We start from the raw sequence: 69,796 nt of genomic DNA, 5'->3' as shown, positions 1-69,796 counted from the left end.
TCTTCTTGACGATAGCCATTCTAACAGGTATAAGGTGGTATCTCCTTGTGGTTTCAATTTGCATTTCCCTGATGTTGAGCACTTCTTTAGAAAAGTTTCTGTTCAGGTAGTCTGCTCAGGTTTGAATCAGATTTTATTGTTATTGAGTTGTATGTGTTCTTTATATATTTGGGATATTAACCTCTTGCCAGATATATGATTTGCAAATAATTTCTCTTGTTCCTTAAGTTGCCTTTTGATTTTGTTGATGGTTTCCTTTGCTGTGCAGATGTTTTTTAGTTTGATGCGGTCCCTCAACCAGGTTACTGTTAAGATGACCACACAGATGGGGTGTGGGGTGATCAACTGGAAGAGAAATCTTTATATGGTGTCATTGGCCCCTTAGGTTGAACACACATGAGAGTGATGTGAGTCAGCTCAGCTTCAAGGACATATGACCTATGTGGTCTTCCAGGGTCCCACACTCAGACGGGTACTGCCCTTAACTTATGCTTTACTATCGCTGTCTTGAAATTCTTAACTTTTGAACAAGGGCCCAACAATTTGATTTGATACTGGGTTGTGCAATTTATATAGCTGGTCATTGCTTTAGAGGATCAAGGGTTAAATCTGGATATAGAAGGCCAAAGAGGGGGTAGGGCAGGGAGACAGGGTAGAGGGCAGCCAGGCTAGCTCAGTGCCGGAATGAAGGTAGATGAACAGGGTTGATAAGATTAAGGGGTGAGGTTGAATTGCAGAGGGACCCAGGTCAGGGGTCAGGAAGAAAGGCTCCAGGCAGATGGTGGCAACAGCAAAATTGTACCAGGTGATTGAGGCCAAAGTCTCAGAGGCTTTGCTTTAAAGCCTGACCCTTGCTGGCTCCAGTTCATTATTTTTACTGATTTGGGCTTTTTGCCCCATTCCTCCTATATAGCTCCCCATTTGCTGAAGCAAAGAGTGCCGGGCAAGCAAACGGCCATTTGTGAAGTTATAGCACATGGGTCTGGAAGCTCTGGGGCTGCTTGAGAACCCACGCTCCAGTCTACAAGTGGCACCAGGAAAAGCAGGAGAGCGTGTCAGTCTCCTCTGCCATTGAACTTGTGTCCCAGGTCCTTCATTCCTCTCCAGCTTAGAGACTTAAAAAGAAAAAAACAACCCACATTTATTTATTTATTTTGAGAGACAAGCAGGGAGAGAATGAGCTGGGGAGGGGAAGAGAGAGAGACAGAGGGAGAGAGAATCCCAAGCAGGCTCTGAGCTGTCAGTGCAGAGCCTGATGCCAGGCTCAAACTCATGAACCGTGAGATCGTGACCTGAGCCAAAACCAAGAGTCAGATGCTTAATTGACTGAACCATCCAGGTGCCCCAGCTTAGAGACAACTTATTAAAAAAAATTTTTTTTAATGTTTATTTATTTTTGAGAGAGAGAGAGCACGGTGCAAGCAGGGGAGGGGCAGAGAGAGGGAGACCCAGAATCTGAAGCAGGCTCCAGGCTCCAAGATGTCAGCACAGAGCCCGACACGGGGCTCAAACTCACAAGCCGTGAGATCATGACCTGAGCCGAAGTCAGATGCTTAACCGACTGAGCCATCCAGGCACCCCAAGACTTCTTATTTTTTATTATCATTACTAACTCTATCTCTATTATTGTTTTCCTTTTGCTAAAGATGAAAAGATGATATATCATCATGCATTATCCACATCAGTACAGGGACGAATGAGGTGCAGGCAGCCAGCTCAGATTAATAGCCAGACTGATAATCAAGATCTTAGAGCCACGATGGGGCTGGGCTCAGGGAGGACAGAAGGAGAAGGGGCTTTGTGGGCCTTGGCTATGCAGGATCAGCCCCCCCATGCTCCATGCACCCGGTTTCACCCTTGTCCTCTTGTCCTCTGCCACCAGGATGTGGCAGTTTTGTTTTACAATCGTCAGCCTGAGTGAGCTCTGGGAAGGGGAAACGAGGCAAGAGTTCCTGCTGTGTATTCTCAGGGCAGGGACAAGGGCCTTGCAGTCAGGACATGACATGGGAGACACAGGCCATTGGCCAGCTCCTCCCCATAGTGAGGAGAGGCCCTTTCACAAGAGCACGGGAAGGTCTGTGTCTTACTAATGAGTGAATACCTACTGCCACACCCACCTCTCACGGAGGCCCAGGCTCCACTGTGCCAGCGACCCTATGTGCACTGACCTTACTTAATCCTAGAGATGATTCTGGAAACAGGCATCATCCCAAGGCATAGCTGGTCAGTGGCAGAACCAGGATTTTCACTCAGGTCTCTCTGTCTCCCTAACAGGGAGGTTTTTCCCTATGACAAAGTGGTGTCGAGCCCCATAAGGGGGCAAATGGGCACTGTCCTGTAGAAGAGTCCTGTCTTGAGCCCACTTCAGCAGCATGGGGAGCCCTTCCATGTTGGTTTCTAGAAAGAAGCTTTTGTGTCTACGCTGGGGTGAGTGTCAGCAAAAAGTCCCATTGCCCTGGTAAGTATGCTCCTGCTTTTGTTTGTATTTATTAAAAAAAAATCCTTCGAATATTTGAGTATATCATTTATTCAAGTTTATCTCTTACCATCTCAATGGCATTATAATGTTTCCTAGAAGGCAGAGCCCAAGTCTGAAAAATTAGCTCTTTTGGGTAAGGGTTAGATGTTCTTGCACCTAAATAGATGCTTAATCTCTGATTTTAAGCCACTGGAATCTGTCCTGGATAAATTCAGATTCCATACATGGGAGGGTACCTTTTCAAGCTCCTGGTCCCCATTCTGGACCAGACAGAGCAGGCAGCTGAAAGGACCCTCAACAGCAGGGGTTTAGCGGTGCTCCACAAGGCACTCCTGGTGGTTCCGTACATGAGAAGGTTCCCCACTGACGCCAGCTGGCTGGAGCCCCACCGCGTTCCCCAGAGGCACGGCGCTGACTTCCCAGTGCACATGATGAATGCTCTGCCCAGTATGGATGTTCAGGTCTGTTAGCAGGCTACCTTGGCTTTGGATTCAATTCGAGGCTTTTCTAGACTTGGAGGGGCTGATTAGCCAGTGTTTTCCGTAGGCCTCCACAGCTTTGGGGATTTGCGAGCGCTCGGCAGAAAAGGTTTCTCTGCCACGGGGCTCTGACACTTGCCAAAAGAAGCAAGGTCTTGGCTATGTTGTGCCTCTTGGGTGTCAGGTTGGCTAATCCCTTTACGGGTTTCCATGCCAAGAACATCTCTGTGAGTGTCGCTAATCCCTGGGTTTTTCTGTTGCTCAGGAAATGGGCCACAATTCAGCTTTTTCCTGGGTTTGCCCTCGGCTGTCATGGACAAGGGCCCAGGATGTTCATTGTCTTCCTCCTCCAGTGGTGTGACCTCCACGGTGCCCCCAGGTCTCACGAGAGACTGTCCAACCTGCCTTGTCCTTGAGAGTCCTTTCCGGCATCCGCCTTCTTTACCATTGTGGTTTCCAACAACATCCTTGAGAGTCCTTCCCAGAATCCGCGTTTTTTAACGTTGTGGTTTCCAGTCACATCCTTGAGAGTCCTGTCCGGTATCTGCGTTCTTTAGCATTGTCGTTTCCAGCCACAACCTGGACACCCTGCTCTGGGTGTCACTCATTGGGAAAACAGTGACCGAAAGACATCATGCAGACCCTAAGGGATGGTTCCAAGTGCAGATATGAAAGCCCTGGTTCCTGCTCTTGGGGATGTGGTCTTGAGTGGGGAGAGACAGGCCTGTAGACAAGTAAGGGTCACACATGGTCAGATGCGGAGACCGATGTGTGCCCGGGGTACAGAGAAGGGATGGACCACTTTTCCGGGGGTGGGGCAGTGGTTTACCAAAGGCTCCTGAGAGGGTCTTGAAAGAGGTACTGGACCTTGAAAGAGGACCTGGAAGGCCAGTAAATGTGGTGCTGATTGTGTGCGAGAGGAGCTTATGCAGGGGCAGGCAGTTACTACGGGCCGAAGGAGCACTGTCAGCAGCTGGTCCAAAAGTACAGGCAGACAAAAAGTGGAAACAGCTCGAAGTCCACCAGCAGGTGAATGGATAAACCAATAGTGGCCGGTTCATATGATAGAATGCTGCTCAGTAATAAAAAGGAACAGACTGATACTGATACCTGTGACACGGATAAGTCTCAGTGACATCGTTCTAGTGAAAGAAGCTGGAAACAAAAGACAAAACACTGTACAATTCCATTTGTAGGAGGTTCTAAAAGAGGCCAAAAGATCTGAACCGTGGTTGCCCCTGAGTGGTGGGAGTGGGAGGGGGGACTGGTGAGGAGGAAGTATGAGAGAACTTTCTGGGGCATATCAGGATGTTGTTCCAGGGCTTGCCAGGGGTTTGGGTTACACAGGTGTATGCATTTGTAAGAACTCATTAAATGGTGCATGTGCCAGGCTGAAAAATGGCTCTCTAAGATGACCACATCTTAATCCCCAGAACCTGTGAATGAATAACTTTGTAGCAAAAGGAACGGCACAGATGGGATTAAATTAATGACACTGAGATAGGGGATTTATCCTGGATTATCCAGGCGTGACCACAGAGTCCTCATGAGAGGGAGGTGGGAGGTCAGAGTTGGAGCTATTTGAGGATGTGGGGAGGAGGCGGTCCCGAGCCAAGGAATGTTCTAGAAGATGAAGATGGCAAGGAAATAGATTGTCTGCTTACAGCCTACAGAAGGAACAAACCGCTTACACCTTGACTTTGGTCCAGTCTCATTTTGGACTTCTAACCCATAGAATTCTGTGCAGGAGAACAAATTTGTGTTGTTTTAAGACACTAAATGTGTGAGGATTTGTTACGACAACAAGAAAACCGATACATGCTTCTCAGATTTGTACCTTTTGCTGTATTCTGCCTTGAAGAGGAAAAAAAAAAAAAAGAACCAAAGACAAATGTGAAACTCTAGTTAATAAGGTGCATGCTGAAGTATTTAGAGGACGTGTATAGATGTCTACGCTTTACCTTGAAATGCATAAAAAGCAAAATGGATAGAGGGAGGGATAGCTATGTGATAAGGCAGAGATCATAAAACATTAATTGTAGAGTCTGAGTGGCAGATATATGAGCATGTGCTGTAAATTCCCCTCCAACTTTCTGTATGTTTGACAGTTTTCACAGTGAAAGATTGGGGGGAAAGGCAGTCGACTGACCCTCGCTGGAATGTTCAGGAATGGTGAGCAGGTCTGCGCAGCTAGGTTGTTGGGTTTGTGGTGGGAGTAGTTGGTGCAACTGGAGAGGTAGATGAGGGCCGGATGTGGACTTCATCCTGGAGGCATTGAGGAGCCAACAGAATGCTTTAAACAGGGAGTAACAGAAGTGGGTTTGCCTTTTTACCTCTCTGCACAAGTCACACCCTGCTTGAATTTTCTGAACAGCTGTTTACTTGACTTGAAACACAAACCATCTGGAGTGCGGTTAGGAGAGAGCAGTTAGTATTAGTTGAAGGGCTTCCTCCCCCTGTGTCTGCCTCAGTTAGTGGGGGTGGCAAAACTAAGACAGGTACAGATTTGAGAGCTCACAGTCTGTAGCAAAAGGGCAGGCAATTCTAGCCTTATCTTTATGGCTTACTTGTTCTTGGAGGCAAGCAACGTGAAGAAATAAAAATAAAATCCTGGTATAGACTGAATCACGGAGGAGTCCATTCAGGAAAATGATGTAGAAAAAGCCCAGGACCAGGAGTCAACCATCAGTTATGACATTTCCTGGCTGTGTGGCCTTGGGCAAATCACCGAAATTCTCTGAGGCTGGTTTCCCATTTGTAAAAAGGGGAATACGCCAGTCAGTGCCTCATAGGGTTGCTGTGAGGGCCACCGTAAGTGAGGGAAAGGTATTCGCCAGAAAGTCCTTGATATAGCGCCTGGCGTGTAGTCAGTTTGGAAGAAATGTTCAGTGTCGTACTTACTGCTCACTGGCCCACTTCTCAACAAATAGCGTTGCAGTAGGAAGCTTATCTGTACTCGTGGCCTATGCCATTTCTCTAATGTCTTTAAAATGATTATTAAGTGTCTTACTGTAGTCCGGGCTATTCGGAGCTTTAGACCTATATCCTGCTTCCTCATGGGTGTCTTCATTTGCTTATCCCATTGGTACCACAAATTCAACAAAGTCCAAGCAGAACACATCATCCGCACAGGTTTCTTGCCTCCTTTATCATGGGAATGGCACCAGCCCCCCACCCCCCCCCATCAACCCAAATGGCCCAGCCAGGCATCTGACAGTCCCACCAGACTGGGACCTCTTTCTCTGGCAGCCCCCGCCCCTGTGCGACTTGTGAGCAGCACACAGACGCTTGATTTTTCGTCTGCACTCCGGTCCCCCTGCTGTGGGCATTACGGTTCACCTCCCTTCCCGCAGGAGACCCTTCCTGACCTCCCTGCTCCCAAACTTGCCTCCTCCAGTCTGTTGGTCTCTGCCATAATGGAGATCTGACCATCCACTGTCCCATCCAAGTCCTCCAGAGGCCCCCACTGGGATCCAAGGGCTTCCACAGGTTGGCTTCTGTGACCTCTGCAGTGACTGCCACCTGGGACTCCTATCGCTCTTGCAATGTCCAGCTGCCTGCAGCTCCCCCCTGCACCCCATATCTTTATGCTGCCTCTGCCTGGAACCATTCTAACCTGTCCCCTATCTTTGCCTGGCTGCCTGTGCCTCTGTGATGCCCCCTTGACCATTTCCATCCCAGGCTGTGCCCTGGCCGGCACTGACCTCCAACGCAGTCATCATTGTCCATGACATTGACTGTCTGTAACCTCTGTCTTTCATCTTTGCAACCCTAGTGTATAGCTTTGCATCCTTGGCATATTGTAGATATTATATTTGTCTGGTGAATGAGGTTGACTCTAGGATCAAAGGAGAGTAAAAGAAAACTCAGCATGTCAGCTAGGGGCCTGTTAGGAAACAGATGGCATTCTCCCAGGGGGAATGAAAAGACTTTAAAGAAGGGACTATTTTCAAAGGTGAGGCAGGGTTAAGGGAAATCATCAAGGGACAGTGAAGCACCCTGAGGCCAGCAGCAGTTGGAAGCCATTTTTTAAAAAAATGTTTATTTATTTTGAGAGAGAGAGAGAGACAGAGAGGAGCATGAGCAGGGGAAGGACAGAGAGAGAGAGGGGAAGAGAGAGAATCCCAAGTAGGCTCTAAGAGTAGATCCCAAAGTGGGGCTTGAGTCCACCAACTGTGAGATCATGGCCTGAGCTGAAATCCAGAGTCAGATGCTTAACAAACTGAGCCACCCAGGCACCCCATTTGGAAGCCATGTTCACCCCTAGACCTGAAGGAGGCAGAAGTGGTTCTAGAAAGAGGGAGACTTGTAGGACAGAGCCACCTGACAAGATCTGTGGCCTTTGGTAGAAGGACACTGCCATGTCAAACTAGGGTCTTGGATGGAGGAAGCCAGGGGACCGAATACCTTGATCTCATTTACCTGTGAGGGCTACCTGCAGACTGAATCCATGGCACGAGGGAGTCCATGAATGCAGTCCATAAAGGCCAGCCTGCCAGGGCACAGGGCAGGGTGGAAAGGGTGGGAAGTACATCTGGAGGATCAAGAAAATAGGCACTTAGGAATCCCAGTCTCCTGTCCACAGACTGGGTCTAGGTCCCTGAGACGGAGCATGGAGGAAGCAAGGCACTCACATCCATAAGAGCACAGTACTTCCTTTCTTCTTCCGGCTTCACCTTTTTTCAACCAGAAAAACCACAGTGGCAAGTGAGGAAGTCTGGAGCCATTCCTAGTCCTGGCACAGTAGTCACCAGGGCTCCTAGAGACAGACACTTGATATCCAGGCTCTCCTGGACATTCCCAGCGAATTCTGTGGAGGCCTTCCTATGGTGAGCTAGCGTTCTCTTCTGAAACCATTAGAACCTGGGGCTAGTTTCTGTAGCTCACAGCAGTCAGGAGTGAGTCCATGTTCTACTGCACGCTCAGCATAAACTTTAAGTACCCCACTTTTATTTTTGACTTCAGGTCTGGCCACATGTTCTGTTAGGAAGGAGCCTCCTAAACCAAGTCTCTAGGGCTGAACCTAATTGGTTTCCTCCTCTTCTATTCTGAGCACCCAAATTCAGCCCATGTGCCTCAGGCGGGCTCAGTTCATGCGCCTTCAGGCAGAAAACATCATGTTCGGAATCATGGACAGGACTAATCAGAAGTAGTTGGAGTCACTCTGTTCCCCCTGCGATCCACTTTTCTTTCCCTGGTAATGGAGTGACAGGAAAGCCTCATTCTATTATGATCAGGCACAGGGAACCAGCATTGTCCCAGGAGTTAGGCTGAGTTGGGTAATGTGTAAGAGCCCCCGCCCTCTGGTAAGGACTGCCGGGAGATGCAAACACACCTGAGCCAGTCCTGACTTCAGGGTTTACGTGCTAATTGGGGAGGTAGGGGGGGCTACAGAGAACACGCAGGGTGGAAGTGTCGGCTGGGGGCTTCCCGAGCGAGGGAGGGTCGCCTGCTTGCGAAAGGGTTGTAGACGTAGATGGGGGCAAGTGGGGTCAGCGTGATTGCAAATGCGAGCTGGGCGCGCAGCGGGGTGGTCCCTCCCCTCCCCCCCCCCGCCTGACCCCGGAAAGGGTGGGTGCTCCCGGGGCAGCCCTTGGAGGTTCCGTCCTGCAGGGTGCCGCGGGTCAGGACGGGCGGCGGAGGATGGGGCTTGGGGACCGGGTACAGCCTCAGGGGCGGGGGCGTCCTTCAAGGCTACATCCCACCGTGCCCGCCTCCGCTAGCGCAGAAGCTCCCTTGCTTCCGGGGTCAGAGTAAAAGCCCACCGCGCGTCGGGGCGTTTCCTCTCTCGAGGCCACAGCTCCCTGCTCATTGGCTGTCAAGAGAGTGAACAGCAGGCAGGTTGTCCATTGGCTACGAGAACATGGCCACACCCTCTCTCTAAGCCCCGCCTTCCCACCCCGTGATGGGGAACAGCGCCACCTCGTGTCCGGGTAGCGCGGCTTCGCGGAGTTCAGAAATGCTTCTGTTCCGGTTTTGGTTGCGCTCAGCAAATGTTGAATGCATGCCCACCGTGGGCAGGCACTATGCCAGGGGCTGATTTCCCCTACATGGCAGGGATAGGCTTGTATGTTACTCGGGATAGCACCACCCTTCTAAATTCCTCTCATCTCATCCAAACCACGCGACCCTTTAGGAATTCAGCAATGGAATGAGGAGTTTCTAGCTACAGTGGCATATCATTTCATTCAGTCCTTACATCTAGCCTCAGCTTCTTTCACTGCGTTTCCTTTTTCTGGCTTTAAACGTTTTGGGAAGTTGAGGCATCCCTGATGTTGATTTTACTTTTTTCTCCATGAAAGTGCTGCTCCGCGTATGAATTCATCTCTAAGATTGTGGTTCTCAATTTTGGGGAGTGTGTTTTCAGTTTGCTGAGACTTCTAAACAACTAGAGTACCTGATTTAGATGCGTTTGCATCCATATCTGTCACAGTAATGGTACACCCTGAATCTTATTTATCATCCAAAATAGGGATTTTAGAACTTCAAGGAGGTGGTCGGTTAGCGTTCCCTCTTGGATTTGGGTCATATCATTTCTGATTTTCAAGTCAGATTATAATCTATAGATTTCTAGCCAGGTCACTTACCACTTCAATGGAATGTGCATTCTTGTTAAGATTTGTTGAAAGAGCTTTGAGTTTGGCAGAACTGTGACTTCTTTATCTTTCTTAAAAATTTTTTTTTAATGTTTATTTTTGAGACAGAGAGGGAGAGAGAGAGAGAGAGAGAGAGGAAAGGGCAGAGAGAGAAGGAGACACAGAATCTGAAGCAGGCTCCAGGCTCTGAGGTGTCAGCACAGAGCCTGATGTGGGGCTCAAACTCACGAACTGTGAGATCATGACCTGAGCCGAAGTCAGTTGCTTAACTGACTGAGCCACCCAGGCGCTTTGTCTTTCTTTTTAATTGTACAATCTAGCATATAGATAAATACACATTAAACATATAAATATGGTTGTGTGATTAATTATAAAGCAAACTTACATACCTCTAAATCAAGTCATTGCTCAGTGCTCCGAAAACATCTCCAATATCCTCATAATGATGTGCCCTCCTCTCCCTCACTCCACAAGAGGCATGTGCGCTGACTGTTGTCAAGCCACTTCTTTTCTCCAGACTAGTGTTCTGCTGTCTATGTGTGTGTCCCTACAGGTTGTAGATTGGTTTTGCCTGGTTTGAATTTTGTATAAATAAAATCTCACAGAAGGCATTTTTTTTGTATCTTGCACATTTCGCTCAATTTCATATAGTTGTGGGTTGTTCATTGCTATCTCATTTTCTACTTTGGGAGTTTGCAACAATTTATATCTCCATTTTATCAGCACTAGATATGACAGATATTAGGCTTGTTTTCGGTTTGGGAATGTTACGAACAATGTTTCTATAAATGTCTGGTGCTGGTGAATATGTGTACCTGAGTGTATGCCTCAGAATGCAGTGGTGGTCCCATAAGCCATGTATCTCAATTTTTCTAGTTCATGCATGTTTTTCAAGGTAGTTGGTGCCAGTTTACTTTCCTGCCAGTGGTGTGGGAAACTGTTTATTGCCCCACACATCCTCACCAATATTGTCAGACTTTAATATTTTTGCCCAATATGGATGTTTATTTTAAGCTATGTTATTGTGGCTTTAATTTACCTCGCCCTGAATATTGATAAAGTTGAGCACATTTTGCTTTTGTTTTTGTTAAAAGATTTAAAAAAATGTTTATTTATTTTTGAGAGAAACACAGCGTGTGAGCAGGGGAGGAGCAGAGAGAGAGGGAGACACAGAATCCAAAGCAGGCTCCAGGCTCTGAGCTGTCAGCACAGAGCCTGATGCAGGTCTTGAACCCATGAACTGTGAGATCATGACCTAGCTGAAGTTGGATGCTTAACTGACTGAGCCACCCAGGCGCCCCAGTTGAGCACATTTTGTAAACTTATTCATCATTTGGATTTCCTCTTATGTAGTGTGTCTGCTCAAATCTTTGACCATTTTTCAAATTGGGTTGTCTGCCTTATGATTTGTAAGAATTCTTTTTTTTAAAGTTTTTTTGTGTGTGGGGGGAAGGGGTCAAGAGGGAGAGAGAATGCCAAGCAGGCTCCTCACTGTCAGGGCAGAGCCCGATGCGGGGCTCGAACTAAAAAACCGTGAGATCATGACCTGAGCCAATATCAAGAGTTGGATACTTAACCAACTGAGCCACCCAGATTCCCATCCCCCACTTTTTGAATTTATTTATGTATTCAGAGCGAGAGGAGGACAGAAAGAGAGAGAGGGAAGAATTCTTTATGTTGGGTTAAACCATATGAAATCTCTAGTATTTGACCATTTTTGACTTACAAAACAGGTGGTTTCATATGGTTCAACTGAACACATTCTGGATACTGGACCTTTGTTAATTATATGTATTGATAAATATTTTATCACACTATATGGCTAATCTTTTTGTTTTCTTCATTTATTTTTTGAGGGTCAGAAGTTTCTAATTTTAATGTAGTTGGATTTTCAGTTTTTCCTCTACATGGCTAATGCTTTTTATGTCCTGTTTCAGAAACCCTTCTTGTCTTTCGTGCTGAAGGTGACCAGACTGTGGGGGCTTGGAGCTGTGTTCCCAGGACGTTCTGTTCTGGGGCCTGGGTCACAATGCTTCCACTGTGGGGTAGACAGATTCCTTTGACACCTAAGACTTGGCTGGGTTGGGTGGAGGAGAGAGACCACTCCTGGGGTTCTTCTACCATGGATCCCAATTTTCCAAGAAGAGCTTTCCAGAAGGCTGCTCCCCCACCATTCTTATGAGTGTGGAAGGTCTTCTCAATGAGCCGACCTGTGTGCCACTTGGGGCAGGACTGAGCTAACATCTCCATGGATGCTCAGGCGGGGTGGGCTGTGACAGGGTGAGTCCAACTCAGAACTGGGATATCTGGCTCCTGAATTGTGTCCCTGGAGCAGATGAGGTGGGACAGGGAAAAAACTGGCTGGAGACAGTAGAGCAGTAGGAAGCACCCCTCCCCCTCTATATCTGGAGTATTGGGAATGTAATAACATGATTCTGACCAATTGGCTCAGGAGGAGCAGGTGGCGTAAGGACATGCCTGATAGAGGAGGGGGAAAATGTCATGATTTATTGGATCTTATTCCTCAGTGTCACCAGGGTTGGGCAAGGCAGGGGACTGTCCAACCTGTTTAGTTTCACTTCCACTACCCACAGTGCCTGCCACATGGAGATATTAGTAGATATTTGTTCAAAAGTGCATTCCTAGTTTTCAAAGAATTGTGTGAAAAAAAGTTACTTTTTACTCTTCTAGTTTCTTCTGAACAAAACTTTTAGTAGCCACTAGGTGGCGAGGTTAATCACATCTGTGTGGCTTGTAAGGGGGATTTCTGTTTCGGGGATTTGAATTTAAATTGAATCTTGTTTTAGTTTTGTTTTTGAACTCAGTCATTAAGTTTGAAAAGCATACCGTCATAAGAACCAACTGCAAAGTTGAAATAAAGGCCCTGGTGAATTGCTTTCTTCCTCAAGCTAAAGATGGTATGAATTTCTCTTCCATAGTGTTTCTGAATCAGTCCTTTTATGGCTTGGCTGGATGTAAATTCTTTCCATTCTTTATTCAGATAAACGAATGTCAACTCAGTTTGCCCTTCTGCACAGAAGTCTTTTACTGTCAGAATCTGGCAACCTCCTTTGTTTATTGCCTCTGGCAGATCTGAGTCTCTGAGAAAAACCTGGCCCATTTACAAGTCACCTCCACGGCTCTTCCTCAGCCCTCCCCCCACTCCCCCCTCTTCTGCCCCAACAGCCTCACAGAGTCCCGGGATCTTTGGATTTCTCTTCTGCAGGAAATCAGAAGTCACGTCATCCCTGCTTTTTGTTTAAAACAAAACAAAACAAAACTCGGGGCGCCTGGGTGGCTCGGTCGGTTAAGCGTCCGACTTCGGCTCAGGTCATGATCTCACGGTCGGTGAGTTCCAGCCCCGCATCGGGCTCTGTGCTGATGGCTCAGAGCCTGGAGCCTGTTTCAGATTCTGTGTCTCCCTCTCTCTCTGCCCCTCCCCTGTTCATGCTCTGTCTCTCTCTGTCTCAAAAATAAATAAACGTTAAAAAAAATTAAAAGAAAAAACCCAAAAGCAATTTGTTTATTTGAAAATACAGCTAAGATTAGTTTTGAGGTATTTGGTTTTTATTTTATTTTATTTTATTATTTTATTTTATTATTTTATTTTATTTTATTTTATTATTTTATTTTAATTTTGAGAGAGAGAGAGAGAGAGAGAGAGCGAGCACAAGCAGGGGAGGGGAAGAGAGGGAGAGAGAGAAACTCCCAAGCAGGCTCTGCACTGTCAGTACAGAGCCCAGTGCAGGGTCAAACTCACAAACTATGAGATCGGACATGATCCAAGATCAAGAGTCAGATGCTCAACCAACTAAGCCACCCAGACGCCCCTTGAAGTATCGGTTTTGATGGGGAAAATGAGGATATACATCTGGAAATGACTCTGAGACTTTGAGATAGAGATAGGCAAATTACCTCAAATTTATCTCATTATTATTATAGTAAAACTGACTTTTTTCCCCCTGTGAACAGTTCTGTGAGTTTTAATGCATGCATAGATTCATGTAATCAACACCATGATCAGGATAAAGAATAGCACCATCACCCCCAAGACTCCCTTGCACTACACCTTGTTTAGTCACAGTTTCTGTTCCACATTGTGCCTGTACTCAACAATTACAAAAAATATTGTGCCACTTCCTCTGGCCATCATGGTTTCTGATGAGAAACCACAGAAATTTGGATCACTCTTCTTGGTAGGTAATGGGTCACTTTTGTTGGGTTGTTTTCAAGATTTTTCCTTTGTCTTTCTTTAGTTTTTAGCAGTTTGATCCTGATATGTCTGTGCTTGCTTCTTGGAGTTTGTTCTGTGTAGGGTTCACTGAGCTCCCCGAATCTTGAGGTTTATGGCTTTCACCAAATTTGAGAAGTTTTCAACCATATTTATTCACACAAGCAAAAGTCATTCTTCTGGATAGCTTTCATTTACCTCTCCAGATAGTCTTTCCACCTTTCTCTAGCCTTCTGTGTGCCCCAAAGGAGAGTCTCATATTGATCACATCAGTAAGCTCTCGTGTTCTATGACTTCCCACTGGGTTTGGCCAATAGGAAACACTAGCAAGAGATCAGAGAGAGGTACTTTGGGTATTTACTTGCCAGGATTCCTCCCTGAAAGTTCATCTCAGGCTGGCTGTGTGTCTCTTGGAAGGGGACAGCTCAAATCAAGCACCATCTCTGTCAACTTTCTCGGTGTCTGGCTGAAACACAGCAATTGCTTCCTTTCCTCATCTTTTGGGCCGAGAAGTAATGATACCCTCCCTGATCCCCCTAGGTTAAGGACCCCAGTAGGGCATGATCACATACAGTTCCCTACAGTTTGCTGGCACCCTTGTACATAGCCCCTTTATCAAACACTTCTCAAATGATCCACTTCGAGTGTGCTGTCCATTTTTTGCATGGACCCTGACAAAAAGAGTGGTTTTTTTGGGACCACAGTTGGCCTGTCACCCCCATCATTCCTAAGGACTCATCACTCTTGAGCAGGCAGCTGTCTCTCATTGTTCCTACAGGTTTTGATACTTTTCCGAGTTGGGCATCCTGAAGAACAAAGGTCCATTCAATTTTTGCTGATAGGTTTTACATCAATAGATTTGATGAATGACTTTTGCACTAGTCATTATTTCATATTGTTTTGAAATTAACTCAAGCAAAGGAAGTCTTGATGTGTACTTTTTATTGTGATTATATCATTCAAACAGAAGGGGGAAGAAAATGTTTATGTGCAATTTTTGTAATCATAATCATAATGCGTCTACCACCTAGGTTAAGAAGAAACTATGACCACTACTGCAGACCTCTATGCAATTCTCTGTAGACACACTTTCCCCCTCCCCATTCCTGATTCCCCTACCCTGGTTTTCCTCTTATCCATCTCCCTGCTTTCCTTTTTAGTTTTGAGATATGTAGGTATAAATAACACATTCTTTTATTTTGAAGTACTGAGGGGCAAGTACGAAGCTGGGTGTGTCAGGAATGGTCAAGACAGCCATCCCTGCGTGAAGATCAGAGACTGGATTGCCCTCCAGCAAGTCATGGGAACCCTTTCTGACAGAAGTCGGTACAGAGTTAGGAGCAAGTCTAGGGAAATGTAGAAGTCACCAGATCTGAGGCTGCTGCCAGGGCTGTATTATGGGCCAGAAGGAATATGGTCAGTGGGTCACCATAGCTCACCTCCCACTCACTGGGCTTGGACAGAGCAAAGCAGAGCCCTTCTTTAGGGGGTGATAGGACCGTCCTCGGCATACCCAGGTGGTAGGATACTAAGGGGACATGCACAGGATCCAGACAATTCAAGTCAAATAAGAACCTGACCATTTCAGTCTTTGGTCTGATGCTGGTTGATCATACCCCACTTTTCTTCTATGACTCATGTTATCCATGTAGGCCCAAACAATGCTTCTTTAAATATATATAACCAGGGCACCTGGGTGCCTCAGTCGGTTAATTGTCAGACTCTTGATCTCAGCTCAGGTCGTGATCTCACAGTTCATGAGCTCTGTGGTGACAGCATGGAGCCTGCTTGGAATTCTCTCTCTCCCTGTCTCTTTCTGTTCTTTCCCCACTTGTGCTCTGTCTGTCTCTCTCTCTCAAAATAAATAAACTTAAAAAAAAAGATATATAATCAGCTTTCAATTAGCTATAATCAAGTTGTGCTTTCCAGCTTCTGCTCTGGGAGATACTCAGTCTTTTTTTTTTTTTATGTTTATTTATTTATTTTGAAAGGTGGGGGGAGGGACAGAGAGAGTGAGACAGAGAATCAGAAGCAGGCTCTGCTTTGTTCGAACAGAGCCTGTCTGACACAGGGCTCGAATTCATGAACTGTGGTCAGATTATGACTTGAGTCCAAATCAAAAGTTGGATGTTGAACTACTGAGCCACCCAGGTGCCCAACATACTCATTCTTTAGATGAAGGATTTTATCCACGATATGCTGACTAGACAGGCTTAGCTCTCACTCTTTTGAGGGGAATTGTATTAATTAGAGTAACATCTGGCTGTAAGTGACAGAATATGTAAAATAACCCAAGTTTCTTTCTCACATAAACACTTAGGCGAGCAGCCCAGGATTGAGTATGTTGTACTATGGGTTACACTTTTTCTGTCCTGTTGTTCTCCAGTGAATGGACTCCAGTCCCAAATCACCTTCTGGTCTAAGAAGGCTTGCTCTGGACCCAGCTATCACACCTGCATTCCAAACATCATGAAAGACGGCACAGTGGGAAGAGGACACAACCCCTCCACGGGTGCTGCAGGGAACTGCACGTACTACTTTCTCCTAAATCTCATTGCCTAGAATTGAGTGACTTGATCATACTTTGCTGGAAAAGAGATTGAGAAATCTAGTCTTCATTCTGAGAAGTTATGTGCCCAGTTAACACCCAGGGGGCCTATTATAAGGAATAAAGGAAAAATGAAAACTGGAGAACAATACTAATCTCTGAGGAAGGGCACCCCATTGCTATTTCTAGGCACAGCAGACCACACCTTCTACTGTGCCTGCATAGTTCAGGTCCACTGATGGCTTAGCTCTGGTCTCCCTAATGCAAATCTAGAAGTTCAAAGGAGGGGATAGTATTTCCATTTGGGGATATTATTTTACCTCCTTTGAGGGAAGGAGGAGAGAGGATTTGGGGATTGGTGAGTACTTTCTGTTCTCCCCAATTTTGTCTCCAGTAATCCACATTGCTTCGACAAATTTGTACTGTGGGATGTCCAATTTTTTAGACAGTGTTATATTTATATTTGTCACTCAATCCTTACATTAACCATGGATTTTAGGTACAATTGCCTGTGTTTTAGTTTATTTTTTAATTTTTAAAGATTTAGTTATTTTTGAGAGAGACAGAGAGACCGCAAGCGGGGAAGGGGCAGAGAGAGGGGCAGGACAGAAGATATGAAGCAGGCTCTGCACTGACAGCAGTGAGCTAGATGCGGGGCTCAAACTCACAAAACTATGAGATCATGACCTGAGCCGAAGTCAGACCCTCAACCGACTGAGCCACCCACGTGCCCCCAGTTGTCCCCATTAAAAAAAATTTAATGTTTATTTAGTTTTGAGAGAGACAGAGACAGAGTGCAAGCAGAGGAGGGGCAGAGAGAATGGGAGACAGAATCTGGAGCAGGCTCCAGGCTCTGAGCAAGCTGTCAGCACAAAGCCTGACGTGGGGTTCAAACTCACAAACCGTGAGATCATGACCTGAGCTGAAGTTGGACGCTTAACTGAGCCACCCAGGTGCCCTGCAATTGTCCTCATTTTAAAAGTGAAAAGACTATATTGCTCAGGAGGTAATTGTAACTGACTCAATGTTGAGGAGCTAGTAAGTGGCAGTGCTGGGATTTGTGCTCAGGTCTTCTTACTTCTGACCCAAAACTTGTCCATTCCTGCATTATTCTCCCTGTTGTCTCTGGTTTGACTCTGCCAGCCAGGGAGCTATCTGGTCTGAATGCCTACCTGGTCCAACTCCCCACCCCCCCTTTTTTTTTAAATGCTTATTTAGTTTTGAGAGAGAGGGAGAGGGAGGGGCAGAGAGAGGGACACACACACACAGAATTCAAAGCAGGCTCCAGGCTCTGAGCTGTCAGCACAGAGCTCGATGTGGGGCTCCAACTCACAAACCATGAGATCATGACCTGAGCAAAATCAGATGCTTAACCAACTGAGCCACCCAGGCGCCCCTGGTCCAACTCCTTATTTGAGTTTTATGGGACACTGAGATTGTCTGCTCATCTTGGTCTTTTTTTTTTTAAGCTTATTTATTTATTTTGAGACGGAGCACGTGCACTTCCACACATGCACGAGCAGGGGAGGGATAGAGAGAGAGGGAAAGAGAGAATCCCAAGCAGGCTCTATGCTCAGCGCAGCACCCAACTCAGGGCTCTATCTCATGAACTGTGAGATCATGACCTAGCTGAAACCAACAGTCAGACACTTAACCAACTGAGCCACCATACGTCCCTGTTCTTGGTCTTTTGATCTGTATCAATTTGAGAATTGGCTAAGCAAGAACTAAGAAAGGCTGTTGAATTTTTGATTGGAATTTCATTGAATTAATGAGTCAATTTGGAGCAAGATGCCATCTTTACAGAACAGAGTCCTCCCTTCTGTTGACATGGTGTATGAATTTATATTTATTTAGGTATTCATAAACAGTTTCCATTAATTTTATTAATGTCTTGAATATATAGATTTGATCTTAGGTAACTTACAGTTTCCTTGTTATTGTAAATGGTTTCTTTAAGAAGTTATTTTCTCTTTTTTTTAATCAGTAAGGAAATAATTTTTTTCTTAGACAGATATTAAAAGGTAAGCAATCCAAGGCTGGTTTGGCACACGCAATCATGCCGTGGAAGGCACAGGCTCCTTGGGTCTTCCTTTGCACCGTCTCCAGCCTGTGGATGGTACCCTCCTCGTTATAGACAGCTCTTCCAGCTGGAAGTACAGGTTCCTGCTTCTGGGAGAGAATGAGTAAAATGGGAGAAGGAACAAGTTCTGCTGAATTGACCATAGTGGCCTTTTCTTCTGTAGAATGCTCTCTGCCTTAAAGTCTGATTTTAACAGAGCCAGAGCAATTTAATTCTTATATAACAAAATATTTGTATTATATATAAAATGTGTAATTGTTTAAAAATTTTTTTAATGTTTTTATTTTTGAGAGAGAAACAGAGCGCGAGTCGGGGGAGGGGCAGAGAGACAGGGAGACACAGAATCCGAAGCAGGCTCCAGGCTCTGAGCTGTCAGCACAGAGTCTGACACAGGGCTTGAACTCACAAACTGTGAGATCATGACCTGAGCAGAAGTTGGATGCTTTAGTGACTGAGCCACCTAGGTGTCCCTCTTGTGTTTTCTTAATTCAGAAAATTCCTCAGCCTTTATGTCTGATTTTCTCTCTATTTACTTTTCTCTTTCTTTCTCTCTATTTCTTCCTCTTGGAATTCTGTCCATACATCAAATCTAAATATCTCTTAAGTAGTTCTCTATTTTCCATTTCTTTTTTTCTGTCTGAGCTGCATTTCAGATAAATCCTTTAGACCTATCTTCTAGCTTAGTATTTCTCTCTGCAGCTATGTCTAATTTGTTTACTAGGGTTTTTATTCTAATGACTATAATTTTCATTTCTAGAGGTTGTCTTTGGGGTTAAAAAATCTAATAATTTTTGCCAAGCTCTTATTTTTGCCAATACTTTAATTCTTTTTTTAAAATTTCTTTAAACATATTAAGCATGCTATTTTTAGATAAGAAAATAGCAATGACTGAAGGATTTGTGTTCCTGATTTGATGTTTGTAAATTTATGCTGAATTTCAGTTTCTTTTTTCTTTTCTTTTCTCTTCCTCTCTTTCTTCTTTCTTTCTTTCTTTCTTTCTTTCTCTCTCCATGAAACAGTGTTTTTAGGAATTCTTAGAGGTCCAAGAATGTAGGTGAATTTCTCCTGACAGAATTTGCAATTGGTTTCTGACAGGGGTCTAAGGTCACTACCATCTTGAGGACTTTGAATTCTTTTCTCAGGGTCTCAGATCACCCAAGCAGTAGGAATTCAAGCCCCATGTCTATATTAGAGTAGATTTGCTTTCATGATCTCCAGTCACTTCTTTCACCAAGAGTTTGCTCGTCACATACTTTGATAGGGTGGATTTCCCCCCTAGTTGTTCCCTGAAATTGCACATTTATATACAGGATTCTTCACTTTGACTCCCCAATTTAAGTGACTCTAGGATTTGATGGCTGCCTTTAGCATGGTTATGAATTGCAGTTTTGGGTTACAGAGTTTGATAGATGCCTCTACAGCAGTGAGCAGGAAACATTAACATAGAGGCTGCTCCTTGCAAGGCCCTGTTCGAAGGACTAGCTCTGGGCTGCCTTCTCCGAATTTGGTTTTTGGAATGTTCTTATACTGATAAGGTTGTTTTGTGTGCTGGAAGCACTGAATTGCATTGTATCAACTTTCTTGGACTGTACAATGTGATTTGAGGTGGACACCTGCTTTTCTTCTGAGAGCCTTGAACTGTGGTCATTGTGCAAGTGGAGAGACTGTCTACGTGAACAGCCTCCAGTAAAAACCCTGGGCTCTGAGACTTCAGTGGGCTTCTCTGAGCAGAAACACTGCATATGTGTTTGTAGGAGTGCTGATAATAGTGACTCCATCTTTGGTCCCCCATCTTGTTCATGTTTGCTAGATCAGAAATGCCAGCCAATGTCGGGATGGAGGAGGCTTGTTTTGGCCCCCCATACATCTGGTAGAGATAACATAGTTTTTCCCTTTCCTGATGCCCGGGTGGTGCCTCAAGACCTAATAAAAGGGTATCTGTCGATTAGGAGCATATAAACCATCTGAGGTGCATGTGAACCCTTTGGTCTCATGACAGAATCTGTGGACTGAGGTCTGGACTTTGTGGAGAGTAACTTTGCAGCTGTCGTGGACCCCCTGCGAGTATGTTAGCCTGAATAAAACTCTGTGTAAATGCTATGGAATGCCTCCTTCATTTTCCAGTCTCAAAGTGCCTTCCAAGTTTGGGGGATACTTGATTATCCTTCCCCCACCTTTGAACTGTGTTATTGTCCCTCCCTTACTGGTAGGAGGATATCGGAAGCCTGAACCCAGACTCCTCCCGAGTTTACCTGATATACCTTTGTCCCTGGTTGATACTGCTGTGGACCCTTTTGCTGTAATAAGTACAGCCATGAGTACAACCTCGTGCCAAGTTCTATGGATCCTTCCAAGGCAACACTGAATGTGTGGGTGCTCATAGAAGTCCCAGACAGGCAGATCATAATATCAAGACTCAGTTCTCTGAATTCATGCTCCTACTTCTATTGTAGCCTATTCAAGTTAGCCATGAATTTAAAAATATATGATTCATATAGTTTCCAAAAGTTCTAGGTATTTTTTTCATGGGGAAACTATTCAGGGTTTCTATTTCCTCAACTATCTTTAAAAGAAAATAATTTCTTTTTTTTTTTTTCAACGTTTATTTATTTTTGGGACAGAGAGAGACAGAGCATGAACGGGGGAGGGGCAGAGAGAGAGGGAGACACAGAATCGGAAACAGGCTCCAGGCTCTGAGCCATCAGCCCAGAGCCCGACGCGGGGCTCGAACTCACGGACCGCGAGATCGTGACCTGGCTGAAGTCGGATGCTTAACCGACTGCACCACCCAGGCGCCCTAAAAGAAAATAATTTCTAAAATGATAACATCTTCTGTTTCTCACTTTTTCCAAACAGCCAAAAAACCAAAAAACAACAACCCCTCCCTCCCCCAAAAAACAAAACTAATTCTCAGTTTGCCCATCATTCACTCTGTTAAATCTGAATCATAGGGAGCAGGGCTCAGAGCCCCCGCTTGCCTCATCCTTTGTACACAGGCACTTGGATGTACAGTTCCAGAACCATCCTCAAAGAGAGGCTACTTTCATGGCCACTGACTCCAGACCCAGATGGAAGGTTGGGAGAGGGAGGAGCATCTTAGGTTTGCATCAGCTCATTCTCCTCCACCTCTCCCAGCCAAGAGAAATTCCCTGGAAGAATTGTGCAAGAAGCTGGGAGCAACAGTAGGATATTTATTAGCATCACTGCTCAGGAGGGATGGGAAGCAGAGCGGGATGGTGAAGGTGAGTCAGCCAGAAGAGCTTCTGTCACGATCAGTGGGGCAAGGCAGTGGGCACGGCAGTGGAGGCAGGATAGCTGGAGCTGCTGCAGAATCTCTTTTCCCCAGTCTTGTCCTTCTCCCAGGAGCCAGAGGCAGGAACATGCAGTTCAGAAAGAGTCAAGGCTTGAACACTCAGGAAAAGCAAGGCTAGATTTCACTCACATGAAGCAGTTTCTTCTGGTCTGTTTCCTAAGGGAGGCAGAGGGGCAAGATAGCCCAGGGAGAGAAGGTGCAAATCCTTTCCTCCAGGGCAGCTTAGTTCTGGAGCCAACCAGATCCAACACTAGCCTCCTGGTAACTGACGCAAAGATCCCTAGAATCTCACCATGGATGTGGACTTCCCTGCCTTCCTGGGGTCCTTATCGTGGAGACCACTTGATCAAGGAGTGAGGCTCTCTGAATTGGGCCACCAATGGTGTAGAAAGACAGGCATGATGCCCCTTGGGACTCGCTGTAAGGGTTCTTTTCTCCTCCCCAAGCCATGGGCTTTCCATCTCTGTCTCCTCTGGACAGTCTCTCCACCCAAACACAGAAGCATACTTTAGGGACTCACCTTACATCGGAGACTTTTCCAGCAGTACAGACACACGGGGACCAGAGATGCCAGAAGCAGCAGAGCCCAAACCCCCAAGAGCATGGCCTGAAAACTTATGAACAGGACCTGGGGACAGAGGACCAAATCTGTCACCACCAAAGTGCTGCCATCTGTGCTCTGTGCTGTCATGCATTTCCAACCTAGGGTCTCTCTCTACCCCTTCATCCTCAAGTCTGTAGCTTCTTGAGGGGCTGAGGAAGGAGCTGTGCATGGGGGGTAAACGAGTCCAGCACGCAGAGAGCAGCCAGAAACCCCTCTCATCAGACCTCAGTGTCCTTGTTCCGACAGTGAAGGGCTCGGGCTACGATTTGGTGTCCCAGCAGCCCCACGGCTTGAGAGGATCAAGGGAGAACATGCATTTAATGCCTTTGCAGTACTTTGCACACTCACAAGGTTAATTCATTTATTATTATTTCAGTGTTTGTATTTTCCACAAATCTATAACACCCACAATCCCAGGAACTATTTCTAGTTTGTTTAATGCCACATTGGTGGTGACACTAGTCAAGCTAGGTGCGGAACAGGTAACACAGCCTTACTCTTGTGTTCCATCTTGGTCTTTCCTGCCCACTGCCAGCTGCACCCCTCCCTCTTGCCACCCTACCTTCAGCATGTTCAGATAGGAGAGACACAGGTGCAGCCTTCTGACTTCTTCTGGACTCGGAGTGCTGGGGGGTGGGGTGCCCCTGTACCAGGTGCTCGAGGAGACATCACAGATAAAGTCTCCAAAATCAAAGTAGCCCTTATAGAAATTATCAGCCCCAATGATGATGGCAGCAATGGCTGTGGAGAAAGCTGCCAGGGCGAGCAGGGTCCTCAGCAAGGCCTGGTGAGCAGAGGAGGCAGAGAGAGACCTTGGAGACTCAGTGTCTCTGGGAACTCAGTTGGGGAGAGAGGGGTAGGCCCATGTAGCCTATGTGTGTTTGAGCAGAAGGCTTGGTTGGGTGGCCTCCAGCTTCTGGGCCTGGTCCCCCCTCCTGCCCTTCCCCAAACTCACCCAGTAGATGCCACCCCGTTTCTCATAAATGAAGGCAACAGCTCCAGCCAGCACAGCCTGGGGAGAGATGGATGAGAGCAGGGCTAACACAGCAGATACAAGCCTTTCAGCTGCCAGTAACCCCATCAGACAGAGCCAGACATGGGCTGGTCCTTCCTTGGCGCACTGCGGGTGGGCCTGAAGTTTTGAGCTAAGCTTTGTCATCTGTAGTAAGCTAATGGTGATGGTTGGGCCAGGATCAAACTCTTGAGGTGGCAGGATCCTCTGTTTTAGGGACATTGGAGAGCCCTCCCTCCCTTCTCCAAAACCTTCCTTTTAAAGCAATGGTGCTTTGTGAAAGTTCCAGATGGTGGATGCCCTAGGATATTGGAGAAGCTCTGAGTGCAGGATGAGTCTCTGGGTGGTCTCTAGTCCAGGCATCTGTCCCAGCAGGTGCTCAGCAACCCCACAACCCAGGCTGATAGAACAGGACATCTAGTACATCATGGTAGACAGAAGGATTCAAATCCTATCTGGCAATTCTAGAACTAATCTGAGTGTTTTGCCTTTGGGTAGATGAGGATGATTACTTTTGGCTCCTCTGTCAATAAATGCATGTGTTTTGCTATTACTCTGTGAATGTGGGCATGCCAAAGGGCCCCTCAGTGCTACCATGACCTGCCCCCAAGCCCTTGTTGCACACACCCATCTGTTGACATTCATCACTGTCTTTCAGTGACCCCTATTGGATTCCCACTGTGTACAGGGCCCGCACAGGGCACGAGGAAATGATGAAGAGTTGACTTTATCTTGTAGAGTATACACTCTCTAGTATGTTCTTCCTCCTCATCTCAATGCAAGTGTCTGGAAATCAGCTATGTCCTAGAGCTTTGGTTGATGTTTGTTGAATTGGGGTGAAGTGCCCACCTGGTGGGAGAAGGCCGGGGCAGGAAACCAAGATAGCTGGCCGGTCGACTTTGGACAGACCACCACTGTCCTTGGCTGTTTTTTCATCTGCATTCTCAGCCTATAATAACTGAGGGACTTTTTGATTGCTGACATTTTATAGTACCATGGATGATGGTGCTGGTGCTGATGGTGGTGGTTTATCACCTCTGATAGGAGGTGAATCTGCCCCTTCTTGGCCTGTCAACCATCCCCCTGCCGCACTCACCACAGCCCCTGTCCAGATGGCAGCTCCTGAGTTGCACAAGGGGGAAGAGTAGAAGATGTACAGGAAACTCCCTAGAACCCCACTCAACACCCCCAGCACGATCTGTACCACCTGGAGGAAAAGAGAAGAACTAAGAGCTGATTCCCAGATGCCTGGGCCCAGGAGCAACCCTCTGCCCCCAAGTGTCAGGCAGCTTTGAGGATTCCAGGTATAAACAGTTGGAACCCCCCATGGAAGAGAAATGGAGAAGGGAGAAGAGAAGAGGGAGAGCCAGCCCACGCTGGGTCTGGAGGAGGGGAGAGGATGGCTCAGGGCTCCACCAGGTGGGACTTTAAATGGCCATGTCTCTCCTGCACCCTGTTAGCCCAAAGCCCACTCTGCCTACAGCTTTTATGGAGAAGGCCAGTAAGTACATAAAAAAGTCAGAAATGGAGCACAGGAGATCTTGATTTCTAATAAGATAAAATTGGCTCAGCATCTGATTCAGAGAGGCTGGTAAGGAGTGTGCACAGCAAAAGAAAGTTCTTCTTTTCCTGATGTGGGGAACATGGGCACCCCTCTGGGCCCCTACTCACCCAGGAGGCCACCAGTATCCGGCTCCTGCTCCTGGTCTGGGAGAGGTCGCTGGAGATGGGGGAACAAAGCAAGGAGCATCCACTTATCAGGAGTTTGGCCAGAGCTGACTCCTGGTGGATGTGCACATCAATGTGGGTGGGCTGCAGGGCTCCAGGAGCCACCTCATCACTGTCTACTGTCCCCATGCCCGTGGACATCTTTCTGGGAGGGAGGAGGAAGGGAGTGTCAGGGAGAGCATTGGCAGAATGTTTCCAAAGATTTCACTGGCCTTTGGGATTGGTGGAGGTCCCTGATCACAGAGCTACATCCCTGGCCCTTTCTTGAGAGGTGTCCTGTCAGGACAGCCTAACTCTCCTGGTGCTGTGGCAAATGCTGAGCCTGCTGGAGCCTCTCCCTTCACCCTCGACCTGCTGTCCCCCCATCCTCCCACGGCCTTGAGGTCTGGACCAAGCAGTGCCCTGTATTCCTCACCTCTCCAGACTCTTTTCCCAACCTGCATGTGCCATCGCGGTCCCCACCCGGAGCCCTTGGGCTCCTGGGAAGAACCCAAGTGACCGGCTTCCAGGTGAACTTCTGTTGCCGCAGGTGCTCCACAGAGGGCCCGGGGACCCCCCTCAGCCCCTAAACACCTCCCTCTCTACCAACAGCCATTCAGCTCTGCACGGCCTGTTCAAGCTGCACTCCCCACTCCCACACACATCACACACAAGGAAGGACCAAGTTGTGTGCCTGTGGAGGTGGAGGTCAAGGCCAGACTGGCTTGGTATCAAAGAGGGACACACCTGCCTTCTGCTCCTGCCACCTTCCTGGAGTCCATTCTCCACAGGCAGTTGGTCCCTCCCTCCCACCATCCTCAGCAAGTTCTGGACCAGGCTTTGGAGGCTTGTGAGGGGGCGGATGGGAGTCCGGTGGGGAGGAGTCCTGGGAAAGGGTTGCCTGGCTGTGGGCTTGCCTCACCTGCTCTCTCTTTGGGTTTCCGGATGGGGGACGGCAGGGAGTGTGCCAACAGGGAGGGCTGAGCTGGAGCTGGGCACCAGGCGGATGGAGGAAGAGGTTGATAGAACACCAGAGGGGCAGGGTGGAGGAGGGGCAGGCTGAATTTTAGCCGCAGCCTCTCTGGAAGACAACCCAGGCAGAAGGGCCCCTGTGTGGGGGGTTTCCAGCTGCCAGTACATCCTTGGGCTCCAGCTTGGAGAGCATGGGGGCAAGGTGGGTGGACTGGGAGTCCATAGAGGTGATCAGCCCAGGGAAACCCTGGGAAGCTTTCCTCTCCCCCATGGCCACCTGGGCAGGTGCTTTCTGAACACAGATCTGCCAGTGCTGTGAGTGTGTGTGTGTGTGTATGTGTATGTGTGTGCACTCCCATACACACAGTCTCTTTCCTCCACCCCTCACCAGCCTGGTTATCTACTCAAGACTGGACCCCCCCCAGAGGGGCCCCTTTGCCTCAGCCTTTTTCTGGGAAGTTGCGGTGCTGAAGGTCAGGCCCTCCTCCCTCTACCCCTGGCTTCTGCTCTTCTTCTTCCTACCCCCTGGCAGGGGCTCCCAGAGGACAGCAGGTGAGCAGGGCCCCTTCCCTGGAGACTCTCACCACAGGACATATTTCTCTTGCAGAGTCTCCAAAGCCAGTTCCCAAAGCCCCCATCCTACCTCACAGGATGCTGCTTGCCCCCATTCCCAGTTCCTATAGGACCTGCTTGGGGGTGGCGGGATGCCCTAGACAGAATGTGACCTGGGGAAGGGAGGGACATGTACTGGTTGCAGCAGCCTGGCTCTCTATCACCTCACCAGGCCTCACCCTACCTTCATTGCCAGTGCAGTGGCTGAGACTCAGGTGGTTTGGTGGTGAGAAGTCCTTCAGAGTGAAGCTGGAAAGTGGAGGGCCCTGATGTAGCAGGGGTCTGGTGGTGTGGGAGGGGAGTTCTCATGGGATTGGCCTGGTCCAGAGGTAGAGCAGGGGGCTCAGCTGAGCTGGGATTGTAATGTGTTGGGGGAAGTGGTGGTTCCCAGGAGGCTCAGAGAGGGCTGTTCCGTGATGCTGGCTCCTGGGACCCCAGGGGAGATCTGGCTGGAATCCAGCCGGACGTCCTTATGTATGTCTATCAATAAGTCTGAACCTCCTTGTGTGTCTGCAGAACTGTCAAACACCTGTCCTTTTTACCTCCAAAAAGAACAGGTAGGTGCAAGTATGGCACTGCTCTGAAAAGAACATAGAATACAAAAGGAAGACTTTAGGATTGCCATCATTGTTGTTGTTAGAATTGTTACTGATATGATTATGATTTCCATCATTGATGCTGAAGTAGGATGCCCATTAGAATTACTATGGAGGGTTGCTTTTGGAGGTGGGCAAGTTGATTCCAAAGTGCATATGGAGAAGTAACCTAGCAAAAATGGCCATGAAAGAAAAAAATAACACGAAGGGTTATGAAATAACTCAATTAAATATCCTCATTTTTACTCCATACTCTTTAAAGATTTACTCCATATTCATTTAATTAAAAATTTTTTACATTTATTTATTTTTTGAGAGACAGAGTGGGAAAGAGCACGAGTGGAGGAGGGGCAGAGAGAGAAGGAGACACAGAATCTGAAGCAGGCTCCAGGCTCTGAGCAAGCGTTCAGCATACAGCCTGATGTGGGGCTCGCACCCACAAACTGTGAGATCATGACCTGAGCTGAAGTCGGACACTTAACCGACTGAGCCACCCAGGTGCTCCTCATTTAATTTTTTAAAATAAATTTACTCCATACTCATTAAAAATTTTTAAATTTTTTTTTGGAGAGAGAAGGGAGAGGAGCAGGGAAGGGGGCAGAGGGAGAGAGAGAAAGAATCTCAAGCAATCTCCATGATCAGCACGGAGCCCACAGGGCTCCATCCCATGACCCTGGGATCATGACCTGAGCCGAAATCAAGAGTCAGACACTCAACTGACTGAGCCACCCAGGCACTCCATAAACCCTATACTCATAATCAAAATTGTGGCAATGGTACCCGACTCATCAGAAACACCAATGGTGGAGTATAAAGACTAGAATAGCCCTGAATTCCAATGAGAATTTCGTTTTTGCTCAAGGGAACATTTTGAATCAGTAGGACAAAGATAATATATTCTTCAAACAGACCTTATCCTTCAGAAGTTAACCATCTGGGGAAAAAAAAACCCACAACAACTTGGACCCATACATTCCAACTTACAAGATAAATCCCAGATGGATTGACATTTAAACGTGAAATTGTAAAGAAATATTTGGAAATCATATCACAGATGGCAATTTTTTGAATACGCAAAGAACTCCTACACAAAACAAAACAGTAAAAATGAGAAGGACATAGGATATGAACAGAGAGCTCACAGAAGAAGAGAAAAAAATGGCTCTTAGACATAGGAAACAATGACCAATATCATTCATAATAAGAGAATTATGGATTGAAATTATACTGGAATAGTCACAGAAAGCAGATCAGTGGTTGCCTCAGGCCAGGGGTTGGGGGGCTTACTGGGCAGGGAACATTGCAGAACCTTTTGCAACATAGAAATGTTCTCTGTCTTGATTGTAGTTGGGGTTGTACAAATGTATGAATTTGTCCAATGTCGCTGAGATATACACTGGAAGGGGGCAGTATATTACATAAAACTAATTAAAATCTAAAATGAAATGTAATTTTCCTGATATGCATTCGAAAAAGACTTAAAGATTTGCTGACACCTTCCTCTGGTCATGGAGAGGGGCAGTGGACCTTCTTCCATCTTGCTCCTAAGTGTGAATTTCATGGGGTAGCTCCATAGAGGGCAGTATCTATTCAAGTGACAAATGCTTATCCCATTTACCTGCCAATTGTTTGTAACCAATTATTCACTGGTTTGTAAGAGACAATTATTGTTTGCAAGAGAAAATAAATGTCTACCAATAGAAGACTGCTTAAAATTCATGATGCGTTCCTACAACAGAATACTTTGCAGCTGGACAAATGAGTGAGAAAGGATCATTTTTGAATACAGTTCTGTGAACAAATCATTGTGCAGACAGTGTATGTAGTATCCTGCCATTTGTGGACAAAGGGGGAAGAGAATATTTTTATATGTTTTTGTGTGCAAAAAATGTCATTGTAGGATATAGAGGAAAATGGTAATATTAGTTTCTGACTAGAAGGCAACTTGGTGGTGGGAGAGCAAGAGAGGGAGGGTTTTAAAAGTATACCCTTTTATATCTTTTGAATTTTTTCACCATATGGAAGTGTCATGTGTAAATATGTATACTAAGTAAATAATTCAGATTCCTTTCTTTGTCCAACCCAAGACCCAGACAAACCATATCAGACAATTCTGGGGAGAGACCCAAGAATATACGTGGTGAAGAACTCTAGAGGTGATTTGGATTTGCATCCCAGATTAAGGCCACGGTGACATTGATACTTGCTCTGGAAAGACCCTTTGGATGTTGACAAGGGACCGTTTTCTCTCCTTTCACTCAGGTGACATATTCCTTTTTATCTTACTTGGTTCCCAGACCTCACTTCTGTACATCTTCCCAGCAGGAAGGATGACCCAAAATGTGACTGTGAATGGAGTCGATGTGGCCTCTACGCTGTCCCAGCCCACTCACATCAGCATCCACATCTACCAGGAATCAGCTTTGGCACAATTGTTCAAAGCTGGGGCCTCCCTGAAGGAGCTTTTTTCTCATCCTCTGGACACTAGCCCTTTCAAGGCCAGGATGAGCTATGGGCAGCTGGCACTGGGGGTAAGAGTGGCAGGTACTGCAGAGGATGGTAACTCTCCTTCCATAGGATGGAAAAAAAGTGGTTTGACTCCTCATGAGAACTTACTAATTGTATCCCATCTTTTTTGGGAAAAGAAAGTTTTAGCAGGTTTCCCACACACTTAGATGGAAAAGAATTATGGGCCTCTTCTTTGGTACATACAGCACGGGCTGTCCCAGCTGGAGGTGGGGGATAGGTGGAAGAATCCCTGGGGGCTGTTAGCTCAGTTGAATGGAACCCATGTGAACTGAGGGCCTGCAGATGTGAGGCAATATCATAAGCACTTCGGGGAGAATTACAGAGAGAGTCCCTAGGCTGTAACCTAAAAGTGCTCAACATCCATCAGAGGAGATCAGGTCACTACACGCATAACTAGAATTAAAGGTAAAGCAGGTGAGATCCTTGGGAATTGACCTGCAGGAGTTGGCATCTGAGCCAGACCTTGAATGGAGGAAGAGTACATATAGACAGAGGTGAAAGATGGAAGAAAAAAAAATCCCACGTCAGGAGAATGGCAGGAACAAGGAAGGAGAAGAGAGTATGCATCAGGCAAGTCCCGTCAGAGTAAAGAGAATGAGGTTTCTGGCAGATCAGACTGGAAATGCAGCCTAGGACCCTATTGCTGAGAGCCTTGAGTGACAAGGTGAGAAGTTGTCCTGAATCAGCATCAGTGGTGGGAAGGCTGTGGGTGGCTTCTGAGCAGGAACCTGGGCTCTGGGCTGCCTCACAGCTGGGAATTGTCCAGATAAGAAGGGTGGAGGGTCTGCACCTGCCTGGGTCACAGTAGAAATGACAAGGAAACAGAGGAGTTGACATTATCTGTAAATGATGTCTCTGTTACTTGGGAGTGGGTGGGCTTGGGGTAAAAAGGAGGAAAGGAATCCAAGAACATGCTGAGGTTTGGAGTGTGGGTGACCAGGGAAGTGAGGTCCTGGAAGTCAGGGGAATAAGACACTGGGAGTGCAAGTGAGGTGTGGAACTTGGACATGACAGATCTGAAATGCTGCCGGGATGTGTAGGTGTTGACGTCCAAGAGACTGTTGGGTCTCCAGGAAGCAGGTGCTGAGTCAAGAGTTCAATGTGCAATGTCACAGTGTGACAGCTATGAAATGAAAAAGGAGGGAGCAAGATTGGCAAAGGGAGCCACCAGGGCATGATGCAGTCCCGATAAGGTCTCTGCCAGCCCAGTACGGGGCTCCAGAGCAAGGACTGCCCATTATCGGATGCCACGTGGGATGAAAGTGGCCCTCATACCACTGCCCTGCTTCACCAGTGGCCAGTTGGCCATCCCCAAAGAGTGTGCCCATGGCTTGAAAGATGAGGGGACCCTGAAAATGCTGACCACTGAAAGCTGTCAGCCAACACAACTCTTTTTTTCCCTTGAAGGGAGTCCTTTCATCCCTCTTGGATGGGATGATGGGATTCCCAAGGGACAATGAGGAGAAAAAAGTGAGAATCATCAGGTAGGATGACAAAGTGTGATATTTAGGAAAAAGTAATGATAAGAATTCACATCAGAGGGATGGTGAAGAGCCATGATATGCTTGCTGGTTCATGGATGTAAAGGGGCCAGAACCTTCTAGAATCAGAGCTGCAGAGAGGTCAAGACAGGAAAAGGAGAGGAAAGACAGCTAGGTAGGAGCTGGGTGGCCATTCCTGGGGCCTGTGGACTGGTGGAAAGGGACCTGGCTTTTCACCTTGTCTTTCAGGTGACCCAGATATTGCTGGGGGCTGTGAGCTGTGCCCTTGGAGTGTTGCTGTGCTTAGGGCCCTGGATAGAGCTGTGTGCTTCAGGCTGCGCCTTCTGGGCAGGGTCTGTGGTGAGTAAGGAAGGGGCTGTAAGCTCAGTGGGAGGCAAGTGGTTATGGGTGAGGAGAAAGTTCCTTTGGATCTGGGTCAGGGATTTGGGGAAGAAACCAAACACCCAGATCCAAATGCCCTTTGCCATGAGGAAGGTGCCTTAAGGGACAAGCAAAACCCTTTTACTCTCTACTTCCCTCCCTAAGGCCAGGCTGGGAAGGATGGGGCAGCTGTAATGGAGCCCATCACAAGTGTCCATATCCTTACTTTCTTTGTCAGTCCTTCGGATCCTGCTTCAAATCAGCAGTCCTGGGAATAAATGAGGGGTCATTTCAGGAGGGTAAACTGGAGGCCTTTTCCTGTGTCTTGTCTTTCCAGGCTATTGTAGCAGGAGCTGGGGCCATTGTCTATGAGAAGCACCGGGGAAAACTTTCAGTGAGTCTTGGGTGTCCTCTGCCCCCTCCTATGTCTGTTTTTCTGCCCTAGTTTTCGGTCTTCTTCCCTTTGGTCCCTGATACCTTGGGATCTTTGCTACTGGGGGGATGGGGAGGGATTTCTGGGCCAGGAAGTGAAGAAAAAGAGACAAGTTTGGAGCCAGGACCTTATGGCTCTATCCTTAATAAGGAGGGTCTGAGCCCCTGCACTTCTCCCTTTTAGGGCTGCATATTAGGTCTGCTCATGCTGGCTGGTGTTGCCACAGCCATGGCTGCTGTTGTCCTTTGTGTGAATAGCTTAACCTGGCAAAGTGATGGCTTCTATGACATCGACTATGTGTGTGATTACCCAGAACCTGCTGCCACAACCACTGGGTACCAAGAGACATGGCAAAGAAATCACAAGTCACATTGGACAGAGGATAGATGTAAAACCTACATGCAAATACTGATGGTGAGAAGAGTCTGGTCTTCCAGAGATTCATCACAAGGCTCTATTCCCAAGGAGCTAGGGCACCGGAGGGCAAAGATGTAGGCTTTTTGAGCATGGACCTAGGTCTGTGGTTCAGGAGGTTTTAACTTAGCTGGAGACATATTTCAGACCCTCATGGCATAAGAATTCCCTGAATCAAAGGGAATGAGGAGCAAAGAGGAGACACTGAAGAGAGGACATCATGGAACACCCTTCTAGCTTTCCTGGTGTGCCCCTGTCCCAGTTATCTATTGTTGTATAACACAACACCCAACATGTTGTGGCTTAAAACTAACTTGCTATTACTTTTTACATTCTGTGGGTTGGCTGGACTCAGGCAGTCTTCACTTGGGTTTTTTTCATGCAGTTGTAGTCGGATGTCAGTTGGGGGTGAAGTTGTCTGAGAGCTCATTTGGGCTGGATCTCCAAGATGGCTCTCACATGGCTGGGAGCCCAGCTGAGGCCATCAACCAGAGAGCCTACAATGGCTCCTGCATGCGGCTTGGGCTTGGGCTTCTCATGGCATGGCAACTAGGTTCCAACAGGAAGTATCTCACTGTGCATATTTCAAGAGGCAGGAAATGGAAACTGCCAGGCATAGTGTCACCCTCCACTGTATTTTATTGTTCAAAACAATTATAGGCTGTTCCGGATTCGAGGGGTGGAGAAATAGACCTGCCTCTTCATAAGGTGTGGTAAGGTCACATTGCAGACCACTATGGCGTAGAGCTGTCGCTGCCCAGTAGTTGGAAAATGCACTCCGTTTTTGTGGGAAGTAGTTGGTTGGACAGAGTCTGATACCTGGCTGGGTTGATAAGATGGTTGTAAGAGCAGAATCAGAGGAGCAGACTCCTGACTATCTCTTTTTCTTCCTTCATCTCTAGAACTTGTTCCTAGGAATTCGTGCTCTGCTCCTGGCTGTCTGTGTCCTGCAGGTCATTGTATCTTTGGCTTCCCTGAGCGTGGGTCTTCGAAGCTTGTGTGGCCGGAGCTCTCAGCCCCTGGTGAGTTTTCGAGGATGCACTGGGGAAAGAATGGGTCTATTTGGTGAAGCTCTGGGAACATGGAGGGTCATCAGGGAGCATGGCTCAGCTGCTTTCTGGAACATGGCTGAGCCCTTTGCTGTGCGAGGAGCATGTGCCAGCACCGTGTCTGGGTTGGCCTCTGCCCTCTGCCTCTCCAGGCCCTCCTTTGCCCTTTTCTGTCCCAGATCTCTGGCTAGCTCACCCTCCTCTGTATCTTTTCCTTCCCCTCCTCTTTTTCCCAATTTCAAGTTCTATGAAGCTAACAAGGTCCTGTCTTTTCTCCCACAATTATTGACTTCTCCCTGGTTTTTTCAGGATGAGGAAGGAACAGAGAAGAAGCTACTGGGAGAGAATTCAGCGCCTCCCTCCCCCTCCAAGGAGAAGACCATGGATGCCATCATCCTGTGAGCCGCCAAAGACCCTGCCTGGGCTCCCACATGTCCCTGATGGGAGTAGCCCAGCGCTACTGGGGAGGACAGCACCCACTCCCCAGGACTCCTTGCTGACCTGCCCTTCACACTTGCCTCTCTTTTGGCCACTGTCCCGGCCCTCCTCCTCTTCCCACTGTTCCCATCGCAGTGGCCTCAAGTCATTGAACAGGTGTTGTCGCATTTTCTCCAGAGCTAATTAAACAGAAACAACAGGAAACATCATTTTGCCCAGAAAAGATGTGGTCTCCCTTTGTTTATGCACACAGTGTGCTGTGAAGCGACTTACTCTGTGTTGATACATATTGAATTAAATGAGGGCCAGTTTGTGACATGGAAACAAAGTCCCACTAAGACTAAATTTAATTATGTTCTGCTCTATATCCCCTGTGGGGGGCCAGGCCCCGGCGCCAGGCTGAGACCGGGTCGAGCAACGTTCCCTGTTGACTCAAGCCAACCCGGTGGTTCCCCCTCCCATTCCCCCACTTTCAAGGGCATACGAAAGCCTTGTCAAGGCTGAGAGAGTTAATTCCTGAAGACTGTGGTCTGCAGGTGTTGGCAGTAATGCTACCTCCCTTTTTCTACCCCGAGTCAGATAGAAACAAACATGGGAATTGTGTTTTGCTAGCAATCTTATCAACAAGGTCTTGTGACCCGTCTAGAAAATGCACAAGAAACACAGAACTAAATGTTTTGGTGGGCAGCAATTATGTGAAACCTGTTTATTCTTAGAATGACCTAACCCATAAGAGTCTGGTTATAAAAGATTGTGTAGAGCAACAATAAAGCCGTCACTTGGGCCATCAGCCCAGGGGACCCTCCAGTTCCCAAACTTTCTCTTCTCTCTTTTTTTCTTGCATTCCCCTTCCCTCAGGACCCTGACCTCGGTGTTTGTCGTGCCGGCCGCGACAATCCCCAAGTGGCAAACTTCCTTTTTTTGATTTCCTTCTATTCAGTGTAAAGTGAAAATAATTCTCATATACTGTACTTAGAATCTTTTTACCTATTGAATTTGTCTTTAAGCATCTATAATTTTGACTATAACTTTCTTTGGGATTTATGGGACTATGTGAGGCATGGAGCAAGACTTTTTTTTTTTAATGTTTTTTATTATTTATTTTTGAGAGAGAGACAGAGCACGAGTGGGGGATGGTTAGAGAGAGAAGGAGACACAGAATCCAAAGCAGGCTCCGGGCTCTGAGCTGCCAGCACAGAGCCTGACTTGGGGCTGGAACCCACGGACCGCTAGATAATGACCTGAGCTTATATTGGATGCTTAACTGACGGCTCCAAGCTCTGACTGAGCCACTCAGGTGCCCCTGGAACAAGACATTTTCCTCCCTCCCTTCTTTCCTTCTTCCTTCCTTCCTTCCTTCCTTCCTTCTGCCTCTCTTTCTCTTCTTTCTGCAGTAATTTGTTAGTTCTTTCCCTCTACACACACACACATGCACATACCTATTATTTTTCACTTTCATTTTAAATGATATGAGGAATTTTTACAACTTTTTTCATTTTCAGGGTGCCCGAGTGACGCAATCGGTTGAGCATCTGACTCTTGATTTCAACTCAGGGTTGTGGGATTAAGCCCCGCATTGGGTTCCTCACTGAGTGTGGAGCCCGCTTAAGATTCTCTCTCTCTCTCTCTCTCTCTCGCTCTGCCTCTCTCTCCTCTTGTGCATTTTTCCTTTCTCTTTCTAAAATAAAAATAAAAAGAAAAAGAAAGGAAAATAGCTAAAATTTTTTTTCACTTAAAAAATTTTTTTTAATGTTTTATTTATTTTTGACAGAGAGAGAGAGAGAGAGAGAGACAGAGCATGAGCAAGGGAGGGGCAGAGAGAGAAGGAGACACAGAATCCGAAGCAGGCTCCAGGCTCCAGCTTGTCAGCACAGAGCCCGACGCGGGGCTTGAACTCACAGACCGTGAGGTCATGACCTGAGCTGAAGTCAGATGCTCAACAGACTGAGCCACCCAGGAGACCCTTTTTTCACTTTCTTTATACACCTATAAAAATATATTATAAATATATAGATGTAAGCATTTCTGAAGGGTAAGAAAGCAGGTTATGGTCTGTAGAGTTAACAAGTGATAGTGAGTCTGGCTATCTGATTCCAACGTGGCCAGCGGCCTTGTACCTTCATGTGGCTTTATGAAATCTCTGTGAGGTGGGATTTATCACTCCTTAGCAGACCACGGGAAGAACTGGTCTTCAAATCCAGGCAGACTGGCTCAGAGCTTCAACCTTCACCCACCACACAGTGCTGCCTCACTGGGTTGTGCTGAACAGATGCAGAGCTGCTAAAATGTGTGAAGGATGGCCCTGCACATGGGGGTTCAGAATAGAGGGTCTGTGTCTGTCTCCCCAGGGCCCTTACCACCTCGTCCTTGAGAGAGGGTTGTAAATAAGCTTGTGGAAGAAAAGGTCACAGAGATGAGACAGAAATATGTTCAGAGTACTGAACAGGGGTTGGCAAATTTCACCCTGAGGGTCAAATCCCATCTGTCACCTGTTTTTGTCAATAAAGTTTTATTGAAACATAACCACACCCATTTGTTTACACATTGCTTCAAAGGCAGGGTGGAGTGGCCTCAACAGAGACTGAATGGCCCACAAAGCCTAACATATTTACTAGCAGACCTTTTACAGAAAAAGTTTGCCATCCCCTGGTGTAGGGGACCACAGTGGGGAGAGTGGCTAGTTCTACCAGGTGATTGACGGCAGCCTATATTCTTTTTTTGGTTTGTTTAATTTTTTAATGTTTTTATTTATTTTTGAGAGAGAGAGAGAGAGAGAGAGCGAGAGTGAGCGCACAAGCCAGGGAGGGCCAGAGAGAGAGAGAGGGAGTCACAGAATCAGAAGCAGGCTCCAAGCTCTGAGCTGTCAGCACAGGGCCCAATGCGGGGCTCGGACTCATGAACTGCGAGATCATGACCTGAGCTGAAGTCGGACACTTAACCAACTGAGCCACCCAGGAGCCCCAGGAGCCTATAATCTTGCTGCCTCAAGTGTGAATCTGCCCCCAGATGCACTGGCCTGTGTCATAGTCAACTCAGGGAGATTGCTAGAGATACAAACCCTGCCCTACCCCAGACCTGCTGGATAAAAATTTGTATTTTCACAAGATGTACAGGTGGTGTTTCATGTGCTGAACACATTTTGAGAAGCATAGGGATAGATAATGACACCTTGCTAGGCAGAATTCAGAAATGGAACATGGCCCCTTGAATTAAATCTTTTTGTTTTAGTTCTTTGTATGAGCTTGTCAGATGCTATTAGTTTCTGTGCGTCAGTGTTTCTAAACCAGTCCATTTACGGCCAGATCAGATAGAAGTGGTTTTCATTTTTCATTCTGGTAAATAAATGTCAACTTGATGAGACGGTTTTTTGGGGGGTTTTTTGGATGTTGTTGCACGAAATGGTCTCTTACTGTCGGAGTCTGGCAACTTCCCCCTGAAGTTGCTAAGTCTCTGAGGGTGGTGCTCCCTCCATCTCATCCCTCTCCCCTCCCCCATTTCCTCTATTCTTGTCTCCCCGGCCCTCCCTCTCCTCAGTCTGTGACTAGCCCTGGATGTTTCTGAATCTTTTTCTTTTCTGTAAGAAATCAGATGTGAAACCCCTCTCCCCTTGCTTTTGTTTACTTAGAAAAACCAACAGCTATTGGTCTATTTGCACAGCTTGGTCTTGGTGGTGAAACTGTATATATAGATGGAAATGACCTCATGGCCCTGACATGGGGTCAGGCAAGTAATCCTAAGCTTTATTTACATTTATTGAAGGATTTAAAACCAGAGTATAAACAGGAAATGGTTCTATTTTTATTTCCTAATCACTGCTTTTAACTGTGTTTTGTCAACTCGTCATTTCCTCATTGGATATGAGGTCCTTCAGCATCAGGGCCAGGTTCCAGATTCCAAAACCTGCGCATGGTCTCACATTTGGTGTTCAAGACCCAGTCCTATTCATTTTCATTAGTTTTTTATTGTTTATTTTTAAATGCTTATTTATTTTGAGAGAGAGAGTGTGTGTGAGAGTTTGAGCAAGGGAGGGACAGAGAGTGAGGGAGAGAGAGAGAGAGAGAGAGAGAATCCCAAGGAGGCTCTGCACTTTTAGCACAGAACTGGGTAGGGGGGCTGGAACCCATGACCGGTGACTTGGTGATCTGAGCTGAAGTTGGATGCTTAACCGACTGAGCCACCCAGGCGCCCCACTGTCCATTATTTAAAACTTCACTGGTCAGAGCTTGGCTCCCCTGCTCCAGTGTAGACCAGGATGCTAGACTGGGAGGGACTGGAAGGAACTGTACCCCACTCTGGGAGGCACCAGGCAATTCCCCCGCCCTCTGCTCCATTTACTGCAAATGGGAAAACTTCCTGGAAAAGTATGTCCAAAAGACAGAGCGCCGAGATGGTGCGAAGGGGAAGGCTTTCTGGCAATGGGAATCTTCCTTAACTATTTCTGGCCCTTGCAAAACACAGTCTCTTCAGATACATTTCTGAGAACAAGGTCAAACCCCATTGTCTCAAATCGCACAAAGAAAGCCCTGGAGCCTCAGGTCCAAAGAACTTTCTCTCTCTCTCTCTCTCTCTCTCTCTCTCTCTCTCTTTCTCTCTTTCACACACACACACACACACACACACACACACACACACAAAATGTGCAATGAAAGTTTAGGAAAAACTGTGGACTTTATTTTAAACATTCCTTCTGAAAGCAGGAAGGAGACATGACAACTGTTCGTTTTCACCGCTAGGGGATGCTGTGGCGGTCATCAGTATTTTCTGGCTGAGTTCATTTCTCTCTCTCCCCTCTTGAGGCGCCCCCTCCTCATTCATGAGGATTTCTTGTTTTGTTTTTGTTTTTAGTGGATTCCCTTGACATCTTAAAAAAAAAAAACCCAAATAACAACAACAAACTTGCGCACTTGACCAAAAGGTGATCAATATCCTATCCTCTATCTGAAAAATACAATGCCTTTAGAGGATTCCTTGCTACATGCCATTCTTGTCTTGAATTTTAAGTTCTATCTTGATTTATTTTAATCTCACAAATTGGATATCTTATTTTTTTGGTGTGCTCAATGTTTGTTCAAATGCTTATTTTTTTACTAAGAAAAGAACGCTCTCCTTTTCTTCTTGTAATTCAGGCCTTCTTTCTGATACTGGTTTTCTTCTTAAGTTACATCCTTTCTAAGTTTCTTTAAAAGTAAAGGTCTCACCTCACATCTGTCAGAATGGCTAAAATTAACAACTCATGCAACAACAGATGTTGGCGAGGATGAGAAAGGGAACACTTTTGCACTGCTGGTGGGAATGTAAAGTGGTGCGGCCACTCTGGAAAACAGTATGGAGGTTTCTCAGAGATTAAAAATACAGCTACCCTACAACCCAGCAATTGCACTATTAGGTATTTACTGAAGGATACAAAAACGCTGATCCGAAGGGGCCCATGCAATCTCCTGTTTATAGCAGCACTGTCAACAATGGCCAAGGGGCGCCTGGGTGGCTAAGTCAGTTAAGCGTCCGACTTCGACTCAGGTCACGATCTCACGGTCGGTGAGTTCGAGCCCCGCGTCAGGCTCTGGGCTGATGGCTCAGAGCCTGGAGCCTGCTTCCGATTCTGTGTTTCCCTCTGTCTCTGCCCCTCCCCCGTTCATGCTCTGTCTCTCTCTGTCTCAAAAATAAATAAACATTAAAAAAAAACAAACAATAGCCAAGGTATGGAAAGAGCCCAAATGTCCATTAACTGATGAATGGGTAAAGAAGATGTGGTATATATATATATATATATATACACACACACACACACAATGGAGTATTTCTCTGTGATCAGGAAGAATGAAATCTTTGCAACTATGTGGATGAAACTAGAGTGTAATATGCTAAGTGAAATAAGTCAGTCAAAGAAAGAGAAATATCATATGATTTCACTGCTATATGGAATTTAAAAACACAACAGATGAACATAGGGGAAGGGAAGGGAAGGAAAAATAAGATAAAAACAGAGAGGGAGGCAAACCATAAGAGATTCTTAAATACAGAGAACAAACTGAGGGTTGCTGGCGGGGTGTTGGGGGGGCAGGCTAAATGGGCGATTAGCATTAAGGAGGGCACTTGGGATGAGCACTGGGTGTTATATGTAAGTGATGAATCACTAAATTCTATTCCTGAAATCATTATTATACTATATGTTAACTAACTTGGATTTAGATTAAAAAAAAAGAATGCATAAAATACTAAAACAGAAAAAAAAAAGTAAAGGTCTCTTGGTGGTAAACCTTTTTAGTTTGTATTTTTTTTTATTTTTTATTTTTAAAAAAAATTTTTTTTCAACGTTTATTTATTTTTGGGACAGAGAGAGACAGAGCATGAACGGGGGAGGGGCAGAGAGAGAGGGAGACACAGAATCAGAAACAGGCTCCAGGCTCCGAGCCATCAGCCCAGAGCCTGACACGGGGCTCGAACTCACGGACCGCGAGATCGTGACCTGGCTAAAGTCGGACGCTTAACCGACTGCGCCACCCAGGCGCCCCTTTAGTTTGTATTTATCAGAATATTCTTTATTATACCCAGCTCAAGATAAACAGTTTCACTGGACATACAATTCTAGCTTTTGCTAAATGCAACCGATTCTGATTTCTCCTTAAAATCTTTTCCCTTTCTTTGGTGTTTTCAGATTTTCTTCAAAATGTGTTGGTGCATATGAATTTATTTTCCCTTGAAAAAGCCTTCCTGAGGAATTATTTTAAAGAATTCTGAGTCTTGGAATTCACACTTTTCTTTTTATATTATTTTTTTATTTTAACTTTTTAAAATGTTTATTTTTTGGGGAGGAGGGGCAGAGAGAGAGGGAGACACAGAATCTGAAGCAGGATCCAGGCTCTGAGCTGTCAGCACAGAGCACAACTCAGGGCTCAAACTCATGAACTGAACTGTAAGATCATGACCTGAGCTGAAGTCCAATGCTTAACTGACTGAGTCACCCAGGTGCCCCCACACTTTTATTTTTAAAACCTGGGAACCTCTGAATTATGTCTTTGATCAGTCCTTTTCCCGGGTTCTCCCCTGTAATTCCTTCTGAAATCAAAATGAGACATGCATTAGACCTTCACACTCCAGCCCCTGATCTCCTTGTTCCCTTCCTGATTTCCATTTTTCATCTCTTTGTTTCTACTTGTTTCATTACGGATAAATTCTTCATAATTATTTACCACGTTCACTCATTACTGCCTAAGTTATAGCAGTCTGCTTTATTTTTGAGAGAAAGAGAAAGGGGGAAGGGGAAGAGAGCGCACTCATGAAAACAGAGGAGGAGCAGAGAGAGAGAGAGAGAGAGAGGGAAAAAGACAATCCCAAGGAGGCTCTGCTCTGACAGCACAGAGGGAAGCTGGATCTCATGAACTGTGAGATCATGAGCGGAAATGAAGAGTCGGATGCTCAACCTACTGAGCCACTCAGGCGTCCCTGTAACAATCGGCTTTTAACTATCCTATTACATTTAAAATTCTTATTAAATGTCTCTAGACATTATATTCACTTCTTTTTCAAATCTTCCTCTTTTCTGTTTTTTTAATGGTTATTTTAGAGAGAGAGAGAGAGAGAGAGAGAACGTGCTGGGGAGGGGCAGAGAGAGCAGGAGGGCAGAGGATCCGAAGCGGGCTCTGCACTGACAGCAGACAGCCCGACGCAGGGCTCGAACTCATGAACCATGAGATCATGACCTGAGTCGAAGTCAACCGACTGAGCCACCCAGGTGCCCCAAATCTTCTGGCTCTCCTTATCCTCTCTTGTTCCTCAGCCATGCCACTGAGGATCTCATATTTCTTTAAAAGCTTACTGCATTATTTATTTTATTGTCTGTAGGAAATAATACCAAAGTTTGAAGGTTTGAAGTCTTTGTTGTTTTCTCCTAACCTACTCTCACTAACGATATCTAATTTATTTTTATATACAACTCTTTTTTTTTTTTTTTTACCATTTTAATCAGTATTAAGTGTACAGGTCGATGGCATTAAGTACATTCACATTGTTGTGTGACCATCCCCACCCTCTGTCTCTGGAATGTCTCATCTTCCCCAAAGGAAACTCTGTCCCCATGAGCCACTAACTCCCCCCAACCCCCACACCCCCTGCCCCCTGGTTTCCAGCCCCTGGAAACCACCATTCCACTTTCTGCCTCTATGAATTTTATGCTCTAGGTGCCTTATATAAGTGGAATCACACAATATTTGTTCTTTGTGACTGCTTGTTTCAAGGTTCACCTATGTTGTAACATGCGTCACAGTTCCCTTCCTGTTTAACCATGAATAATATTCATTTGTATGCATATAACACATTTAGTTCAGCCACTCTCCTGTGGATGGACAGTTTGGTCTGTAAATGTAAATTTGGAAGTCAGCAGTGAATTGTAACGGTAAACAAACCTTCCTATTTTGTATATACAAGAGTGACAGTATGGAGAGTTGGGAGGACAGCTTCTAAATATTTGTTGGATGGATCAATAAATAGAATGGATTATTTTTTCTAGCTGTGCATAGAGTTTGTTTGAGCCACTTACATTCAATTTGCATTGGGATTAGTGGGACATGTTTGGGTGGTAATTGAGTAGGGTTGCGATTTCCAGTGTGAGGTTAGAAGAACATTCCTACTAGGAGATACATCAGAGCCATCTGGAGGCTTTCTCAAATTATCCACCTTTTCTTGGTTGAAACATTGAGGTGGGGAAAATACTTTTTGGGAACCAATGGGTGAGTGTTAGTATGGAATCTCAGAATCAGGTGGCCTCAGCATTCATTCTCCCTTTTCCTGAGGACGGCCCTGGAGTTCCATTTGGGGATCCTCCTTTTCCTCATTGTCTGGCTATGTGTTCATGGTGGGGCTTTATCTTCAGTTCCAGGGATGAAGTATGTAACCCAAACTTAGACCCCAAATTAGGCCACAGATCATTTCCTTGAGACCATGGTGATTGTTTCACGAGTGGGCACACCTAAACTGGCCACATCAGGGGAAGTCTTAGGGCTACCAGAAAAGACTTTTGCTCTTTATGCTGAACTTGAACCTGGAAGGATGTAGAGTTGGAGCTGTGGTGGCCATACTGTCACCATGAGAGGTCCACCCTAGGAACTTAAGAATGAAGACAAGCTGTGGAGTCAGAGCTGAGGTGGAAAAAACCCCACTCCAGATGATATTGCTTGGGCCTGAATTCAGCAGTGCCTGAAGCCAGAGTGACTCTTGATCATTTTAGTATGTGACCAAGTAAGTAATCTTTTCCCTACAAGCCACTTGCTGTTGAAACAGGTCCAATTAACAGATGGATAGGGACGCCTGGGTGGCTCAGTCAGTTAAGTGTCCAACTCTTGATTTCGGCTAGGTCATCACGTGACTTCAAGCCCCACTTTGTCAGGCTCTGCACTGATAATGCCAAGTGGGCTTGGGATTCTCTCTCTCCCTCTTTCTCTGTCCCTTCCCTGCTTGCACTCCCTCTTTCTCTTTCAAAAATAAATAAATAAACTTAAAAAAAAATAGGTAGAGAGACAGAGATAAGTAACTGGCATTTATTTTTTAAAAATTTTTTTTCCCAACGTTTATTTATTTTTGGGACAGAGAGAGACAGAGCATGAACGGGGGAGGGGCAGAGAGAGAGGGAGACACAGAATCAGAAACAGGCTCCAGGCTCCGAGCCATCAGCCCAGAGCCTGACGCGGGGCTCAAACTCACAGACCGCGAGATCGTGACCTGGCTGAAGTCGGACGCTTAACCGACTGCACCACCCAGGTGCCCCAGTAACTGGCATTTAAGTTGGTGCCCAGGAGTCTCTAGCTCCCAGATGCTGGGTGGTGCCCTCAAAGGGTCCTGAGCTGGGTACTATTTCTGGGAGTGAATCGGGCACTTGCTTGATTGTTGTTACTTGGTGGGCTAAAACATTATGTAACACCAGGGAGAAAATCACATATGCACCAACGTGACTGTCACATTATACTGACACCATTCCCCTAAGTTACCACTCCCTGATGAGCAAATTTGGGTTACAAAACCATATGTGTAGCATAACAGATCGTATATATTCTTTACAATGTAGGCAAATATACACATGCATATATATGTAAATGTATGGATATTTATGTACATATGCACAGGATGGTTTGGGGAGGAAACACCAAAACTGGTGACATTGGCTGCCTCAAGGGGGAGAAACTGAGCATGTAGGAGAAGAGGTAGGAGGGAGATTTTTATTGTATACCTGTTCCTATGTTTTGGACATTCTCCAATCAAAAAAGTAATTTGAATTAAACATTATAAAAGCTTCTAAAAACTGGAGGAAGACTTCCCCTACATCCTCTTTCTGCTCCCCGAGCCATCTGGCTTTCTCACTAAACCCATCTGCTTGTGTCATTTTACTTCTTTAAAGCGAGACAACAGCATGGCATCCCACAATCTGTGGGCTGACCCAGCGTGCACAGAGAAGGACCCAGAGGGCTGGCCAAAGAGCACAAAAACTCATAAACCATGAAAAGCCCTTCTCTAGAATGACTGAGTCTCTTGGGAGAGCTGAGATTTCAAGTGGTCCCCTTTCTTGAGCTGTTTTGGGGGTTGGGAGTCCCTGACTGGACTGCTGGTGTGGGGAGGAAGCCCTGGAGAGAGAAACCCAGGGTTGACCAGATACCTGAGGAAAGTAGCAGGCTAAATGAGCTGAGAGAAAAGCAGGCTCTAAGAGAAGCAGAAGGGAAATGAAGAACATCCAAATAGCATATGTAGCATCCTTTTTAATGGCTGCGTAATATACCCCTCATCTCCCCACTGGTGAGCTTTGACTCCGCGTCCTGTATTTTTGTCTCTGGAAACACTGCTGCATTGTTAGAAGGCCCTGACCAGAGCTTTTATTGCTCTTAGAGGAAGTCTTTGGATAAGATTGCTCGTTGAAGGGCATAAATATTTCAAAATGCAATCAATATCATCAGAAAGCTTTCCAGAAAGGCTGTAATAATTTACATTTCACTGGCAGTCCATTAAAGCATCCTTTGTACTTCTCCTTAACCTCCCCACTAATTTGTGCCCGTCGTGGATATTATTACCCTTTCCAGTGTTTGCAAGTTGATATTTTAACTTTCACCTCCTTTACTGTTTACAAAGTTGAGTATGTTTTCATAATGTGGATCGGGTGTTTATTGTGTGCCTTGGAACAGCCCACACATATGGTGCACACTTCCTGGATTTTTGTGAGCTCTTTTTAGAACAGATTTTAAATTTTCATTTTTAAAAAATGTTTATTTATTTTTGAGAGAGAGAGAGAGAGACAGAGCAGGAGCAGGGGAGGGGCAGAGAGAGAGGGAGGCACAGAATCCAAGGCAGGCTCCAGGCTCTGAGCTGTCAGCACAGAGCCCAAATTTTCATCTTTTTTCAAATATGGTGGTTTTTTTTTTCTCATTTAACTTTATTTATGGCATCTTTGCCATAATAAAATATTTAAAGCTATCTTTTATTTATTTATTTATTTATTTATTGATTGATTGATTGGATAACTTCTGTCTCCATGTCTTGGTTAAGAAAGTATACCCAACTTGGATTGCACAGTTTCCTGTATTTTATTTTAATATTTTTGCTTTTTTTTAATACATGAGAATTTAATCTTTCTTAGATTTATATATAGTGTGAGGTAGGAGCTCAGCTTTATTGTCTTCTAGTTAGAAAACCATTCAGGTCAGCAACTCTGACTACATAAACTGTTACTTCCCTGCCTTTGTCATATATTAGATTCCATTATTAACTGGGGTTCACTCTGTCCTATGTATATTATTCTATTGAATTATTTGTTTGTTCTTATGTCAATATCAGACTAATTTCATTATACTTAGGCATTTGTCATCCCATGGGGGCCTTAAAGTATTGTGTGATTCTGCACATGAAAAGTTGGGATTTCAGTTGGAATTACATTAAATATCTATCCATTTTGGAAGAATGCATACTATTATAATATAGTATTTTAATTCAAGAAGATAGTACATTTTTCTATTAGTTCAGATCTTGTTTCGTGCTTTTCAATCTGGTTGAATTTTTGTAGTTAAGTATATCATGTATGTGAGTGTATGTATAATGTAAAGAATATCAATGAATCCAGTGTAAGAAATAGAGCATTGACTTTGAGGCTCTTCATCCCAATTTCTTCCTTCTTGGTCACATAGCTCTTCCTCCCTCTCACCCTGATGTAATCACTACCCTGTCCTTTGTGACCATCATTCCTTGATTTTATTTACAGTTTTACTGTAAAATTTATGTCTGTTGCTGTAATACATATTTTTAGCATTGTCCATTTTTAACCTTGACAAAAATGGAATCAGACTCCATATTCTTCTGGGAAGTGCTTTTTTTGTTCAACATAATGTATATGAGATTTTTTTCAGGTTGATGCTGATACCTGTACTTTGTTCACTTTTACTGCTGTGTATTTTTCCATTGTATGTGTCTTCTGTGACTTGTTCATCCAGTCTACTGTTGATGGATATTTGGGTTGTTTCTAGGTTCTAACCTTAATGAGCTTTTTAATAAAAATATATCATCATGTGTTTATGTAAGAGTTTACCTAGGGCAATGGTCTTCTAACATTTTTGCTTTTCTATTCACTGAAGGAAATTTATTTATTTATTTATTTATTTATTTAAGTTTTTGAGAGAGACTGAGACAGCATGGGTTGTGGAGGGACAGAGAGGGAGAGAGAGAAAATCCCAAGCAGGCTCCACACAGTCAGCACAGAGCTCAGTGTGGGGCTGGATCTCACAAATTGCAAGATCATGACTTGAGCCGAAATCAAGAGTCAGACACTTAACCCACTGAGCCACCCAGATGCCCCTTCACTGAAAGGATTTTAAAACTCTAAGTGTTCTCTTGAGCATTTTAAACTGAACTTCTAACATTTTTTCATCCTGAGTGCTTGCAAAAAATGCAATTTCTAGCACGTTGTGGATATTAACATTTTAAAATAATATTACTACTTCTTTAAAAGATATAAAAACACAGAAATTGAATACCTATAAACTAAAAAATACATGAAAAAATACGTGAGATTGAGTCCCGTGTCAGGCTCTGTGCTAAGTGTGGAGCTCGCTTGGGATTCTCTCTCCCCCTCTGTTCCTCCCCCACTCACACACACACACACACACACACACACACACACACACTCTTTCTCTCTCTCTCTCTCAATAAAGAAAGAAGCATTTAAAAAAATACAAAATACATAATACATGTGCAAACTCTTTTTTAATAGTCAGAAAATTTACACTCTTCCTTTTTCTCCTTCACTGTCCACTTACCTGCCCCACTGAACTGTATTTTATTATAATAGATTTTTATGCTGGGAAATTCTGATCACCCTAGTCACCTACATTTCTGCTATAAAAATATATATGAAAATTGAAGAAAATGATGTGACTGTAGAGCTTTAAGTTTGAATAGCTTATGTAGCTACAAATACAGAAGTATGTCTTCTGTATTTGGTTATTTCTTAGCTGTTATTTGTACACAATTGATCAAAGCAACACAAACGTACCACATTTATAGAAAAAACCCCCCAGAATTCTATTTTGGAAATGCATCTCTCAATGGGATGAATGACATTTCCCCCCATTTCTTTCATATATATGTGCATGACTATTATTCTTTGCAGGAATGGGGCAATGTTCAGATTAATTCTATTCCAATATTTTGTTTTAACCAATGCAGGCATTGAGAAGCCTCAGTCACATAAATAAATAAATAGGAATGGAAACAATTTAGTTATGGCAATGCCACTCAATTTTAGTACTCCTTCCAAGATGAATGCCAAAACTACAATAGTGATCTGCCATTAATTTTTAATTGTCTGTTAATGGATACATCTGCCTTCCTTTTTGTTGAACACAAAATAGTGTAAATTGCTTGACTTGAAAAAGGATTTATCAGCCAGTCATTGGAGACATGAGAGTTGGCAGTCTCTGGGAAGTATACCAAAAAAGCTTTACCAAGATGTATCAAATGACTGTACTGTCTCTCTTACTTTCTCACTGAGAGACTGGAAGTTATCTTGTTTAGCCCAATGTATCTAAAATGTTTGGGTAAATGGAAATTTTGTGAACTTTGACAAATCTTTGTCAATATATTTTGAGTGGAAAATTCTATATAGAGAAAAGTTGAAAAAATAGTGTACTGAACTCCAAGTATCCATCATTAAACGTCAACTACTACCATACATGGCAATCCTGTTTCATCTAAACCCTATCCCTTCTTCTCCCGATTATTTGAAAACCAACACTAGATATTATCATTTCATCTGTGAACATTTCAGCACATCACTCTAAAGCAGTAGGACTCTCCTTTTTATTAATATCACATCTAAGAAGTGAATATGGAATATTAAATTTCTAGGCAGTGTTCAGTCTTCCCCCATTGTCATGATTTTTATATTGCATTTCATTTGAATCTATATTCAAAGGATATATTTGGTTTATATTCTATGGACCACATAAGGTCCATGTGTTGCAACTTATGAGTAATGTGTACACTTCCTCCTGGAGGCATGTGATGTCCACTTGTATCTCTTTTAGTGATACCTATAATCATCGATGATCATTGCCTAGATCCATTAATTTATTTATTGGTGTTGCAAAATAATAATACTTTATCATGCCTCTGTGTTTATCAGCTATACTCTATCTATAAAAAGAAGGCCTTGGCCAGTGGGAACTCTTCAGGTTGCCTCTTGTATCCTTTTGATATGACCTCATAGAGTCCTATATCTCTCAAAGAAATAAATAAAATCTATACTTTAAACATTCCAAAAAAAGGAAACTCCAGGCCCAGATTATTTCACTGTTCAGTTCTATAAAATATTTAAGGAAAAAACATCAACTCTACACAACACAACTCTTTCTGAAAATAGCTCACTTCCTTAACTTCTTGACACTATAAGACACTCCAAGCTCATCTTGTATTTTCCCTGTCCCAGCCCTGGAATCAGCTACTTCTCTAAGGAGTCCTGGTTCCTTTTTACTGGAGAGTGGTTTTGGAAACTGATATCTGTGTGTTGACTGTTCTTGTTGCTCCTGGGATGTATGTGTTACTGATCCATATACACACACACACATATATATTTGTTTCTCTATTAAAAAATAACAGTCACTAATTCATATTGGTATTTCTGACTCCAGTCCAGCAAGAGGGTTTATTCTAGCATTCTTCCTTTGTTCATTTGTAATTTCTTGCTTTGACAGTGAGAAACTTGGTTCTTGTTAGCTGCAGTATATTTGCTAATTGGTTGGATCATAGTATTCTACAATTTCAAAATTGCTAAGTTTCCCATCTTAGGGCTAAATCATTCAGTGTTTCACCATTATATATAATGTAATGAAATGCAATGTAATATAATATATACATTATAATATATTAATATATTAGCATGGTACTATAATATAATATTTTTGGTAGATGCCCTTGATCAGAATGTAGAAATTCTTTTCTTAGTGTAAGAGAGTTTTAATATGTTTCTTGAATGTTGTCAAATTCTTTTCTGCATCTAATGAGATGATTACATGATTTTTCTTCATCAGTCTATATACATGGTGAATTGCATTGATTGATTTTTGAATGCTGATTGATTCAGCCTAGCATTTCTGTGATGAAGCACGTTTTCATCCTTTTGAGATATTGCTGGGTTTCACCTGCTAGCATTTTGTTTAGGATTTTTGCATCTATGTATATGAGACATAAATGAGGATTTTCTTTTCTTGTAATGTCTTTCTTTGATTTTGGTATGAAGATAATGCTGGCCTCCTAAACGCGTTGGGGAGTATTCCCTTCTTTTCCACTTCTAGAAAGGGTTGTGTAGAGTTGATATTATTTTTCCTTAAGTATTTGATAGAATTAGATGGTGAAATAATCTGAGCCTGGAGTTTCTTTTTCTTTTTCTTTTTTGGAATGTTTCAAAGTATGGATTTAATTTCCTTGAGAGATATATAACTATTTAGGCTATTTTTTCTTGACTGAGTTTTGGTGGTTTGTGTCTTTCAAAGAAGTGAAGACTGTTGAAAGTCTATTTTTTCTAAGATGTCAAATCTATGGGCATAGGGGTGTTCATAGTATATCCCTAATGACTATTTAATTTTGGTGGGATCAGTAGTGATGTCTCCTCTTTTACTGGAGACATTGGTAGTTTGTGTCTTCTTCCTTTTTCCCCTTGGCAAATATTTTTTAGAGCTTTATTAATTTATTGCTCTTTTCAAAGAATCAGCTTTTGGGTTCATTGATTTTTCTCTATTGTTTCTTCTGTTTTTAATTTCATGATTTCTGCTCTCATCTTTATCCTTTTTTGGCCTTTTTACTTGCTTTGGGTTTGCTTTGTTTTCATTCCTCTAGTTTCTTAAGGTGCATGCAAAATTACTTTTCTGAGAACTTTCTTCTTTTCTGACAGAAGCAATTTATGCTTTCTATGGTCTGAATGCTGGTGTTCCCACATATTCATATGCTTATCGTTAGTGTGGTACATTTGTTTTAATAGATGAGCCAGTGTTGATACATTATTATTAATGAAAGTCCACAGTGTACATGAGGGTTTCCTCTTAGTGTTGTACATTCTATAGGTTTTGACAAATGCATAATGACACGTATCCACCATCACCATATCATATCGTACAGAGTAGTTTCACTGCCTTAAAAATCCTGTAGCCCCACCTATTAATCCAATCCCCCAAACCCTGGCAACCAAGTGATTTTTACTGTCTCCATAGTTTTGCCTTTTCCAGAATGTCATAAAGTTGGAAGCATATGGTATGTAGTCTTTGCATATTGGCTTCTTTCACTTAGTAATCTGCGTTTAAGTTTCCTCCACATCTTTTCATAGCTTGATAGCTCGTTTCTTTTTAAAACAGAACAATATTACATTATCTGATGTACCACAGTGTATTTACCCATTCACTTATTGAAAGATCTCTTGTTTTTTTCCACATTTTGGCTTGCTATGAATAAAGCAGCTATAAATATAAAGATGCTATAAAAATATATATATTACTTATGTCCATGTAGATTTTTACATGGACATAAGTAATATATATATTTTTTAAGTTTATTTATTTATTTATTTAGAAAGAGAAAATGCACAATGAGCAGGAGAAGGGCACGGAGAGAGGGAGAGAGAGAGACAATCCCAAGCTGACTGTGGGGAGCCCAATGGGGGGCTTGATCTCAGGAACCTTGAGATCATGACCTGAGCTGAAATCAAGAGTTGAACGCTTAACTGACTGAGCCACCCAGGTGCCCAGTAATATATTTTTAAGTAAAGGGAGGAAGTGGGGGTGGGAGGACTTTCTAAGAGTGACGGAAACCGTAAAGAAAACAGTTGTTGTAATTTCTGGGCTTAGTTAAAAATGTACCATAACTAACTTATGACAGACAGCAGGGGGTGGTATTTGCAAGACATTTGACAACCTTTGACTGTTCTGTTTTACTTAGCACACAGTGAATTTAAACCACATTAAGATTTCCAAACTCTGATTATTCTATTTTGTTTTATTGTATTACCTGCGTGCCTGTGATAGAAGAGGGAAATATCAGCGATCTCTTTTGGATCTGTCCAAGAAATTTTGTAAGTATTTAGATCTCTCAGGAATCACTAGATTTCAGTATACATCTCACTGATAGGGAAACTATTTTTAAGAAGGACAACCATAATTCTCCAGACTTTTGGAGGTGACGCCCAGGACAGAGCTACAATTTTCGAACACTGACTAACTCACAGACTTCTTTGTAGGACCAAATATTTGCTGTTTTTCTCTGTAGCTGTAGGAGAAAAGGAACAATTTCCCCCCCTCTTTATTGCTGACATTTCTCTCGCCAGTGTTTGAAGTGCTGTCACTGTAATTCCATGAATTAATGTTGAGAGAAAAGAAGAGACCGAATGGCTATAAACTCCGAATGCAGAAAAGAAATGGGCAAAAAAGGATTGTTAGCAGGTGTAACAGAGTGGCTGATATTTTGCTTTCTTGAATCAGAAATAAAGGCCTTTCTTGAATCAACTAGAAAAATACATACAATTTAACAGAAAAAAAAATCAACCAAGTCTTTGAAGCGAATGTGTAGAGGAAAAGGAAACCGTCCCAAATAGAAAGCCATCCCACCTCAGTCTACAGAGTAGCTGAGGAAATGCCTAAATACAGAATCAAGATTCTTTTTTTCCCTCAATGGTTAATTTGTATTTTCTCTGAGGCACAGAAAGTAGCTGATTGAGATCCAGTCTTCTGTCTCTGGTGGAGACACAGGAGTATTAGCCTGGGTAGTTTACATGTTCACCACAACCATGAAAACCATGCATTTGATACCTTTGAGCAAGGTCCCTTTCTTGCATGTTAACTATTTACAAAATATATGCTGAGGCAACTAAATGAGTTGGCTTCAGGCATAAAAATAAAATAAAATTCGTGATAAAGCAGTTTAGAGCTGATAAAGTTCTATTCAAAATAGTTACTGGGGCACCTGGGTGGCTCAGTCGGTTAAGCATCTGACTCTGGCTCAGGTCATGATCTCGTGTTTTGTGAGTCCAAGCCCCACATGGGGCTCTCTGCTATCAACGTGGAGCCCACTTTGGATCCTCTGTCTCCCTCTCTCTCTTCCCCTCCCCTGCTCTCTCTCTCTCTCTCTAAAAAAAAAAATAAACCTTTAAAAAATAATAATTATTTTTGTTTTGGAGGAGCTGATCTTTAGCCTTTTTTTTTTTTTTAATCTTGGCAAAAATGAGATATCAGAGGTATTTCTAGCTGGTGAAAGAAAATGATATCTTCTATGCATTAGACACATGCCATTCTGTCCTCCATAGCAAGAGGGCAGATACCCACCCCATTCAGTGTAATAGCCATTATTATTTGGGAAGTGAAGACTACAATATTAATATGGGAGAATATTTTGTAAGTCACGCATGGCTTTCATCGCAAAATGTGAATTGTGTTTATCTGCACTATGATTGCCCTTCTCTCTAAACTAAGCCAAGAACCAAGAGTTACCTGTGTCTCATTTTCCTGCTTCTAGGTGCTCTTCAGGAAGCAGTCTGAACTCAAATGTGCAAGCCACCAGTGGAACTCTGCCCCATGCAACCTAAGGATGTCTCCAGAAGGGCGTTTAAACCACCCAGGATGCAGGTGCTCTGCAGCAGGGCCAGTGGGCACAGGGAGAGGCGGAGCATTACCCAGGGCAGCGTGAGGGGCCCAGAGCACCCCTGACCCCTTCAGTGTTTGTCGCTTTGCCTCAATCACACCGTGGGGTGGGACCGGATGTCGCCCTGGTTTCTGTGCATGTACGAATCCACCTGTGTGGGAAGAAACCTACTAAACCTTGTTTACCCCTCAGGTCAGAGCACCGGCAACCCAAGTGCAGGGCATTTGGCAGAGAAATAAGAGAGAGGGCAGAGCCAGAGACCATCTCAGCAAGATGCTGGCCTTGAGCTCAGCCTTTACTGCCATCTCGAATCACGTATAAAAAACTATCTTTATCCCAGAGAGGTATGTGGCAGGGATAGGGAGATGCATATCCAGTCTGAAAGTTTTATTTCTCCCAGAACCACTACATTTGGGATCCAGTGAAAGGCAGCGGCTGGCTTGGTTTGGGGTGACTCAGAGGTGGATAGGCTTCTCTGTGTCTCCATTCTCCTGACTAACTTGGGTAGAGAACTTGTTTTGCACAGAAGCATTGTGAAGCTGTGGTGGGGAGAAAGGAATGCAGCCGTTACTAAAAGCAGAACAAAACAGAAAACTCTTCTCCTCTGGAGTCTCCGAGGGCTTCTGGGTCACTTGGAGAATGGCTTTTTGAAGAAACACACCTGTTGTTCTTTTCCTGTTCCCAGGGACACGGTCTAACACCTCCCCTCACCAGAAAGAATTTGTGGTGGCCAGTTTTTTCTTCTCTCACTGTGCGCGCGTGTGTGTGTGTGTGTGTGCGCGCATGTGTGTGTGTGTGTGTGTGTGTGTGTGTGTGTGTGTTTGAAGAGACCAGAAGCCAATGAGAGAGCTGCACAGGAGGGGAAGATTGCTCAGACACCCTCTGTAGAACTTGCAAAATATCCCAGGGCCCACCAGATAACAGGGTTCTCCCTGTCTCTGTCTCTCCCCATTTCTCTCTATCTCTGTCCTCTGTCTCTGTCTATCCCTGTCCCTCTTGTCCCAGGTCCACCAGTAACATCTGTGTCAATCTGGACATTTGATCTTTCTAAACCTTATCTTTATTCTTAAATAATTAGGATCAAGGATTATATACCCTAAAGCCCTCGATAAGAGCAAACTGAAAATATTACTGATACTATATTTTTCAGAACCTAAAATTTTGAACAGAATGAGCTCAGAGCAATGAAAAGCCCTTTGGTGATACAAGCTTATTTCCTGTGTTTGTGCAAAAGTGTTTCCACATATACACACAGCCCCTGCTGCACCCATACCTGGGTGCACGTGTAGGGTGCCCTCCCCGCTGCTGGGCAAGGAAAGATGCTTGAACTTCCTCCCCTACTTTTCCCCTGGAACTCATGGGATGCCCTTTGAAAAATAGGCTGAAAACTTGCCTTTTAAAAAAAAGTTTATTTATTTATTTTGAGTGGGGGGAGGGACAGAGAGAGACGAAGAGAGAACCCCAAGCGGGCTCTGCACCGTCAGCACAGAACTTGATGTGGGGCTCGAACCCACAGATTGTGGAATCATGACCTGAGCAGAAACCAAGGGTTGGATGCTTAATCAACTGAGCCGCCCAGGCACCCCTGAAAACTTGTCTTTTGATTTTAATCTTCATTTCCATCACTTGTTTTTGTTGAATACACCACCCAACTTGGTGGAAAAGTTTCCATTCTAAAGCGAGGGAAAACGATTTCAGGGGGTATGGCTCAAAGTGATCTGCTCAGGTAAAACTTTTTTTTTCCTGATAAACACACGCTATTGTTTAAAAATTTATTTAAGCCTCATCGTTAGCCAGAATGTAGTTATAAGCAGCAGGGTTCTATTCCTGGGAGATGACCGGCCTCTACCCTCTCACTGGCGGTTTCCTACAAATGCACCTGCTTCTGCTCCCGCATCAGCGCGGACCATCTCCAGCCCCTCCAGTGGGGGAAGGAGGGATGACATTACTGTTACTCTGGGTAAACCACAGTGAGTTTCAGACCACTTTGCACTTCCCCCAGAGGTGGCTCCACCTTTCCTCTCCCTGCCTTCTCTCTGACCACTAGCTGGAGTGTTGCAGGACGCAGGGCTCCCCAAGGGGGATGCAGGGGACCCCCTTTCACTCTCCTTCTCTCAGAGGTGCTTTCCTGGCAGGAAGGAGCTCTTGTCTAACCGCCCCCCGCCCCCCCACCGTCCACCAAGCGGATGAGGTGCTTAATAACATTTATTAACGGATTAATGGGAGGACGGATGGCTGGAGATGAGAGGCGGCTGGATGGGCAGCCCTGAGTAGGGTTTTGAGCAGGGGGGAAGCCTGATGTCTAGAGGGGACTGAGTGGCCACCAGGGCACAGCGACGCGCGGGGACGGAGCGGGGAGGGGTGGCAACAGCCGTGTGGCCCCAGATGGCCACTGGACTGGAGGAGTAGCACTGTGACTGGGGAAGGAAAAATCCGCCCTCCCCCCCTCCGCCTAAACAATTGAGGAAGCTGAGAAAGCCTGAGACGGCCTGGAGAGGGACTCTTTTTTTCACCTCTCTTCCGTTCAGTCTGGCTTCCGGGCTAGGGGCCGAGGGCGGTCACCCCCCTCCCCACTCTGCGCCCCCCCCCCCCCCCCCACGCACGGGGCAAGAATCACCGAGGGGTCCAGGCAGGTGCAGCCCTTTGAGTCCCACCGTCCCTCCATCCTGCGGTCCTGGGCGAAGACGGCTTCGTGTCTCTGCCGTGTTAGGGACCCCGCAGTGCATTGTCCGTCCCCCCCCCCCCCCCCCCCGCCACAGGTAAAAGAACTGATGATGTCACCTGACTCCAAGGTCCTCTCTCTGCCAGTCTATGCACACCAGCCCCCTTCCTGGCCGTGCTCCCCCTCTGGAGACCACCACCAAAGACGATCCAAGGGCAGTCAGTATGTGGGAAAACAGAGCACCTTGGTTTCAAAATCCTCAACATCGAAAATAAGCTGTTATCTCAAAAACATCAGTTTCCAGCATTGCCACCACCCATGCAATCACGTCTTCCAAAAAAAAAAAAAAAAAAAAAATCTCCATCCGTGAAACTCCATCCTTGAAAAGAACCAGACAAAGATGAGAATTATGTTCAGGTTTGTTCCTTCCCCAACTTTCAATAGGGGGAACTGGGCTAGACTGATGTATTAGTCAGTGTTCTCCAGAAAACAGAACCAATAGAACATATATATGAATACATATACTTTAAGGGATTGGCTCATGTAATTATGGGGGCTGGTAGGTCCAAAATTTGTAGGGCAGGTTGGCAATCTGGAAACTCAGGCAGGAGCGGAAATTAAAGTCTTGAGGCAGGATTCTTTCTTCTCTGGGAAACTTTGCTTTTTGTTCTTAAGGCCTTCAACTGATTGCACGAGGCCCACCCATGTTGGCAGGCAATCTTAAGGACATCCAAAGAACACTCTCACAGCAATACCTAGATCAGTGTTTGATTAAATCACTGGGTGCTATGGCTTAGCCAAGCCGACACCTAAGATTAACCACCACACTTGATTAGACAGGCCCCTTCATGGATGGCAGGATGACAGAAAATTCTTGGGGCTGATCTCCATCCAGCAGACCCACACTTGCTTTGACATAAAAGCAGGGCCTGACTTGAATACCCAGTACTGTGGTTCAATCTGGAGAACTCTTATTCAAACTGGACATTCAGGGGCACCTGTGTGGCTCAGTCGGTTGAGGGTCTGACTTCGGCTCAGATCATGATCTTGCAGTGTGTGAGTTCAAGCCCCACATTGGACTCACTGCTGTTAGCCTGTCAGTGCAGAGCCCTCTTCAGAACATCGCTGCTTTTCTTTTAGGCATTGTTGGATGTAAGCATGATGCTTGGAACCCCAGCAGCTATCTTGCATCCATCCTGATCTTGAAGGCAACACTTCCAGCAGACAGAGAGATGGAACAAACCTGAGCCTTGAACCAGCCAGTCCTGAAGCCCACCCTATCTTTGGATTTCAGAAATGTCAACCTACAAATTTCCTGATGCTTCAGTTCTTTTGGAACTACACTTGGAAATATTTGAACTAATGAAGAATTCTCCATATTCCTTTTTAAAAAATCTTTAAATCTCTCAGATCTTTCCTGTTCCCATGCTTCTTCTGAGGACAGGGCACTGAGAACAGATGAACTGGTTTCTCTTTTCTTATTCCTAGAATTGGGAAAGGCCTCCCTCTACTACTAACGTGTCTGATCCATAGTAGACATTCAGCGAATCCTGAGTAACGTGAAAACTCCATTTAGTTGGATGATTTTGATAAAATGGGAGAGAGTAGGGGAAATATGAGCCTCTCTTGGCAAGTCTGTGCGTTTCCTTTACAGTTTTTAGGAGAAACAGAGCTTACCTTTGAACACTTTCCAAGGAATTTCTTTGGCAAACATTTTCATGTGAGTAAATGTTTAACAAAACCGTTTCTTCATCTCTGCTATAAAATACCTTTGGGCCAGCTCTCCAGCTTTATTCCCCCTGTAGAGCAACAGAGGTGGGATGCAGTCTGGATTACTGGGCAATGACACAGACCCCTTGTGTGAGCCCCGGGCTGGACCGGGAGTCTGGGGATGGACCAGCCGCACGCCTGAAGGGAGGCTCTCCTCCTGTAACCCTGCTGCAGCTGATACTTTCTTGGGCTGTTTATGCCTCATCCAGATGCCTTCCTGAAGGGAGGCCAGATCATCCACTCTCTCCTGGATCTGTACTGATGTCTCAGAAGGCTTCAAGGTTGGCACATTCAGATCCAAAGTCTTCACCTTGCTCTGCTCAAACCACTCTCCCTCTGAAGGTGCAGGGCAGTGAAGGGAGCTACATGTCACAGGGTGGCCCAGACAGAAATCTGGTTCCCTCCCTGATTGATACAGGAATCTCCTTCTTTTGAAAGTTCATGGTACGCCACTTTGCTTTTATAAAAGACTTACAGGGGCGCCTGGGTGGCTCAGTTGGTTGAGTGTCTGACTTCGGCTCAGGTCATGATCTCACAGCTCGTGAGTTCGAGCCCCGCGTCAGGCTCTGTGCTGACAGCTCGGAGCCTGGAGCCTGCTTAAGATTCTGTGCCTCCCTCTTTCTCTGCCCCAACCCACTCGCATTCTGTCTCTGTCTCTTTCAAAAGTAAATAAACATTAAAAAATTTTTTTATGAAAGACTTACATTAGTACCTGTTTCGCTTAGTGAAAGAAATCTGAAGAGGATTTTCATTTTTATGACAAACAGCAAAAAGTGAAAATAGATTTCAGTGTTGGTTTTGCAATGAGACTTTGCAGGGGCAGATGCACCCCAGGCAGTGAGGGCGGCCCTGTCAGTGCTTTCCCCTGGAGCTCCACACAGCGTCTCAGCATCCAGCCTCCAGAGCTCTGGGCTTTATCTCAACTGATTTTGTGCACCTGTTAGCGACATGTGCCTGAAGAATGGTTATTTTGTGGGTTTGGGAATGCTCAAAAAATTTTCATATAAATTAACAGTAATTGTTTCTTTGCTTTATGCCATGTTGGCTTTCAAAAGGTTTCCTAGGAATGTCCTGCTTTTGGAAAAAGCAGACAGCCTGTGTTGCTGTCTAGGACCACCTGGTGTTGATTCTGCCCCTCTTCAGTGTTGCCCATGGACATCCTCTCCTTTCCATCCATTTCTTTTGCTACAGCTCAGGCCCTGATGGCTGAGATGGAAATCTGCTCTTCTAAATGTTGTCCCTGCCCCCGGGCTTACATTTATATAATCCAACCACCACGTTGCTGCTACGGGAACTTCTTAAAATATACTAAGCTCTTTAAAAGCCTCCAGTGACTTCCTTTCTGTAGGAGACAGCCATGGAGCCCCGGAGGTGATGCCCAGGACCCCCCTCAGCCCTGTCTCTCCCTGCCCCAATCCTCCCGCATGTTGATTCACCTCTTCGTCCTTGACAGTGGCCTCCCCCAACCCAAAGTGACTGCCCAGAGAGGCCAGCATGTTCCCAGACGGCACACAGCACCCTATCTAGGGAGCCTGTGTAGTCTCCTTTTGGTGGACACCTTATTTCTCCAGTAAATTTCCCTTATACCCACTTCCATGTGCCCTTCACCCTTCCACCACACAGTCACGTGCGTGAAGCAGGAGCCATGTACCGTTTATGTTCTATTCCTGGTGCCCACGTAGAACCCGGCACTCAGCACTCACGTAGTAAACGCATGTGGAGCTGGACCAGATTAACTCAAGGAAGGGGAGACCGAGTAAGGCTGGCCAAATTGGGACTACTGCCTTCAGGAGGTGGTCCTTGGCCTGAAAACTCAAAGTTCCTTAGTGTGTCCAGGGCTTGAGGAGCTTAAACTTAACACTCGTGGAACATGTCTGGAGTCAGTTACCTGATACAGTTGTAAGGTTCAATATGGCACCTTTATTACCAATACAGGCTTGGAGAATGATGCTTGGGTGTCACATCAAGTTCCTGAGACTCACCCCATATCCAGTCGCAGGCTGCCCGGGGTGACTGCAGGTCCCTCACAGGTACAAAGGAGCACAGAAGGAGGGGCAGCTATCAACAAGATGGCAGGGGAGGGGCCACCAGACACGCCCTCATCTGATTTCCTGTTTCTGCTGAATTCATGACCTCTGCTCAGATTCCACCCCAGTGTCTGCCCTCTTCTCTTTACTACCATCGAACAGTCGGACACGACCCTTTTCCCAAAGTCCCACGGAGAACACACATGATTGAACTGGCCTTTCCTGGGTTTGAGGTTAAGATGTTGCATTATAACATAGCTCGACCAGCAACAGGAAATATACCATAAGATAGACCCACTCTGGCCTGCTGTGTGTTTCATATGTCCTGTGAGGGAAGAGAAGCCTTCACATTTTAAAAAGGTTGAAGAAATCAAAGGAAGAATTATGTTTCATGGCCACATAGGAAAGTTACATGACATTCAGATGTCCCTGTTCATTAAGTTTTATAGGAATGTAGCCTCGCATTGCCTGTGGCGGCTAGGGCAGAGCTGAGCATACTACAGACCGTTTTTAAGCCTAAAGTATTCACTATCTGGCCCTGCCAATGCCTGCTTTAAGACATTACAGTTCCTTCATTTCCCCGCCACTGGAATTTCTCAGCTATTGCTTTTCCTAAGGCTCAGCCCCGCCCCGCTGTGGTGACCCCTTTTCTCTCCTTCATCATGCCAGACCCCTCTTGTGCATTCTGTCCCGGACCTCTTCTTGCCTTGGAAAGTCCCCCCAAGTCCCCTCAACAACCTCATCATCCTCTCTCGAAGGTGTGGGGATGGGGATGGGCGTCTTTTATGACCAACTCCAATGAAATCAGAGCATGTTTCTGAATAAAATAAAGAATTCTGCCACCAGCTTTTAATGTAACACGTGTCTCCCCTCGACAGCATCGTTGCACAAAATAGGGCCCAGAGGTAGGACATCCGCACAGCTTCACGGTCCACCACCTTCCTTCCTGCAGACATCCTATGACGGTTAGTTTCTCATCCCTTTTGTTCTTACTGCTACAATTTTTAACAAAAACAAAAAAATTTTTTCCCTTTGGATTTTATTTACCTAAAAGCACTTGAAAAAAAAAAAGAAAAGGTGGCATGTCTAATGCAAGGAAGAGAAACTGAAGTGAAATTATGTAAAAAAGCATATAAAGAATCTGACACAGACAGAGACGGGGACTCAAAAAATAATATAGCTGACTGCAGAAATCATCTGAAAACGCTCAGTGTGCATGAGTAATACACAAGTTAATTAAAACGGCCAGAAAAATCAGAAAGCATATAACAAGGAAGGCAGATATCCCAGGGTTAGAAAACACCCAGGTTTTGACTCTGAGGAGCATCCTGGAGGCCCAGTTACTGCCTCTCTCTTTCAGGGCTCGCTGTTGCTTTTCCACATACTCCTGCACCTTGGTCAGGAAGCGCCTGTGCTCTTCCCCGTGGGCACTGCCCCCGTCTTGCAGCAGCATCTGGGCTTCAAAGAAGAGGCTGTTGGTGTGGAAGGCGCCCTGGCTCTCCCTCTCCAGCCTCTCGACCACGGCCATCAGCTGGGCCCGCTGCTCCCCCTGTTCCTCCCCGGTGGCCTTGTTGTTGAAGGCACAGTACCTCTTGCTGCACTGCTGGACCACGCTCCTCAGGCTATGGTTGTCCGTGTTTGCGACGTAATTGTCCAAGGACTCGCCCATCAAGTCCTCCTTGTGGGTGAAGAGGACCACCATGTGTTTCATGGCTTCTTCCCCGAAGATCTCCATCACCCTCCTCACCGCCACCGTGTCCTGGGCGGTGAAGCGCCCCAGCTGGGTCACCAGCAGCAGCACGTGGGGCCCCGGGGCAGAGAGCAAGTAGCAATCCCCGATGTCCTTGTACGTGTCCTGGGTCTGAGCCCCTGCCTCGAAGATGGGGGGTGTGTCAACCACCAGGATGTTCCTTCCATCCCAGGTCCCTGTCTCTGCCTGGCACTTTCTGGTCACAGGCTGGCTCCTCAGCTTGGACTCGAACACTGGCTGGCAGAGGATGCTGTTCCCTGTGGCACTCTTCCCGCTGCCTGTCTTGCCCACCAGGATGATCCTCAGTGAGGACGATGTTGCAAACCAGTTATCTTCCCCTCTGCCTATGAAAAAACCAATTTGTGTGTGTCTTACTAAGTTAGTGATTAAGATTTCCAGGGCAGGGACCTTCATGGAATCGCATGAAAACTCGTGGACCTCCCTGTCGCCAAAACAGTCACATCTAAATACATATGAAAGTTCGTATCCTTTAGGATGTTCTTGGATCATAGAAAGCCTATGTTAGAAATTAGAAGCTTGGACCCACAGCCAAGGGAGGGACCGCTCCACTGAGAAGAATGCTCTAAGCACTTCATCTACAGCAGGGAAAATACAGCTTTTTTTTTTTTTTTTAAAGGAATGTGATCCCAGGGCTTTTCCATAGATGGTGCTTTGGTCAATTTCATGCTAGATAAATGTGAGATTAGAAGGAGGCAGAGGATGAGAAGCCATGAATGAGAAAACATTATCACCTCTTTTCCATCCACAAATCCCCAGGCTCAACGCACACATATGAACCTCAGGCGTAAAGTGCATCTCAGCTGTCAGAGCTTCGGTGACCTCCCGCCAAGGACTAGCTGAATGTCCCTGGATGTCTGCTCTGTGGGTGGGCAGTTGGAGGCTTGAAACTGAGATGATAGAAGGTCATTAACGTCAAGGACAAAGTCTGGGAGATGCCCCTGGATGGGAGGCTGAAGAAAAGTGGAAGAAAGGACTTTAGAAGCACATGTGTTGGAGATATCTGGCTGAGTGAACTACACAGGAAACCGGCTGAGTGAACTGCACAGGGAGGTGTTGGAGGTGGGGTGACACGAGCCAAGAGCTAAAATCTTCAAGGGTTGGAGGGGGGTGAGAACCCGAGGACTTTTTAGAGTCTTTATGAGTTCAAATGAATTAAGGCCATTTCAGGCTCCTAAAATCTTATTTTATTCCTTCTACTCAGTGTTGGTTCCTCCTCTCCTTAAGCATTTGGAGCATGCAGCGTTACTAAATCTCTACGGGAACTCTTCCTCTTTCCAGTTGGGAGCAGACAAGGAAAGAGAAATCGTTTTCACAGCCTGGTTCCAAATCCTCCAAACCCTGATGTGAAGTTTCACCTCCACATTTCCCACCGATCATGTGCAGGCGAGAGTGTGCTGGGCATGATGATGACAGGGAAGGGGAAGAACAGGTGACAGTTGTCTCTTTCTTCTTCAGCTTATTTTTTTTTTTATGTTTACTTATTTTGTGAGAGGAAGAAAGCGCGAGCAAGGGAGGGGCAGAGAGAGAGAGAGGGAGAGAGAGAGAATCCCAAGCAGCCTCCGCACTGTCAGTACAGAGCCTGTGGCAGGGCTGGATCTCACAAACCATGAGATCACGACCTGAGCCGAAATCAAGAGTTGAATGCTTACCTGACTGAGCCACCCAGGTGCTTCTTTATGTGTATTGTCTTCGGTGATATGTTTCTTCATATCACCCATTTTTTATTTATTATTTATTTTATTTTTGATGTCTTAGTATTAAGTTTGAAGATTTCTTTTTTTTTAAATGTCTATTTATTTTTGAGACAGAGAGAGACAGAGCATGAACAGGGGAGGGTCAGAGAGAGAGGGAGACACAGAATCCAAAGCAGGCTCTAAGCTCCCAGCCATCAGCACAGAGCCCGACACGGGGCTTGAACTCACAAACTGCGAGATCATGACCTGGGCTGAAGTCGGACGCTCAACCGACTGAGCCACCCAGGCGCCCCATGAAGATTTCTTTTTTGAATATACCATAAAATTAGGTATGGATTTTTCCAATATTTTCTCCCAGTCTGTAGCTTATATTTTTTCATTCTCTGGACAGTGTGTCACACCAAAGAGTGCCACCCAGGCACCTCCTCAGTTTAAAGTAACTGGGTTTCTGTCCCCGTGTTTGAGGTGAGAGTCGGTGGAGACAGAACAGTGATGCTCCCGGGTGCCTGGAGCTCCTGCAAACACCAAGGCTTTCTTACCTTCAGTCATAGTTCCATATCTGCTTCTCTGAAGCCCTTCCATTCTCTTCTGGAATAAAAAACAGGAAAGGAATAAAAGCAAGTGTCCATATGGGAGTTGCTAAGGCCTGAGAACACTTTCAATTCAGACAACTAAGAATAATTATCCTAGGATGAGCCATTTCCATTGCTAATTTTCTAACTCATATTATACTTCCAAACATCTATGAATAACTATGCAAGCCAGGCAAAGTTAAGTTAGGTTATCTTAACGCAATGCACTGTTGCTTTTTTTTTTTTTCAACTTATAGGAAATTAGGAAAGATTTTTAAAACAGAATCAGTTGGTTTTTCTTTCTCCAACTTGAAAAGGCATGAAATGAAGAAAGCATTCTTCTATGGAACCAGGAGTGGGGCATTATTATTAGTTGGAATCAAAGTAGGCAAACTTGCTAGAATACAGAGAAAAACAAAACAAAACAAAACCCTGCCTTTCTGTAAATAACACTGGTTTGTTTGAAGTACTGAGAGTTTTTGCTCCCAGAAACTGTGTCAGATACTCCATTGGCAAAGAGGAAAGCACAATGTTCCTTCCAGTGGGAGAGCGGGATGGGAACAAGGTTAACTTCAGGCACTGACAGCAGAGGAAGTAGTTGTAGAGGGCAGAGCCCAGCACCTTCCTTACCACCCCATCCCCCACCTTGCCCCACGCCAGGGAGTTTGGTGGAGAGAAGGTGGTGCCATGACGAAGGGACAGAATCAACATTCAGGACAAATTCAGGATAAACTCATTGCCTGCTCAGATCTTAATCCAACTTCTTTCCTGGTGGGCTCTGAGGTCCTGGTCCCCAGATAATCGCCTTTTCTGTATCTCAGCGGATTTAATCAGAAATCGGCACCAGGATTGGCATAAATGTTTCATTCAAATGAGGCAGATTATTGGGTCATTCTTCTTGGTATTAGGAAAGGTAAGTAAGCATTAGATAAGGCAGGCACGAGACATGCAATATAATTAAGATGAACTCTGAGGTTCTTTGTCTTTATCCAGGTTTAAAGATTACGCGGTTTTGAAACACGTTTTTTAAGTGGAGAAATGCATGAAGTAGCTACCATTTGCAATGAACAAATGTAAATATTTGGGCATTTTTACTGGAGCTATTCTGTTTGAAAAGTCAAACATTACACATGTAGTTTCATTAACATTGTTTGGCTCCCCAGTCTTATTGCCCCTCCCTCTGTCCTCTGAAAGACAGTATTCTGAGGATTTTATGGATCATTCTCGTTTGCCTATTTATACTTCTGCATACACATGTCTCTATAGATAATGTATAGTACTGGTTTTGTATTTTAAGCTTTTTATGTAGATGACCTTGTTTATGGAACATTTTATCAATTATCAACAAACTTTGAGCTGTTTCAAGCTATGTGCTTGTACTATCAACAATGCTGCAAAAGAATCCCCATGTATGTCCTCTTGTGCACACGCGCAGCAATTTACCTGGGATAAACAGCTGCCATCTGACTAGGTATTGCTAATTATGCCCCCAGGATGGTTGTGCTAACTCACATTGGCACCAGCCACATATGAGAATTCCCAAACCTTCACTGGCATTTGGTGATATTAGACTTAATGTTTTGTCGCTCTTCTGGGCATAAAAAAGGATATCTTAATTGGTTTAAACTTGAATTTTACTAATTGCCATAGAATCAAAAGTGTTTTTCATAGCTTATTGGCTATTCAGGTGGCTTCTGTCATATAGAAATAACTTCTGCATGCTTTTCTACTCATGCAGTGGATGTGTTTTTTTTTTTTTTTTGTTTTTGTTTTGTTTTGTTTTGTTTGGCCCTCCTTAGGGGAAACCATCCTCTTCCACATTATCAGAATATATTAAGACAATTTCCTTCTTTTCCCTTATTCCTTTCCTTCTCTTTCCTTTTCCTCCCCTCCCTTCTTTAAGCCCAGAGAAGAGCATTTGCCTCACCATCTTTCACATGCTGTCCTTTGCTTTTGGTAAATTATATTCCAGCTTTTGCTAAAACTCCTCAAGTTCTCTGACATCTTTTGTATTTTTAGATGACATTTTCTGAGGTTTGGGAACCTCATAAGACATGCTGGAATCAATCTACTGATTCCGTAAAGGCGATGATGATAGGGGTGAGGATGTTGATGATGGGTTTCATCATTGTGAACATCCTCTGTGCAGTCATCTATAACCTTCAGAATTCTTTCATGTCCACGATTCTAACTGTTCTTCTAAGTTCCCTGTGATGTGAGGGGTGCCTGGGTGGCTGTTGGTTACATGTCCAACTGTTGATATCAGCTCAGGTTGTGATCTCATGGTGGTGGGATCGAGCCCGTCAGGCTCCATGCTGAACATGGAGTCTGCTTGGGATTCTCTCTCTGTCTCTCTCTCTCTGTCCCTCCCTCCCTCCCTCTCTCTCTCTTTCTCTCTCAAAATAAAGAAATAAAGAAAATAAAGAAATAAAATAAAATAAAATAAATAAATAAAATAAAAATAAAATAAAATAAAATAAAATAAAATAAAAATAAAATAAAATAAAATAAAAATAAAAAAAATAAAGAAATAAATTCCCTGTGATGTGATCAAGATAGTCTTGAAATTTCTATTAAAATATTAGGAAATTGAGCATCAGATGACTTGCCCAAGGTCACCCAACTGCCATGGAGCTAAGCTATATAAAAAAGACCCCTTTTGCCTGCATATCCTCCTTGATTCCACAGGGGGTAAAAGAGATTATTCCAAAGAAGTCCACCATCGTCTTGGAACACCGCATACAATGTTAGCATCCCACAGTCAGAACATCAACTGGTGTTGACAGGCTGGATGTCTGCCTTAGAATCAACATGGAGAATTGTATTGCAAAATCTTTAAAATTTTTCTTTTACATTTATTTATTTTTGAGAGACAGCATGAGACAGTGTGTGAGTTGGGGAGGGGCAGAGAGAGGAGACACAAAATCCAAAGCAGAATCCAGACTCTGAGCTGTAAGCACAGAGTCCGACTCGGGGCTTGAACCCACGGACCACAAGATCATGACCTGAGCTGAAGTTGGATGCTCAACTGACTGAGCCACCCAGGCGCCCCTATTGCAAAATCTTGAGTGCATGTTCTAAAAAAAATATATATATATATATGTTCAAAAAAATTTGCAGGAGGCAGGAGTTGCTCTGAATTGAAGTAGTTTGGTTTAAAATAATCTGGTGTTTTTGCTTGACTTGATTAAGTGTGACCCAAATGGTGCAGTGTGGCTGTCTCAAAAGGCCAATCAACTCAGGTTACATTCGTGGAAATGCAGTATAGTGGTTCTTCTGAAGTATCTTCTGACTGGGTCAGGCTGCGGGGGGAGACATACCTCCCCCTGAGGGATGGATTTTTAGGCAGATATTAACAAATAAGAAAGTGTCCAGAGGCAAGTCTGAAAGGATATTGACAGAAATGTTAAAATGAGTCACAGACAAAATATTAACAGGATGGAATAAAGCCTCGGAAAAGGCTGGGGAAGGATTGTATACCTGAAAGAATGTGGTACGTGTCAACCTCAGCACAGGCAAAAGTGAGTGATTTGGGAACGAAGGCAGATTTCTTCTCCAAAAGGAAAATTCTGCTAACCTTCTCCAAAATGGGACGAGGTATCATGAGAAAGTGGCAGGCAGCATGTAAGCAGAAATGACAGAATCAGACAGGGATTGTAGGAGGATCTAGCCTAGGTAGGAATTGAAAGCAAACATAATGTGCATTCTGATTTTAAAATTGTAGGAGCCTGATTTTATCATGATGCTACTTCATTTTATCAAACCATGAGAAAGCAGGCTCTCTAATGCTGTTCTGGGAAAGATAAAAAATATTTCTTGCCTAATTCACAAATATCTCCTTCACTCATCTGCCCAGTCCCTGTATTTCCCGGTTTGGCTCACTTGTTCTGTACTTCAGTCACTGTGAGGTTGTGACACAACTCCCACCAAGGGTTAGCAGACAAAAGGATTGTTCCCATATGCCCTGAGCATAGTATGTTTGCCCTAGAATAGAGTCCTACCTATATCGTGTCATACAAAAGATGGGGGGGGGGTGGTATTTGGGGGAGAATGGAATGGCTTCTGATCAAAGTCATGGGACAATGTCCCCTGAGGGGTCTTTTTGGAACACCTGGCCCATGGGACTGGTGTGTGTGGGGGTGAGGGAATAATAATCCCACATTTGCCCTTTGCAACCCTAGGATGTGCAATCCCACATTTGCCCTTTGCAACCCTAGGATGTGCAACCCTCCCAGACCTTTCTGGGCCTTGGCACAAGTCAGGGATCGAGGGTGGTGGGGAGGTTAAGAGATTGAAACTGAGACGTGTGTCCCTACCTGGCTAGGGTACCTGGGGCGTTTGAGTTTTCTCATCTGTCAAAGGGGAGGACAATAGTCCTGCTTTAAGAAACTCTGCGAGGCTCACGAGGATCACAGGGGCCAGGAAGTGGACAACTGGCCTGTGGCGCCATGAAATGTGCTGGGTTGTGAGCGCAGGCCGAGTGGTTCCAAGCCTGTTTCCAGCCACCCCGAATCCCCTGAGCCCGTAACTCCCACCATTACCATCCGGGTTCACTGAGGGGCTAACCCACAAGTCCTGCACCCTGGGTGAGATCACACCAGAACTGGGTGGGACTAAACCTTGGGCCCTCAGACCCCCTAAAGACTTTGGGACCGTCCCCTTACCAGGAGCGGCGCTGCGGGCTGCGTGCTCGACGTCGGCTCTAGCGGCGGCGGGGACGCGGCGGCAGGAGGCTCCCGGGGGCCCGTGGCTCTCGGGCGGCTTTCGGGGCGGCTCTCGAGGCGGCGGGGACGCGGGTGGCTCCCGGGGATGGGAGGTGGGGTGAGGGCGGGGACGTGGGCGGCTCTCCGGGCGCTGAGGGCGCAGCAGGAAGCGGGGCGGGTGCATTTAGGGAGGAACCGCGGGGGAGGCCGCGGGCTCCAGGGCTCGGCCTTGGCTCCAGAAGGCAAAGGGGATTAGGGAGCCTGGCCCCCGCCCGGCCCAGACAGGGACGGTCCCTTGGGGTCCGCAGCACCTGGAGAGCGGCGAGCGAGTGGGTGGCCGTGTGGCTTCCATAAAGGGACAATTCCTGTTTGAGCCTGCTGGGGTCGCCATGTCTCCTCCCATTGCCTTCCCCGCCCCCCCCCGAATATTATTTTATTTTATTTTATTTTATTTTATTTTATTTTATTATTTTATTTTATTTTGTTTCATTTAATTTCACTTTATTTTATTTTATTTTATTTTATCATTTCATTTCATTTCACTTTATTTTATTTTATTTTATAATATGAAATTTATTGTCAAATTGGTTTCCATACAACACCCAGTGCTCACCCCAACAGGTGCTCTCCTCAGTGCCCATCACCCACCTTCCCCTCCCTCCCACCCCCCATCAACCCTCAGTTTTTTCTGTTTTTAAGAGTCTCTTATGGTTTGGCTCCCTCCCTCTCCAGGTTTTTTTTTTTTTTTTTTCCCCTTCCCCTCCTCTATGGTCTTCTATTAAGTTTCTCAGGATCCACATAAAAGTGAAAACATATGGTATCTGTCTTTGTATGACTTACTTCACTTAGCATAACACTCTCCAGTTCCAACCGCGTTGCTACAAAAGGCCATATTTCATTCTTTCTCATTGCCAAGTAGTGTTCCATTGTGTATATAAGCCACAATTTCTTTATCCATTCATCAGCTGATGGACATTTAGGCTCTTTCCATAATTTGGCTACTGTTGAAAGTGCTGCTATAAACATTGGGGGACAAGTGCCCCTATGTATCAGTACTTCTGTATCCTTTGGGTAAATTCCTAGCAGTGCTATTGCTGGGTCATAGGGTAGTTCTATTTTTAATTTTTTGAGGAACCTGCACAGTTTTCCGGAGCAGCTGCACCAGTTTGCATTCCCACCAACAGTGTAAGAGGGTTCCTGTTTCTCCACATCCTCTCCAGCATCTATAGTCTCCTGATTTGTTCATTTTAGCCACTCTGACCGGCGTGAGGTCATATCTCAGTGTGGTTTTGATCTGTATTTCCCTGATGAGGAGCAATGTTGAGGTTGAGCATGTTTTCATGTGTCTGTTGACCATCAGGATGTCTTGGGACCTCATGAAGATAAAAAGCTTCTGCACTGCAAAGGAAACAATCAACAAAACTAAAAGGCAACCGACAGACTGGGAAAATATATTTGCAAATGACATGTCAGACAAAGGGCTAGTATCCAAAA

The 69,796-nt window shown here is 45.1% G+C and overlaps 3 protein-coding genes across 23 annotated transcripts; 1 reads left to right on the top strand and 2 right to left on the bottom strand.

The window, feature by feature from the left end:
- Positions 1-11,632: 11,632 nt before the first annotated feature.
- Positions 11,633-34,163, top strand: TMEM176B (transmembrane protein 176B). Of its 12 annotated transcripts, none has more exons than XM_047850225.1 (10): positions 11,633-11,834; positions 16,172-16,316; positions 26,416-26,576; positions 29,320-29,388; positions 29,558-29,763; positions 31,492-31,602; positions 31,961-32,017; positions 32,240-32,470; positions 33,373-33,492; positions 33,829-34,163. In XM_047850225.1, exons 2-10 carry the CDS (start codon positions 16,255-16,257, stop codon positions 33,919-33,921), a joined length of 1,110 nt encoding a protein of 369 aa, XP_047706181.1. In that variant the 5' UTR covers positions 11,633-11,834; positions 16,172-16,254; the 3' UTR covers positions 33,922-34,163. The 12 variants fall into 12 exon arrangements, with proteins under 12 accessions (XP_047706181.1, XP_047706180.1, XP_047706182.1 ...); XM_047850224.1 differs by having other exon boundaries at positions 29,555-29,763; XM_047850226.1 differs by lacking the exon at positions 16,172-16,316 and having other exon boundaries at positions 29,555-29,763.
- On the bottom strand, positions 21,588-26,220 carry TMEM176A (transmembrane protein 176A). 7 transcript variants are annotated; one of them, XM_047850240.1, is made up of 7 exons: positions 25,975-26,220; positions 25,017-25,065; positions 24,442-24,552; positions 23,289-23,345; positions 22,896-23,117; positions 22,250-22,357; positions 21,588-21,769 (listed from the first exon to the last, which is right to left on the bottom strand). In XM_047850240.1, the coding sequence occupies exons 1-7, from the start codon at positions 26,190-26,192 to the stop codon at positions 21,689-21,691; spliced, it is 846 nt and encodes a 281-aa protein (XP_047706196.1). In that variant the 5' UTR covers positions 26,193-26,220; the 3' UTR covers positions 21,588-21,688. The 7 variants fall into 7 exon arrangements, with proteins under 7 accessions (XP_047706196.1, XP_047706192.1, XP_047706193.1 ...); XM_047850236.1 differs by having other exon boundaries at positions 25,017-25,218; positions 25,975-26,125; XM_047850237.1 differs by having other exon boundaries at positions 21,588-21,885; positions 25,017-25,218; positions 25,975-26,122.
- Positions 34,164-60,376: 26,213 nt separating the features above from the next.
- GIMAP5 (GTPase, IMAP family member 5) lies at positions 60,377-68,486 on the bottom strand. 4 transcript variants are annotated; one of them, XM_047832072.1, is made up of 4 exons: positions 68,264-68,401; positions 67,080-67,270; positions 63,567-63,615; positions 60,377-61,656 (listed from the first exon to the last, which is right to left on the bottom strand). In XM_047832072.1, exons 3-4 carry the CDS (start codon positions 63,607-63,609, stop codon positions 60,770-60,772), a joined length of 930 nt encoding a protein of 309 aa, XP_047688028.1. In that variant the 5' UTR covers positions 63,610-63,615; positions 67,080-67,270; positions 68,264-68,401; the 3' UTR covers positions 60,377-60,769. The 4 variants fall into 4 exon arrangements, with proteins under 4 accessions (XP_047688028.1, XP_047688036.1, XP_047688018.1 ...); XM_047832080.1 differs by having other exon boundaries at positions 67,080-67,176; positions 68,264-68,379; XM_047832062.1 differs by lacking the exon at positions 67,080-67,270 and adding an exon at positions 62,065-62,283 and having other exon boundaries at positions 68,264-68,323.
- Positions 68,487-69,796: the final 1,310 nt, after the last annotated feature.

Source organism: Prionailurus viverrinus, chromosome A2 (assembly GCF_022837055.1).
Source record: "Prionailurus viverrinus isolate Anna chromosome A2, UM_Priviv_1.0, whole genome shotgun sequence".
In the NCBI taxonomy this organism is placed as follows: Eukaryota; Metazoa; Chordata; class Mammalia; order Carnivora; family Felidae; genus Prionailurus; species Prionailurus viverrinus.
This window is presented reverse-complemented; position numbering and strand designations above follow the sequence as displayed.

What these genes read in the sequence shown, in the direction of transcription:
- TMEM176B (XM_047850224.1), top strand. Translation starts at nt 16,255, where the DNA reads ATGAAAGACGGCACAGTGGGAAGAGGACACAACCCCTCCACGGGTGCT. An exon ending in GGTGCTGCAGGGAACTGCAC is followed by an intron (nt 16,317 to 26,415) that starts GTACTACTTTCT and finishes ACCCCTCACCAG; the next exon opens with CCTGGTTATCTACTCAAGAC. An exon ending in ATGGGCAGCTGGCACTGGGG is followed by an intron (nt 29,764 to 31,491) that starts GTAAGAGTGGCA and finishes CTTGTCTTTCAG; the next exon opens with GTGACCCAGATATTGCTGGG.
- TMEM176A (XM_047850240.1), bottom strand. Translation starts at nt 26,192, where the DNA reads ATGTACTGGCAGCTGGAAACCCCCCACACAGGGGCCCTTCTGCCTGGG. An exon ending in CCATCTGGACAGGGGCTGTG is followed by an intron (nt 23,346 to 24,441) that starts GTGAGTGCGGCA and finishes ATCTCTCCCCAG; the next exon opens with GCTGTGCTGGCTGGAGCTGT. An exon ending in GGAAAAGTCTCCGATGTAAG is followed by an intron (nt 21,770 to 22,249) that starts GTGAGTCCCTAA and finishes TCCTGGGAGAAG; the next exon opens with GACAAGACTGGGGAAAAGAG.
- GIMAP5 (XM_047832062.1), bottom strand. Translation starts at nt 62,128, where the DNA reads ATGCACTTTACGCCTGAGGTTCATATGTGTGCGTTGAGCCTGGGGATT. An exon ending in GATTTGTGGATGGAAAAGAG is followed by an intron (nt 61,657 to 62,064) that starts GTGATAATGTTT and finishes GTTTTTTCATAG; the next exon opens with GCAGAGGGGAAGATAACTGG.